The sequence below is a fragment of the Anarrhichthys ocellatus genome, unplaced genomic scaffold, assembly GCF_004355925.1.
Source record: "Anarrhichthys ocellatus isolate YVR2014 unplaced genomic scaffold, GSC_Weel_1.0 scaffold73, whole genome shotgun sequence".
Taxonomy (NCBI): domain Eukaryota; kingdom Metazoa; phylum Chordata; class Actinopteri; order Perciformes; family Anarhichadidae; genus Anarrhichthys; species Anarrhichthys ocellatus.
This window is the reverse complement of record NW_022280103.1, coordinates 253664-325752: the sequence shown is the minus strand read 5'-3', so window position 1 is coordinate 325752 and position 72089 is coordinate 253664. Positions and strand designations below refer to the sequence as shown.

At 43.4% G+C, this 72089-nt stretch overlaps 1 protein-coding gene across 1 annotated transcript; it reads right to left on the bottom strand.

Annotated features, from left to right (window-relative positions):
* Window positions 1–42410: 42410 nt before the first annotated feature.
* hccsb (holocytochrome c synthase b) lies at window positions 42411–48785 on the bottom strand. Its single transcript, XM_031873689.1, has 8 exons — window positions 48681–48785; window positions 47669–47783; window positions 47532–47579; window positions 46918–47051; window positions 46529–46677; window positions 45451–45570; window positions 45213–45299; window positions 42411–44042 (listed from the first exon to the last, which is right to left on the bottom strand). The coding sequence occupies exons 2-8, from the start codon at window positions 47775–47777 to the stop codon at window positions 43844–43846; spliced, it is 846 nt and encodes a 281-aa protein (XP_031729549.1). The 5' UTR covers window positions 47778–47783; window positions 48681–48785; the 3' UTR covers window positions 42411–43843.
* Between the last annotated feature and the right edge of the window lie 23304 nt (window positions 48786–72089).

The window sequence follows — 72089 nt, the reverse complement described above, 5'->3', positions numbered from 1 at the left end:
TATGGTGATTGAGAGGGATAACGTTTTATATCAGTCTATACATAGTATTTTAGGAATATTCCGGCATAGTATACCTTTTAACATTTCAGTCATAGGCATCAAATGTATCCCTAGAATTAAACAGAATAAGAATGTACTTTGTTTATTTCAACATGTTTAATAAGGGCACAGTCATTGGTGGTTGCATAACCAGCACCAACTCTCTTTAGAAGAAGCAGGGAGGTTTCTCCCCTCACTTACTGGACTGCTTTCCTTCTCTCCACCAACAAGAGAGCCATATTCCTTCACAGCAGCAGTTCAGGAACATGGTCACTCCTCCTGCATTTGGACTGGAGGAACCAGGGTCTGTCAGCATTTAGTTCTGGATACAGACGGCGATCTCCCGCGTTATAATCTGACGTTAACTTGACTTATCCATCAACCCAAACCTCGTCTCTACGTGAGCCCTGTTGGTATATAATATCTCCTGACTTCCTCTTTTGCTCCTGTCAGAATTCCTACAGTTAATAGAGGGTTTGACTCTTGAGCATGAGCATATCGTTGTCCGAAATCGTTCCTTTTCAGAATAATCCCCATCAAGAAGGAGGCAGTGTGGAGCTATGAGGTTTAGTCAACATTTTTTTAGGATCCCATGGAGTTATGAGATTAAGGCACAAGCTCTTTTTTCTTTTCGTTGGCTGAATATTTGTAAAACCCACAGACAGACGTAAAGGTGACGCACACGGAGGTGGATGGGTCCAACAACCGCTGATCTCGCAGCCGAGGGCCCGCTGTTCGTTCCTCGTGTGAAACGAGAAGTCAATGTCGATGTTTTTGTCCTGTAACTTGCGTTCTTCAGTAACGCCACTTCTGCAGTTATTTCAACCCAAACGACGGTCTCTTCCTAAGCCTATCTAAGGTGCTTTGTTGCCTAAACCTAACTGAGTTTCCTGTGAAAACGTGCGAAAAATGAGGAGTAACTTTATACTTTATACAATATATTGTACCTGCCTGTCTGTCTCTGTGTCTGTCTGTAGGTGTGTGTGTGTGTTTCCCCGTCACAGTTCAAACCTACACAGGACAATGGAGCAGAAAAACAAGAAACCCAAACAATCTCCCGTAGAGCGGCCCGATATCACTGCCGGCTTTTGTCGTCCGTCCTCTTACAAGCACTTTACATCGCGCTCAAGCACCGATCAGGACAACAATGACAACAAAGACCGCAGTCAGCAGTGCAGTCCGAGCACTGCCTTTTGTAAGAGTGCAGCGGAGGGTTGCTTCGGTGCCACATAATAACTCGCCACGCGTCCATTACACAAGCACTCGCAGTCCTCCTCCCATGCGTTGGCTTTTGTTATGTATATGAGGGCTATTATGTACGACAAGTAAATGTATTGGAGGGAGAGGAAGGGGGCGGGGGGGGGGGTTTAATAATATTCTTGTGTGTTTGACATGAGGGAGGGCTATTTCCCCGGAGGACGGTCTTCAGGGCCTCACCCCCTCCTCCCCTGTTGCTCCATTATCTCGCCCTCTCTCCACTTGATATTAAGACAACAGGGAGGATTACGCCGAGCAACGACAGAAAAAAAAAAAGCAATTTGGCTTGAAGGAGGGGTTGAAAGAGGAGGGGGGGGTGAAACGGAGGGCTGGAGCACTTGACTCCAGTCTCCACTTTTCTGCTTTCTTTTCCCTTCGTTGACAATGTTTTTCCGGCGAGGCTACGAACACAATCGTTTATGGATGTTTGATTTATTTTCTTACCACTGTGTGTGTGTTTGTGTGTGTGTGTGTGTGTTTGTGTGTGTGCGTGATGGTCCCTGAGCCTCTCTGCAGTAATAAAACAATGTGACCTTACTATAGAGACACAAAGTCTGCGTAGGGAGGTCTGGCTTGACCAAAAACATCTGACCTTCACCTGTTTCCTCTTTCTAAATGTTCCAAAAGTTACTACTTACTTTTTGTGCGTTTTCCTACGAAAGTCAGCAACTCGTGTCCATTTCCATTTGTTACATGCATACTGTCCTTTCAAACTAAGCTTCCATCTTCAAGGTTTAGGAAAAGATCCTGGAATAATTTAGAATTGCAGTAACTACATTACACAAGTTAGGTGACAAATAAATCAACGTGGACTTCTCATTTCACATGGGGAAGGATGAAAGATCTCTGTTTGTTGGTAATATTTGGAATGTGGGACTTCTGCTCTAGACAGTACTAATACTTTTTCTTTAGTAAAGCATCTTTGTCTTTGGGTGCATGGCACTTCATTTAGTCTTTAACGAAAGGCAGCAGATCAACAGGACCACGACGCAGCCACAGTCCAGTGAACATTTGGGGTTAAGGTGGTCTGACTTCCTTATGATAAGTGTCAGGGAGGAAGGAGTGGGGAATAAAGATTAAGAGAAAAGAGAGGAAGGATGTAAAAACGCGACAGGAGTGATAGAGGCAACCTGACCTGATGAAAAGAGCAAAAAAGCACAGAGTCAAGGAAAATGAGCAAGCATAGAAGTGGCCTGCTACATTTTGTTCTCACTCGAACAAATCGTGTGATTCGGAGTAATCCCGCGCAGCTTAGCGCTCACTGGAGGGAATTCATCGGAGTGCTCAAAGAGAGGCGTCGCGTCTGTTTACTGTCTGTCAACACCTCCTGCCTGATATTACCTTCAAACACTCATGTTCTCCCGGTTCAGCTCCAATCTATCTGAGTGATGTGTGACTTTTGCCGATTCTTATTTAACACATTAGCATTGAGTGGCATGACGGCTGTGATAAAATGGAGAATCAGATATGGGTAAAGTCATTAAGGATTAGCCCTGCAGTTGAAATTAGATTTTTTTTTTTCAGCAGTGTTTTTAGGACTTCAAACAGAAGTGCCACCAAGCCGATCTGCTTTTATCAAAATCCCCTGTGTAAAGTCACACTGGAACAGATAGGCCTTTGAATGGAAAGGAAATAAAGTCTTTCTTCCTGGTCGTTGATAACATCTTCCCTCAGGTTGATGAGCGGTTTTATTTTCAGCACCTCTTTTTCTAAAAAAGTTCCCTTAATCAAAACAAGCTGTACGGGTCAAGAAAGCAGACAAACAGCCTGACTAATAAACCGACAGGAAGGACAGAGGACCGGCTGGCAGAGAAACCATCAAGTTTGATTATCAGACTCTTAGCCCTGATGGCCTTTACCTCTTCCCAGCCATTCGTCTGTGGTGTTTTCTTAATGAAAATCCTGGCAGCTGTGCCCGTTCCGGATCTATCTGTGGGAGAGGAGTTCTAGCAGGCCAGCGTTGACGCTGATCAATAGCCTGCTGAGAAGACAAGCAGAGCTCCGGACTCTCAGGGCTTAATGGGAGGGAATGGGACTGGAAGTAGAAAGAGCAGAGGTGTGATTTTAAATGCCGCCCAGTAATCTTGGCGGAGAGAGAAAAACCCAAGCGAGACAAGAGGAGTGCGGGTGCAGATGGAGAGTGGGGGTATTGAAAAGAGAATTATGTTTAAATGAGACTAAATGGTCACAAAAGGTCGGTGGTTGTAGCTCAGAGGGTTTGACCTAGGAGAGACAGAAGTTCTCTGCCTATTGACTTTCTGACTTTCTTAATGTGAGTCCTGGCTTCTGTGGAAAGCTAGATGTATGTTTAATGGTTGTAAATTAGAGTAGCAGCTTTGAAACCTTGTAACATTGGAGAATTGCACTGCTCCAGAATGTACAGCTGTAACATATGTGATAGACTCCTCCATCTTTAGATTGTTATAAATAAGTTGGACTGTTGTTTTTGCATTGCTGCTTTTTTAAGGATAAGGCTGGCCCTATTTAATATTCACGAAAAGACCAAAACCAACAATCTGTCCATCTCGAAAATATTTCCTGACATCCTATCTGTGGCTCTCAACTCCAAGCTCATTGGTTCCTACTGAAGACCAAAATCTTTGAAAAAAACTGTTTACAAATATACAATTTCATTTAAAAACAAAAAACGTCTGGTCACTATAATTTAAAGCGAGGAAACAGGAGGAAATAGTGCATTTGTTGGGGACTATTTTCGTTAGCGGATTAATCGGCCCAGTCGCCAGGAAAAAATGTGTACGTTTCTGCAAACCATGGATACGTTGAATGTGCCTGTTTTTGCAGTCGTCCAGAGCAAGTGACCGAGTACAATGAGGAACTGTTATTGAAAGTTCCGCTGTATACTAATGCACATGAGAAGTTCGCCTTCAGGGCTTTCTGCCAGAAACTTACTTTACCCTTGTTACGTAACGTAAGAAAGTCTGCTAAGGGCTGTTTTTATTTTTTCACGTTGTCACGGTTAGGTTTAGGTAACAAAATAAGGGGTTGAATCAGAAAAGAGTACACTTGTTGTGTAACCGGTGTTAGTAAAGTTTGTAAGTTATGTAACAAAAGTCAAGTTGAATGAGTCAATGCTGCGGTCTCCTTGGTGAAAGTCTTGTCTTCATTTGACCCGTCCAATCTTCCCTCCCGCCCTATGCAGAATTCCTCGCTCTTTATTCTCTTTTGTGTGAAACCAACAGTAAAGTTGACTTTAAGCCTATTGGGTGAGGTTGTTCCACTTGTTAGGTAACATTACGTGAGAAAGTCCCGCTTCCGGCTGTTGTTATTTATTCACGCTAGTTCCGTTCTTACGGTTGGTATCTTACCTTGTTACGTTATCATTTGAACACAAACCATGATCTTTTTTCTAACCATAACCAAGTAGTTCTGTTGCCTCAACCTAACCAATTGATTCACAACCTTAACCACGTGATATTGTGCATTTCTGCAAGCCTGACACGAGGTTGACATGAAACATATTTATGAAACGTATTTTTGGCTCAGAAACGTCCACATACAACGTATCTCGTCGTTTGCTGTAACGTACAGTGCCAACATTTCTCCGGCGACTGTGTTTGTGATTGATCCACATTTGGTGCTCCAGCGAGTATCTGTGGCAGCAGGACGATGTGTGTGGGATTGAGTCAACAGAAACTACAGTGTGTGTGTGTGTTCATGGTGATGAAGGAGCCCAGTGAAACAGTGAGACTCATTGATGCATGTTTCATACTAAATCTTTTTGTCGGAAAAAAAGATCCATAGTCAATTGGGCACAAACATTTTTTGTATTTTTATTCCCATCAAGTTTGGCCTCTTAAAACCAACAGAGTTGTTGTTTTGAGTTTTGGAGAGACATTTGTCCAAAAGGAACATTACGTATAATATTACATTGCAAAATGAAGACCTTGTCCTCTCTTTAAGGAAAAGACTTCCTCCTCATAGATGAATATGAACTGAATATGGTGTCACACCCCTTACCCCTGGCCCAGTTAAGAAACCACATTGTATCAGGCCAATCAAACTCTGCACACCACAGTGGTCTTATTCAAATGTTGATACTTGTAATGTGTTGTTATGATGGCCGTGATGTCAGCCACACGCTGAAACGTCGGTCTCTCAATGTAGTTGTTCTTTATACTTCAATGGTTGCTGGAGTCATTTCCCTTCTCCGTGCAAAGCAGTGAGCTTGAGCCAGAAATCGCTGCTCTCAAGGATGACAGCCTGAGGAAAAGGTCAATCAGGCGCAGGCTGCACATGCCCACACAGTCCTGAGGAGAGTTCTAATCAGGCACAGTAATTAAAGTCACCTGTGTGGGCGTAACATGGGCACATCATCTTTTACATGGCTAGCTCGTTACCGAGCTACACTAATTAAAAAATAAAGAGTGGATTGACGCAGATGTAGAGCAGAAATAGCAGCTTTTAAATTTGTTTATTTTTTCAATCATCTTACGGGAAAAATTATGTTTTGGTCGCTCTGATAACATTGTACTCACCGAAGTACTTTCTTGAGATCTCTGAGTCCTGATCAGTTGATTTTGAAGCGAGGAGTAAAATGATGAACCAAACTGTCTGTTGCAAACATCACGCCACTTCCTGCTTCAACACTGACCTAAAATAGACGTGTGTGTGTAACAGTGCAACGTATCCTCATACAACAGTTCTTATGATATCTCACCAAAAAGTTACTCCTCATTAGGGTTGGGTAACGAAAACCGGTGCCAATATGGCAATATGTACTTAACCCGTAGCAAAGTACATTACAAGTGGAATTTTCTTTTATGATAATATCTTTACTGAGGTAATATTTTGAATGTGGGACTTCTGCTCTAGACAGCAGCACTAATACTTTTTCTTTAGTAAAGCATCTTTGTCTTTAATTTAGTCTTTTCCGAACGGCAGCAGATCAACAGGACCACGATGCAGCCACAGTCCAGTGAACATTTGGGGTTAAGGTGGTCTGACTTCCTTATGACAAGTGTCAGGGAGGAAGGAGTGGGGAATAAAGACTAAGAGAAAAGAGAGGAAGGATGTAAAGAGGCGGGTTTAACTACCCATCAGTACTGTAGTCACGTGACGTTGACTTTTCGTTGCCCTAGAGGCCCGACTAACGGTCTCCTGGGTTTTAATCTTTAATCTCCTGATTCCAAAGCACACTTGACCATCCGGCATACTGGCTGCTTCAGCCGAACACTTGAACACGGTGTCTAACTAAATGAATTGAGTTTAGCCGGATTATCAGACTACATCAACAGACTTGTCTTAAACATAAGGGACTAATTACAACACTGTAACCTTTATTGACAAATGAAAAGGAAAGATTTCCCTCCACTAATCCAGGGACGGACACACTAAATCCCTATTAATGAAGCTTTACTGTACAGTGGTCTGCTGCTCAGCCAGGTTTATAAGGTTGAACCCTCGTCTGTATATCCACATGTCAGACAGACAATAGTCTGAGTGAGAGACATAAAGTCCGTGTTAAAGCCCACTGATAGAGGGAAAAGCCTCGGGGTGTTCTCCCCTTCCATTAACAGGGTGTTGGGCTCCAGACATCCACAACTGGCCAGACAACAGTCTGACTGGACTGAGCTCTTCTCCAGCCGCCAAGGAAACCGACGATTCCATCCTTTCCTCCTGAAGCGAGGAGGATTAAGAGAAGTCTGTCAGTGCTTTCTCAGCTGGAAGGAGAAGAATGAAAAGAAAAAAAAGTCTCTCATACATTGGATGGTGGAGGGATATGTCTCACTTCATACATCTACACTTGCAGTGCTTTAATCAGTTCATCAGTTCACATGTAGTGTAATGAGCGATGGTTTGAACGTGTTATAATGTTGCTGTGATCTGTGAGAGCCTGATCGATACGTATTGAGGGTGCAGACCCTTCCCCGCAGCTCATTCAGTTCCACTAACCAGAACCTACAGCGGCTCTAATGACTGTGAGGATGCTTTGGAGGCACTGCTAGTGAGGCCTTTACACACCGGGGGGGGCGCACGCTTATTAATTTGTACTTCAATATATGTTCTGTAACTGTTGTTTTTGTCACGAGTACTTTCACAGAGAACGTGAATATTACACGGAGAAAGAGGAATCTCATTTTTCGAGAACAAGGTCAAATTTGGAGTTTTTGCACCACGAATAAATCAATCATCATCAACCAATCACGTTGTGTGAACAGACATATTCACAACATCTCAGAGGCTCCTTGGTCTGAAGCAGAGACTGTATGTAAGAAGTGGATGTAGTCGGCAGGACATCAGCCATCGGTTTGTGGACTACGGTCTTGAAGCCTAGAGTTTGACATTTCGTCCATCGCCATCTTGGATTTTTTCTGACTTCGAACAGATTTTTCACATATGTGAACATGTCCCAACTGTAATGCTGGTCATCATTAAGGAAATCTGCAATGAAAAAGGTCTATTGCATGTTCTGGGTTTGCTACAAACTGCTGCAAAGCTTTTTACCAGAAAATACAGTTGTTTTCTTGTTTTTCTGACTGAGTCCAGTAAAAACATCTGGAGTAATGCAGCTGAAATCCACCTGTCTTCATAAATATTAAACATGGAGGCTCATCCACATATCAATATAAACAACACAACAGTTATCCATACTACATGCCGTGATCAAATTATCCATGAAAGCATTTTAAAACAAGTTCACACATGTGAGGTCCATCCACAATGCTCAATATCAACCCATCTGCTACCTGCAATTATCTCCAGATCAGCTGGCCTTCTCAGGATTAAATATAGGATCAGAGCTGCTGCTCCTGCATTCATTGTTTGCACAACTATAACCAGCCTTATTCCAGCAGCGGCAATTTATTCTGCCATCAACAGCATGTTCGGGGGTGATATATGTTCCTGCTGATTCTGTGTTCCTCCTACTTCCTGGACATGTCTCCGCTGGGCCAGACTGCTACTGGCACCCAGATGGGTGTAATATTTTAAGGACATTGTGAGAGTTTCATACTATTTAATTAAATGTATCTTTATTCATCTTCACTCAACTTCGGGTCATCAACACAACATCTGTTGAATGACCCTTCGCTAAGCCCCGGCCCCCACGTGCTACTCCGTCAAGCTGTCAGAGCTACGTTACCGTGGAGTCCACACTCTCACTAATTGCACTCCCTGAAGGAATATTAACTTTTGTAAAAAAGTGATTTCATAGAGAAGCAGACAGAAGAGTCTGCAATATGTGTTTGAAGCAGATACCCAGAAGAATGATTCAGCAGAGAAAGATAAGCTAAAGCTACAGATCACAGTGTAACAGTGAACCACCACATCACCTGCTGATCCAGACAGAAGACAACGACATGAAGGAACAACAGCGTTCCTGTAAAGCCGGTAGCTCTTTATTCACTGTTACAATCATTAAAAAGACGAGCTGGTTTGAGTGTTTCAGAAACGGATCTGCTAGGATTTCACTGCTCAAATATTGCTTTTTATTGTGTTGTATCAAACAGTTTTACGTCAATAAAATTCATTCATTTTTTCCCTTTGTATTGTTTTCCCAATTTATATATATTCTATTTGCAAGATAAGTCTATTTAGAAACCATTGTTTTTGTCTACTGTCTGCTACATCCATCTCTGTGTATGCTTGGATTCATAGACGTTGACCGTGGAAGGGTTGGGGGTGGGAATGGGGAGGGGCTTCAGCAGGGGTGATGTAACTTTAACCTGTAACTTTGCAGCTGTGCTTCTGAATAGAAAAAGGCAAATAAACTAAGGAAAAATACAAATCATTTAGAAGATTTACATATTTCCATAGCATTGATCATCACTGCCTACTAACATATGGACTTTGAAGTGGTGATAGTTGTAACTGCTAAAACCTACTGTTGCAAAAATGCAACATTTTCACAAAATCGTTCCAATAATAATTTTGCTAAAGACAAAACAATTCTGCAGCAATAATACAATCAGTGCTGTGCCTCAATCGGTCTTGATCTGGATCCTGTGGACAGCTGGGGGACATCCTTACGTTCATTCATTATGAGCATTATGTGATCGCCTGGTGGAGGCGAGCCAAAGAAATGATAAAACAGCTTTTGTGTTATGAAGAGAATCTGAAGACCTTCAAGACACTTTAGGATGTCTGCCGCCTCAGTTTGTATCGGCAGCATGTCACCACTGCACTGAATCAAAACCAGACCGTCCGAACAAGTCTAGTGGAGCTGGAACACTTGTCAGAGCTCGTCACCTTCGAGCATCTTTGGCCGTTTGGGGCAGATGAACTTGTGTGAAAGACACAAGACGAAAAATATCTCCACTTGCTCAGGCCCATGTTTTATATTTTAATGAACATCATGGATCTGTGTGTGGTAAAAAATAAAATAAAAAAAGACCAACAAACACGGACTTTAGTGGAGTCACTTTTAGGAATATTGTTCAATATAATGTATATAATGAATATTGAGTTTTTTTGGCAGGCCTTAAACAATAGATTCCTCACACTTTCACTTATAGTGTCACCTGGTGGGGGAGAACGCAGTCCCACGTCCTCCATCACCAGGAGGAAGTTCATCTTAACAGGCGTCCACAGTTTTTACACACAGTTTTACAGAGCGTCTGGATATCAGCTGAATGCAGCCTCGGTGTACTAGAACAGAGCAGCAGACAGGTGGGCTGCACAATTGTCTAAGTGTTAGTGTGTTTTAATTGCTTTTTGGCTTCAGATGTAGCAGACTGTGTTTGCCCTGTGGGTGTATATTGGAGATTAGAGCTCCCACAGAGCTGCAGGTATATAAAGCTCTGTGGTGAGGGCGAAAACACCAAATTTAAAATGCATTATTCCGAACAGCAAAAAAAAAAAAAAAAAATAGGTAAGAAAAATACGACTAACTGGAATTACCCTTCACAGCGTTTTCAGACCTCTTAGGGAGCCACAGATACTTAGGAGAGCACATGGAGGTAAACCACACAGAGAGAGAGAGATGGTGTGATGGTAAAAGAGAAACCAGAGAGACCCTGACAGGCAGCGGCATCAAAAGGGTTCGGTCAGTGCGTGTGCCTCGTTGCTGTAGCAATTAAAGCTCAGACTTTTGTCTGTTTAGAGGAAAGGGAAGAGACAGAATTGATCGGCGAGCCCTCGAACCACAAGCCAGAGCTTCACAAATGGCAAAAAACAAACAATATTCTACCACACACACACACACTCCGAGTTAGCCATGAAAAGAGTCCTCTTACAAACAGAGCTGGTACACAATGACCTCCCTTTTTGAAGTATTTAGAGTGGAGGGTTTTATAAGAGAGACCTATGAAGAAAAATGGTTTGGCTGAATTACAGGATAGTATAACCTCAATCCAAGCATCAATTCTCTGTCGGCTAAATTTGTGACAGTTTGGGTGTTTTCAAGTGGGGTTGTCTGAGGGAGACGCCTAAAGGAAAGGCTGAGCTAAAAAGAAATCTATATCAGTGTAAGAGTACGCCATGTTTAGAACATTCTCACCAGTTCATCTTGCTTTCTGACGGGGAACGGAATTGAAAGCTACAAGACTCCATTGACAAATACAGTACCAACATGATCCCACAACTAATGATCCTGATTGATTACCCATTGGAATTGTTTCCATGGTGCCGACATGTCATTTTAACACACCACCATGTAATGTACTGTCAAGAGGTCGTAGGTCATTTCTAGTATTTCTGTGAGATCAGGCTGTTCAGTTACCTGACAATTAAACTAACACTGAGGTGTGTAAGGTATGTCGATAGTAGCACATTGCTTTGCTCCCGTCCTGGTTCTCATGTCTGTTTCGACAAACTCCATCTACTGTAATAATACACTGACTGTGGAGCAGTACCTCATACTACCACACTTCTATAACACCCAAACTATACCTTTAACTCCTTTAATACCATTTCCATCTTGTGTGTTCTTGCATTTTTATTTGTCTGTGATCAAATATGAATATTGTGTAATGCGGTGATTCCCAATCATTTTATGGGCTTTCAACCCGTTAAAGCATCTCGATGTGTACTTTACCTCCCGTGACAGGTTTGCACATTGACGTTCCCCTCTCAGATCGCTTCCTTCGGAGCGATGTTTAGAAACCGACAGCACCGATGCGTCAACCCCTCTGCATGTCGTCTTCCTCGTCCGCGTGTTAGAAACTCAGTCCCAGCCCGACGTGTCGGAGAAGAGTTGCACCTGGAAACATTTCACCGCATGTGACACAACAAGTCGCACTGTGATGTGAGGAGGAAGACGTTACTAATTACATTTCGATGAATCTGAACATCTTCGTCCTGGAATCACAAGCTGCTGCAACAAGCCATCAACAAATGAGACAATTATCCCTTCAATAATTGACTCAAGACTTATATCATGTGACACAAGCGAAGCATCTCAAGGGGCTAAATATGAGAGAGCACATAAAGGCGACAGATCAATCAGAAGTGTGTTTGTGTTTAAAGAGCCACACGTTCTTATAACATCACTATTATTCATGTATATGCTCTCACGTTCTTTACTTGTGCTGCTGCAACAACACAATGTCCCCACAGGGAAATTAAGTTGCACCGAATGAACCGGTATGCACACACACACACACACACACACACACACGTAAAGATCTTACATGCATATATGTGTGTGTGAGCAGACAAACATATGGCAACACAAAGGTTATCACACACTGATGCAACATGTGTGGAGTACACACACGCACACACACGTTGTCAGTGGAACACAAATGTCCCTGTGTTATTTAAAGAAGTCCAATTAAACGTAATGCTCGACATAATCTCTCTCTCCACTTTCATTAACTCGCGTTTCTATATAGAAAGGCAGGCGAGATGAGCGCTGACAGGGACCTCCCACGCCTCTGACGACGGCCCACGGCCAATCACGGCTCCTGGCGCAGTGCAACAGCAGCCTCTGGTGGCGGGTGGTGGAGCTCCTGGGCTGCAGAGAGCCTGCAGCTGCAGGCCGGACTCATCTTCCTCAACCAGGCAAGACAGTGATCGTTCCTCTCTGACGCCTGGAAAACCTGAAAGAATCCAGTGTGATCGGAGTGAAGTTAGCCTTTGAAAGCTCATGTGTTTCTAAGTGGCAGCTGGGCTGCATTCACATTCATATGTATTTATTAAAGAGAGATTTTTGTCCTTCATTAGACATGTTTAGTATTTCCGTAAAGTAAGTCCTTTATGCTACTGATTCCCAACCGTTGTGGCACATTACTGTTAGCTCTGTACATACAAAGAGATGCTCCTTCCTCAACTTGTTTTATTCTAATAGTTATATTAGAATAAATATAATAAGCCAGAAGCATTTTATATCTTCTTTCCTGACTTGTTTTTAATGTTGAGGCCCACAGATTTATCTTGCGACTCTGTGGGGGAAAGGCTCCCCCATGTTGGGAGCTATTACTATACACGTGTTACTGTGCCGGTAATTTGCTGCCAGTTCTGGTAGTTTGTGTTACATTTTCTTAGATATTTTATTTTGACATTTTTGAATGTTGAATTGTTTCCCAAAAAATATTCTTACCCAGGAAAGTTCAGAGGCATCAGTATTTGTGTTATCATAATAATTATAATAATTGCAGCACCAATGGAAGCAACTATGGTGTCCGGAAGCGTTCATATTTAATAGATACAGTAAACGAATGAATGAGCATATAAACAAAGACAAGTGGCAGTGTTTAGTGCGGGTCTTCTTCTGTGATTGGCTGTTGATTTTGTCTGAATGAGCAGACAGACAATCCTATTACGGCTTCTGTCCTGTTTGACATGAAAACCTTAATAAAGGTTATTATTGTGAGAAGAAGTGGGCTGAAATGACACAGGATAATGATGAGTTTTTCTATAAATATTGAACAATTTTATGGATATACATACTGTCTGCATTTATTATGTTGATTTAATATGTCTGATAAATACTTTATTTTATTTAATATTGACTGTCAAGTATAAATAGTTATTTGCATCATGTATGAGTTCACGTCTTGTGTCTCTGAGGATTTGATTTCCAAAACACAACCTGTCCTTGCAACAACTTCAGATGCTCTCACCAGCGCATGAACACATCACATATATGATGAACACATCGCATATATTCACTGTGAAGGATGTGTCTGTGCAAGTTGATCTTCATTTTAAGGTGAAACAGAGAAAGTCTGTCTGGAAAGTCAAACACATTCAGCATTATACAACACTACTGTGCTTTGGGAAAACCGCAGTGATGTAAAAAAGAACAACAGACAACAGACAAGCGATTTTCAGTGAACCACAGCTGTTTACCTGCAAATACAACTACACAAAGAGCAAATGTTAGTTCAATCCTTTTTTTTCCCCCATGTGAACACTGTGGCTTCAGTGGTGTCTCTTTCTGTGTTCCTGTACACACATCCTCCCGTCCTGCAGGTATGCAGAATGCAATGGCTCCGTACCAGCCCCGTTTCATTTCCCACCCAAGCTTTCATGTGCATATCAACGCTCGTCATCAAAAAGGAATTATTCCCTCTCAAAAAGATCTGTGTAAAAGTACAACAAGGTAGCCCTCATTGAAATGTGAAGTGCGGAAGAGAGCAATAAGCCAGCGACACAGGAAAATAATATTAATGAAGGCCCGAGAGAGCGGCTTGTGAGCGTGGTGCTGACCCTGTGTCAGTCCACTCTGATTGACCCCACTGCAAGTTGGCTTCAGTCCTATCAACTAGCAGCATCCTCAACAACACAGGACTGAGGAGGAGGCGATGCTGTGCAGCCTACCATTCAAATGAACTGTGCTGTTTTCCATAATCATTCAACTCCACATCACCATGGCACTGGTTTATTACAGATCCACCCAGTCGGCAGAAAAAATTGAACTTGCCATTGTATGTTTCTGCAAACCACGGGATGAACCAAAAATACGTTTTATAAAAAAATTTAATTTCAGCCTTGTGGTTAACATAGTGAAACGATTGGTTAGGTTTAGGCAACAAAACTACTTGGTTAAGATGAGAAAAAGGATTGTAATTTGTATTAAAATAATAACGTAACAATATAACGTATAAAACGTAACATATAAACTGTAACAATGTAACGCAACAACCATAAAAAACAGCGCAACAGCGTACTGCAACAGCGTAACGCAACAACGTAACGCAACAACGGAACGCAACAACGGAACGCATACAACGTAACAGCATAATGTAACAACGCAAAGTCACAGCGGAACTCGTGTAAATAAAGAACAACAGGTGAAAGTCCTATATGTGTTTAACCCTCCAACCTTACATTACAGAACAGACCCTTGATATACTACATTCCTTACTCTGCTCATCGTTGGCTGTACTACGTCACTCTGACCGAAAGCAAAAACGTTGACATCCAATATATCTGTGGTTCATTGAAAAGTACAATGCCAACATTTGTTCCTTGCTACTGGGCTGTATATTTGTATCTTTGGTGAAAGGCCAAAAACACAAGCAGTCAGATGGTCAGACAGGTTGTAAAAACTGTTTAAGGCTGATGCACACTGCAATAACAGTGGTGGTACACTTTCACTGCATGTCCAACTGGGCAGGATAAATCTACAAAATTCTTGGTCGGATCACATATGGCAAGATGAAGGGAGTGCTATCTGTATACTAGATCAGTGTTTTTCAACCTTTTCTGAGTCATTTACATTAAAAAGATCCCGCGGCACACCAACAACCAAAATGACTGTGCTACCTACTACTACCCACTGACATGGAAGAGTATTTAATTACTTAGACAGCCACTATATTGCAGGCTCAGACGCTCAACATAAATAATATTTTTTGGGACCGATTAAGTGAAATTGAACATTTTCCCATACGGCACCTGACGATCTCTCACAGCACACTGGTTGAAAATCACTGTACTAGATTATGTAGATTACACTAAAGAAGTAGAACGACATACGTTTTAGAAAAACTCAAATCTAAAAATGAAATTGAAGACAAACTGGAAGCGCAAAATTACAAAAAAAGGAATGTGAATTCATGAAGGCATCACATCCTATCGATGTGATAACTTTGTTACTAAGCTTCCATCCCTTGTACGGGATTAAATGGACGTGATTGACCTCTTAAAGACAGTGGATGATCTACGCAGGGATACACACCTGGTCACAATAGACATACAGAAAACGTTTACCAATGTCGACCATCAGGGCGGCTTTAATGGATGAAAGACCCCAGGGACTATACCAAGCACTCAGAGTTTAAGGGAACTGGCGTAGATTGTCCTTTCTGAAAATGTCTTTATGTTTGAGAAACAGCCTCTCTATACAGGCAATGCAAAGGGACCACTATGGGGAGCAAAATGTCACCTAATTTTAATTCCTTATACTAGCCTGTTTTGAAAAGAATAATGTGTTCTCCATGGCCAAATCGAACTATCGAAATATTAGGTTTTATAAATAGCTCAATCAATGCCATCAACATTTAAAACAAATCAGTTTTTTTGGACATTCTTGTGAGACGTGAGGGCAGGACTTTAGGGAAAGACCTGTAAAGAAAAGATACAAGTGTTCTTTCTTACCTGGGCATCATTCCATCCACTCCACTTGCCTCCCCATCAGCCAGCTTATTCTCATCAGGAGAATCTGCACAAAAAAAATTGACCGTGACAAACAAGCAAATTAATTAGAATACAGATTTAATGAAAGAGGCTAAACAGGCTGGTCTCATCCAGCATTCGTAGCAATACCTAGAGGGGACGTAGAGGTGGACGGGTCCGACAAACAGCAATCACTAAGCCAGGAGACCACTGTTCCTTCCTCATCCTCAGCACTGATCCACTAAAAATGAATTTAAAGATCAACCCAAAGTAGTGTACAAACGTACAAGAGCACTCAAAACCAGGACAGCAGAGCACAGGAGCTGCATCCAGACCCAGGATAAGTGTTACCCTGGTGGCAGTAGCCTCTCTCAGGTACATTGGCATCGAGCATGTTAGATCTCCGAAATGAAGAGGCGATTTGAATGCCCCTTTACTCCAAAGAGAACTTTTTTTTATAGTTTCACTGTGCAGACTCTCTCACCCAGAGGTCTGTATCAAGAGTCTGAGACCAGACAATTTCTCTATGATAAACAATGGTGGTTGTACCGGAATGGTTCTTCCTATAGTTATATTTTTCTAGATTCTGACACATATTTGTAAAAAACGAAAAAAAATATAACAGTTGTCTCTTATTTCCATTTTGGGATGTGATGTAGTACTTTTTAACCTAACTTCATATGTATTTAAGATTCCTTCCTTTCGTCTCTAACTCTATACAATATTTGCGTCGGTGACATATTTTTCTGATAATATCTTCCGACATATGTGATGATGAAGATGACATTATGTTTAAAAAACAACATCTGCCTGATATTTAGAAGTATGACTTTTGTAACACTGTTTAGTATGTTCTTTTTCTATGTACTTTATTGACTTGTTTTGTGGATGTCATCACACGGGTGTTGTGGATGAACCTTGCCATCATAGAGCTTGTTTGCCTCATGGTTAGCATCGTGTATAAATGTGGGCGTGGTTTCCTTGTTTCACACATTTTGACCTGACGAGGATAAAAAGAGGATCGAAACCTAGTCAATAGAAACCTTTCTAACGATGCTGTTCAGATGTTCTGCAGAACGCGTGCTCCAAGCTGCCAGTATGAACAGAACTACAGCGCCGTGGTTTCCACAGCAGTCAGTGTTCACGTCCGATTGGGAGGATAACCAATGCTTTAGTCTTTTTACCTAGAGAGGCGTTTTTCCTCTTTAGACAAGTTCATTCTTCCCTGTTCCATCAATGTGTTCAGATTCTGTATCTCTGATGGATGAGACGGATATGAAGCTGATATTAGCCTCTTGTTACCTATTAAAGGTTGGCCTGCCGTGCTGTTGCATGCTGTAATTGAAGTTCCTTGCTGACAACAGTGACATAAACAATGTGGACAACCCAAGATGGAATTCATTTAAGACCTTCAATAAAACAGATTCAATCCTCATAACATTACTGTGTCCCAGTATTGAATAGGTGAATAGCGCGATGCTGTCAAGAATACATTTCTGACTGTCAAGTGTGGAGTTTTCAGTGAACACTCAGTATTTCCATTATCTTAGCGTGAGAGTGGGCTCAGCTATTGATGAAAACTACCGGCATTAGCTTTTGCATTAGCATCAGACATCATACATTGAAAACTGTCGGCGCTGCTTTCTGCTTTCACTACCTCATATCTGGGAAACGCTAATCTCTGACAAGCAGCGGCCGACCTCCTTGATTTAATTGCAAGGCTGTTTTTTTGTCACAACCATTCTGGCTTAATAACAGCGGCGTTGCGTGTTTCTCTGCCTTTACTTCCGAGTGCGTGGCGTAGCATGCTAATGAGCCAATGCAGTCCCACTGTTGACTGCAATTAGGAGTGTGTACAGCGGCTAATGTTGGGGTTAGTGATGGCTAGCATTAAGGGCTAATAGGAACAGGAGTCTGACGGTTTACGAGGCGGGGAGGGATGTTAATGTCTCAAAGATGCACTGAGTCTAAAAAAAACCCACATTTTCAAGAGTCGGAAGCCAATCCCAGAATGCATTGCACAGAAGGCAGGACATGTCCTTTGCGTTAGGAAATGCAAGAAGAAATTGTTGTATATCTTTGTTAATCCGATTTTCTCTCCTCCCTCCTTTCTACATCTTCTGAACACATTCTCAATTCCCCCCCCCCCCCGCACCCTCTTCCCCTTCCCACCGCACCCACGTTCTCATATTCGCTGGTGTTGCACGCCAGTCTATCACAGCAAATGGCTGTTTTTATTTCAATTTCCCAAAATTGGATTTTAATGAATTCCGCAATGAATAACCAAGCAAGAAATTATTTTCCAATACCCTCACATGATATTCCACCATCCCTCTGTATTAGCGGAATTAATACTTGGAGCATGCTGGAGATGCTGCATCAGGTGATGCAGGATTTGATTAGGAGTTTAAAGTTTTCAGCAAATAAGGTGTGGTGGCCCAATCAAGTTTTATTTTATTTTATTAATCTAGGGAAAAAAGTCCCTCAAGCAGCGGCAGGGAATACTAAATTGCTCAGAATTAGATTAGCATACTGGGCAAGTGTCTTTGCCATTTCCCTTCATGTCTCGAAGCACTTTGGAGGACAGATGCGGTCTGTTTGATGGTGTGGGGAACATTTAACATTTGCAGTCTGTAATGTTGAAGTGAATAGGGAGCTGCTATTGTTGACTGTCCTTTCCAAAACCCTTTTTTTCCAAAGGTATTGCTCCCTGATTGTGCAGTAGTCGGGTGTGACAGGATAAAAGGCAAGTGGTTTGCATATAACTAGCGAACAAAGTGCATAACGTGCACAGCTATGTAACGCTGTGTCCTGTTAGCTGTTTGCAAAGAGTCTTCTGTATAAAATGCCTGAAAGTATAACATACAAGCAAAACTGTAGAGCTCTTATTCTGAAATATTGTAACATTTTGGTGGAATTCATAAATTCTGTATATGGTTTTGGTATAAACATAGATGCATTAAAAACATTCTATTTTGTCAAATTAATATAGGTCCATTCCTTATAATATAACCCTCACTGTACTTATAGATTGGCTTGGGTAATTGCGACATTTGAACATAACATAACATAACATAACAACATTGCCCAAAGGCAGTGACAGGTTGCGATAATCCTTCTGGCCTCTTGATGATTCTAAACGTATACATTTACTGGGCATTGTTTTCATCTCAGAGGTCCTAAAGGATGCTCCTGTTTTTCTTCAGATAAAAGAAAGAGGGCTTTAAAGATCTTTTCCTCAGAATTTAAAGAATGAATGCCCGCAGCTCTTATCGTCAGTGATACTTCTACGAATCACTTTTCTCCACTTAGGAACTTTCCTAATCAACAAAAGACTCACTGTTAACAGCTATAGACTACATTCATTGTGGTACAATTCTAATGGTGAAGATTGGGAGATGTATTTGGGACTTATGTTGTACTTAAGCCTTTTTCCACAGAAGACAAAAAAAATTGTCCATCTTGTAATTGCTGAGTGCTTCTGGCTGGGGGAAGAATCTATGGTGTAAGGTGTTCCTGTTATTTTGTCCAGCCCCAGTATTGAGACCAGGTGTTAACCCAATGCAGAAGTGCCTTAAACTTGCATTCTCTCTACCGTCCACCAGGGGGCGACTCCTCTGATTGTATAGAAGTCTATGAGAAAATGACTCTACTTCTCTCTTGATTTATTACCTCAGTAAACATTGTAAACATGAGTTTATGGTCTCAATCTCTAGTTTCAAGTCTTCTTCAATACAGCATGATCTCCGTCCCCTTCCTCAGTCCTCACAGCCTATCACAAAGCAACATCACCTGAAACTGGCTTTGCTCAACACTCGCTCACTCAACAACAAAAGCCTCATTCTGAATGAATTCATAACGGACAGTAACCTTGATTTCCTCTGCCTCACTGAAACATGGCATAAACCCCTGGACTACTTCTCACTAAACCAGACCACTCCCACAGGATTCACATACATTGATAAACCTCGTCCTGAGGGGCGGGGAGGTGGTGTTGCTGCTGTTTACAGGAAGGACATTAAAACAACCACCATTCCCATTCCTGCCGTTCATTCTTTTGAACACCTTGCCTTCAAACTCTCTGGTCCCACTCCTTTGGTTACTGCTGTAATCTACCGTCCCCCCAAGCCAAATCCCTCCTTTCTCTCTGACTTTTCAGATTTTTTGACTCAGCTATGTGCCATCTCACCTTCCGTTCTCCTCCTAGGTGATTTTAACATCCACATTGATATGACAGATCATATCAATGTGGATTCATATCAATGTGGATTCCTGGAACTACTACAATGCTTCAACTTCACACAACATATTAACTTCCCCACCCACAGCAGAGGTCACATCCTGGATCTGGTCTGCTCCACTGGTCTCACAATACCGCAACTCTCCAGCCTCAACCTCAACATCTCTGACCACCTGGCTATCACCATGGACATTGACATCCCTATCCCCATGCCAAAAGCTAAGCGCAACATATCCTTCAGAAACCTCAAATCTATCTCCCCCACAACTCTTTCAGCCTCTCTTGCCAGTACCATGTCTGCCTCCCCTGCCCCGCTGTCTGATAATCCCTCCAATCTTGTAAACTACTACAATGACACACTCTCCTCCTGTCTTGATCAACTGGCTCCCATCAAAACCAAAACTGTCTCATTCACACACTCAGCTCCCTGATACACTCCTGAACTCCACCAGATGAAATCTTGAAAGCGCCAGCTTGAAAGACTCTGCAAGAAAACTGGTTTAACAGTCCATCTCCAAGCCCTCTCCGACTACCATCAACAATACAAAGACGCTCTCACCTCAGCCCGGTCCACCTACTACTCACACCTCATACAGTCTGGCTCCTCTAACCCAAAGGCTCTCTTCTCCACAATAAACAAGCTTCTCAAACCCAAGGACAACGCCTCCACATCCTTCACAGTGAACAAATGCAACTCTTTTCTTTCATTTTTCCAAACAAAAATTGACACCATTTACAGCAACCTGAACACCTCCCCCACCTTTTCCATCTCTCCACCTGCCCCCCCCTCCTCCACCCCTCAGCCCCTTTCTCAGTTCTCCCTTGTGTCCCCATTGGAGCTGCCTAACTTCACAACTGGAATGAGAAGCTCCACCTGCATCCTGGATCCCATACCATCTAATCTGGTCAAGGACTGTCTCCCAGCCATTTCACCACTCATCACAGTCATCATTAACTCCTCCCTCAGCTCCGGCTCAGTCCCCGACACACTTAAACTGGCTGCTGTCACCCCCATCCTCAAAAAACCTGGACTTGACCCTGACACCATGAGCAATTTCCGTCCCATTTCCAATCTTCCCTTTCTGTCAAAAATACTGGAACGCATTGTCGCCACACAACTCACAGCCCACCTCATCGCCAACAATCTGTTTGAGCCATTTCAATCCGGTTTCCGCTCACAGCACAGCACTGAAACAGCCCTCCTCAAAGTCACCAACGACCTCCTCCTCTCCTCCGACGCTGGTCACCTCAACATTCTCATCCTCCTCGACCTCACTGCAGCTTTTGACACCATCAACCACAACATCCTTCTCTCCCGCCTCGAATCCTCCCTCAACATCACCGGAACTGCTCTCTCCTGGATTAAATCATATCTCACAAACAGACAACAGTTCATCAGCATCAACAACTGCACCTCCTCCACTGCTCCTCTGTCTCAAGGCGTCCCTCAGGGTTCGGTGCTTGGTCCTCTTCTGTTCATCCTGTACTTGCTCCCTCTTGGTAACATCATCCGTCAACATGGTCTTCACTTTCACTGCTACGCCGATGATGTCCAGCTCTACATCTCCACAAAGGCCATTACCACTGCTACTCACTCCACTCTCACCAGCTGCCTCACTGACATTAAATCGTGGATGCAAACCAACTTCCTCAAACTGAACTGTGATAAATCTGACATGATCATCATCGGTCCCACATCCCTCACCAAAACCAGTCACAACTTCTGCCTCACCATCGACAACTCCACTCTGTCTCCCTCCCCACACATCCTCAACCTTGGAGTCATGTTCGACAGCAACCTCTCCTTTGAACACCACGTCAAACAAATCACCAGAACTGCCTTTTTCCACTTAAAAAACATGGCCCGTCTCCGCCCATCACTCTCCTCATCTGCTGCTGAAACTCTGATCCACGCCTTCATCACCTCAATAATTGACTACTGCAACAGCATTCTCCACGGCACATCATCCAAAATCCTAAATAAACTTCAGTACATCCAGAACTCTGCTGCTCGCCTGCTCACCCACACCCGCGACCACATCACCCCTGTTCTCCAGAACCTCCACTGGCTCCCCGTCCCACAACGGATCCAATACAAAATCCTTCTCCTCACTCATAAAGCCCTCCACAATCAGGCCCCCTCCTACCTCACCGACCTGCTTCACCACCACACTCCATCCCGTCGGCTCCGCTCCTCTAATGCCTCCTGTCCCTTCCACTCAGGACCAAGCACCGGACATGGGGTGACAGAGCCTTCTCCATATCTGCCCCCTCCCTCTGGAACTCTCTCCCCAAACACATCCGAGACTGCACTGAGCTTTCCATATTCAAATCTCAAATCAAAACCCACCTGTTCAAAACTGCTTTTAATGTGTGACCACTATTGTGTATTTTATGTTTTTAGTGTATTGCTTTTATATATGATGATTTTAATGTAAGGTGTCTTTGAGTTTTATGAAAAGCGCTATATAAATAAAATGTATTATTATTATTATTATGATGTGCATTTAGTACATTATGGTTCATTTAGAGTCAAACAGACCATAAAGCAGGGGATGCTTTAGGGCGGGGCTACACAGTGATTGACAGGTCGCTACCACTGCGTTGTCCGGTCTGGGAGTTGTCTGTGTTTTTGTCTACATGAAAGGTAATTGTAACATATTTGTCACCTAAAAATATCTTATTCAAAACTCGGTTAGCTCCACCCTCTCTCACACTGCAAAAAAAACAAGATGGCATCTGTCAAAACCCAAGACAGGGACGACCAAAATGTAGAAATCTAGGCTTCAAAACTGTCGTCCACAAACCAATGGGTGGCTAGGTCCACTTCTCATATACAGTCTATGATTGAGGTCCTGTAGTTGAATGTCACAGCCTCTATATGCCATACTGGCAGTCGGAAAACATGTTTTTGAGCATACAGAATGTATTAATAATGAAAGAGCCCGGCATGCAGACGTGCACCCAACACCTCCCACTGTGCGTTGCATGATTACATTGGGCCAAGAATGTATGTTATGTTACCATGTATAAATGTTCTGTATTCTTTTGAGAGTCTTATTGCAGCTTGTGTTAGTGTTAAGCTTGCTGTAGGGTGTGGTATCATGTTGGTCACATTGACAAACTGAGAAGCAGATGTAGTTTATTGTGTGGGATGAACTTGAACTCATAAAGATGGACAGAATGGGATTTAGATTGTTGTGCCTCATTGTGTTATATTGAGGTATTAGTAGATGTTGCCAAAGCTTAGCTGAGATCTTATAGGATTAGCCTGCATGCTATGCAATACCCCATGCTGCCAGAACAGTGTCACTTTCCAGATCCTTATTGGTAGAATATACGTTTTCTGTGGTCATGTACAGAACACCATGACACAGACTCAGAGGCTTGAATGTATCGAGTTTTTAAAACATTCCAGCCATAGGTGTTTTTGTAGAAACATGTAGGTGTCTTCAATCAATCTTAATACAAACTAATCTGTGTTTATTACCTCGCCGTCCATTTACGTAAGTTACTAAGAGCAACCAGGTATGCATTCGGTTAAAAGTCACCAGTTCGCACGGTCACTCGTTAAACTGCAACATCTGTTGCTCTGAAGCGGTCGTGACCGGGATTCTGTAGAGCGTGAGTCCACTGTTGGAGAATCGATTCTGACAACCGAATGTGCACCAGACATTTTGATGTTGTTAACTTTTTTGATTAAATGTTTTAAGGATTCAAGGATTCAAGGGTCGTTTATTGTCATAATGTAACACAGGGTTGCACAACGACATTCCGTTGTAGCCTATTGGTAACACAACAAACACATGACAAACAAAACAAAACAAAAGCAGTTTTACTTTCCTGGAGTGCATTGTTTTAATTTGCCTCAGTAAGAATGTAAACAGCAGCAACAAAAACTATTCTCTGGGCAGATAGTATGACCGACATCTTCACATCAAAAACTCAACATTAAACAAACCATTGCCCATCAACTCTGACTGTGTTTGAGCACCAAGGATTATGATGCAAACACAGAGTCCACCTCCTCTCGTCCAACCAGAGTCCTGGTCTCTGTCCTGCTGTCCGTCTGTCAGGTGCCTCTTGATCCAGATAAACGATGGATCCAGGTCTCAACAGTCACCGACCTCCTGCTGCTTTCATCTATCTTATTTTTCTGCGACTGGGCTTAAGACAGCCAGAAGCATGCTGGGTAGTGGAGTAGTCTCAGGTCCTAGCTGGGTTAGCTTAGCTTCCATCTCGGCGCTCCTCACTGGGGCAGATTAGTGGCGTTTGGTCTGGTTAGTCGGCTGTGGGCGGGTTCGTCTCAAAGTCTGCTGCACTTAAATCCCCACGCTTCCTTTTCAGATGTTGATGGACGTATTCTGCCTGCTATTAGTGATAAACACGGAAAAAAGAAAACATAAAGCCAAACATGTAGTGAAATTCATGGGAGCTACCGGCCGCATATGGATGAGCCGGGGGCGAATCGACACTTCCGTTGCCGACATGGGCATGCAAAGTTTTGATGACGTTGACTTTAAAAAAGATTTGTTGGCGAGTGATTCAACTAAAACCAATGAAACAAAGGGAAACAAAGGAAAGGGCCCAGTATAGAATGTGTTCCTAGATATACTTGCTCTCTGTATCACGCACACATCCACCTAAGTCACCATGGAGTGTCTCCATCCCTCCAAACAAAGAGGCTGGGGGTTGGGGGTTTACCTCTCCTATCTCTTACTGAGCGCTCTATCTCTTTCATTGCTTCTCCTCCTAATCAAGGATGTAATTAGTGCTTGTCAGACAAGCGCTTTCTGCTTGAGCAGAAACAATGGCGAACGGTGATGTGAATGGACGCTGGGTGAATGCACCACTCATCATGCATGCATAGGCAGAGAATAGGGGTCAGAGTGACAAAAAATTGGAATATGAAATAAAAAAACATGAATGAATAGTAATGTGTGTAGGGGGTATACATACTGTAAGGCCTTGTCTTGACACTACTGGTATTGTTCACTGGAACATTGCTGTCTAATTACTGAAACCCAGGACCGCTGCTGGAGTGGACCTTCTCTCCCAGGAGGTGAGCTGTACTTGTTTGGAGGTGTATGTGCGTTTTTTAAAGCCCTCTCCAGATGGTATATTGGCGTATAAAGAGATGTGTGATTGAATCGGGGAGGAGGCCTTCAACATGTCAAGGACTCAGTTCTGTTTCAATGTGGAGTTTTGCTTGTCTTGGCATCAATTTGATTAGACTTGTTCAGCGCTAAAGAGAAACAAAATGTATCCAGCTAATGAGAAACCACTCAGGCTGCGTGACGCGATCTGAATTTGGGACTGGAATGCAGACTACACATGCTGAGCCACACTGCCATCCAATGTTTAAGTGCAGTAGCATTTTGGTATCTAAATTATGAATGTGATTATAGCATTTTGCTACTGATGGCATGCGGTAAGCTGTTCAACTCAAGGAAATACTTCACCTACAAAATGAGGTGAATTTAATCTTGAATTCAAAGAGAATATTAGATTTTTCTAAGGAATCAAAAAACGGAGAATAGTTTAAATGAGTTGAAGTAAATGCGGGCCAGGTTTAACCGCAGCAAAACACCCGTTTATAGACTCATGCAGTATGATCCAAGTCAATTACAAGCAGACCAGCAGGAACCAGGAGGTCAGAGGGAGCTACGAGGACAATATCAACATCAACCTCCACATCAACAACGCTGCCTTGGAGGACATTGCTCAAAACAGAGCAACACGGAGAAACTTCAGGCTGCAAAAGACAAGCAATAAAGACAGGAGGGCCTTCCTCCTCAAACCACCATCAGGACCGTGCACCTGTGTGCACGCTGCAGTAAAGTTTGTGGTTCTAGGAATAGAACATTTCAGGAAGACCAGGATCCTACTCATAGCTGCAGAGTGCAAAGCCGCTCACCTTGTTCAGAGGCCATCGATACCACAATAACACATCTTTAGGGACAACGGAAGTCCGACGGCGGCTGGCGATACCATGGCTCCAAGTTACCGCAGTCTCACAAGCATGTCGAAGAACTACGGTGGCCTTCAGGGACGCAAAAAAAACGCTACATGCTCTCTCTAGAGTCGATTGTTTTTTTTCCATTCTGTGCTACTGTGGAAACATGGCGGTGCAACGAAGAGGACTCGCTCCCTATGAAGATCTGAAGGACTCATGTGGGTCGTCATCGAACATAAGATCAGACGTTCGATCCCCCGACTACTCCAGCATGTCGAAGTGTCCTTGGGGCAAGACACGAAGTCCGCACCATCGGGTATGAATGTGTGTGAATGAGATGTAGCGTAAAAGCACTTTGAGGAAGACTAGAGAGGGGCTATACAAGTCCACTCACCATCCTCAGCTAACAAACACAATGATTATCATACACTCGTGAAAACATGATTAGGAATATTATATCCTATTTCTGCCAATTTTTTATTCACTCTAAATGTGATAAATAGCTTGTAGGCTTGGCTGACCTACTTCAATGAGTATTTGAGCATGTATCAGTCTACAGTGAGTGAAAGCACTGCCTTGATTTTAGGGATTTTAGGTGAGACAGCCGGAAGTTGCCGTCAGAGCGTCAGTGGGGAGTGGCGGCGATTACGGAGATGAGCTGGTGAGACTTCTGCCCACCCGCTTGAGCCAGTTGGCTTTTCTACTGTGGGACAGCCTTCCGGACGCAGTTAAGTCGGATTATGCTGCTGTTAAAGAAAGACTCGGCGTTGCATTTGGACAGAGACAGTTTATGGACCGCTTCAGAGCCAGCCTGGCGGCTCGCGTGCGTGCTCCGGGTGAGAGCTTGGAGGTATATGCCGCCGATGTGAGGCGTTCCCGGACTATGGAACCGTAGCACAGCGGGAGGAGAAGTTTCGACGCTTCCTTGCCGGTTTGGATGCTGCTTTGAGATCCAAATGCCTGGAGCAGGGCGCCACTGATCTGGAGGAGGCTCTGATTATCGCGGAATGGTGCGAAAATGCCAGGGAGGCTCTGCAGAGAGACCGTGTGAGTAACCATACGATCACCCATAGACTCGGGGACAGTGTGTCTGTGCAGTCAGTGTCAACTGATAATACCCTGCAGAAGGCAGTCGATAAACTGACAGAGGAGATGTCTTTGATGAGAGTGGAGATAAAGGACATCTATGAGGAGAATCGGAAGCGGAGGACCGGTAGTCCCAACCAGAGGGGACAGGGGTCTTGCTTGCCCTCGGGAGGATGTTGTAGCTGCACCTGTGGAGAGATGGGCTGTCGGTAGGGGATGCCCCGGGACCACTCTCCTGACCGCGGGCCTGTCTGGTCTCAGAGAGACTATCAATCACGAAGCCGGCATCAGGATGGAGGGCTGTCGCCCCCTCCCAGGCGGCCTGGAGGCAGGAGCCCCAGTCCTGGTTGGCGGGCCCGGCAGGAGGAGGAGCCAAGGAGGCGCAGCGTGCAGTTTCTGCCACAGCGACAGGATCGTCAGGGAAACGGTCAGTAGCTGGTGTCGAGGCCCTGACACCAGCTACACCACTTGAGGGCTCCTTACAGCCGCCAATATCTGAGAATATTGCTGAGATGGACAGTGTGGACCACCCTACCTCCTACATTAGAGGGGTGGTTGAAGGCACTGAAGTGTCCATATTAGTTGACTCAGGAGCGACTGTGTCATTGATTAGTGCCGACTTTCATACGTCAGTCCCTGCCCTGCGAAACCGACCACTGAAAAAGAACTATATTGACTCGCGTGCAGTTAATGGACAAATGTTGGATACTTTGGGCACTATTGTGGCGACTTTCCGTTTGGGCCCCATCTGTTGGCAACACACATTTCATGTCCTGCGAGAGTCCACTCAAACTGTCTTACTGGGTCTGGACTTCCTAGCCAAGAACCATGCACTGCTGGACTGGGGACGGGGTGTGCTGCAGTTATGGGACGCTACTGTGCCCCTGTTGAGAGGTGGAGAATTAGTCCCTGAATGCTGTAATGTGTCCCTGGCTGGAGCTATGACCATTTCCCCTCTGAGCGAGGCCCTGGTGCCAGTGAATGTTCTCTCGCCTTTCACTGCTGGCTTGTCTGCAAAAGAGTTTGAGGGCTACCTGGAGCCTAACATCCCAGAAACGACTGGACTAGTGGTAGCCCACACAGTCACCACCGTTAAGGATGGCGTGACTATGGCTCGGGTCCTCAATCCCACAGGGAAGACTGTGGAGCTCAAGCAGGGGTTGCAAATGGGTGAGTTCTACCCGCTTCAAAAGTCAGATATTATGCCACTAATTCATTCCCCAGAAGTGGATTCAGTTCCGCCATAGCCTGCTGCTCTCCCCATCACGCTGGAGGATTCACCAATTACAGAGCAACAGAGAACAAAACTGTCTGAACTGCTACAGAGATTCGGTGATGTGTTCATTCCGACGGAGGAGAATACAGGCAGGTGCACACTCGTTAAACACCACATTAAGACTGGTGACCATCACCCCATTAAGCAGCACGCTTATCGGGCGTCTCCGGAGAAGCGGTCAGAGATAGAATGGCAGGTGGCTGGTCTACTGGCTGATGGGCTAGTGGAGGAGAGCTGCAGCCCCTGGGCATCACCTGTAGTGCTTGTTAAAAAAAAAACGGACAATTGAGGTTTTGCATTGATTATCGGCGCCTTAATTCTGTGACAGTCAAGGATTCCCACCCACTTCCACGGGTGGATGACAGCTTGGATGCCCTGGCAGGCTCAACTTGGTTCAGCACACTTGACTTTTCGAATGGCTAGTGGCAAGTGGAAATGGCCGAAGAGGATCGTGAAAAAACGGCTGATCCTGCGGGGTCTGCCTTGGCACATCTGCATGGTGTATTTGGACGACATACTGATCTACAGTCGCACTTTTGAAGACCACCTGGCCCACCTGGGGGAGGTCTTTTCCAGAATACAGGGTGCGGACCCTAAAACTCAATCACAGAAAATGCCACGTGGCCCGGGACCATGTGGTGTTCTTAGGCCACGTGATCTCCAGACAGGGGCTCCAGCCTGACCCCCGCAACACAGAAAAGGTGAGAAACTGGCCAACTCCCTGCAACCCATCTGAAGTCAGAGCCTTTGTGGGCCTGTGCTCATACTACAGGAGGTTTGTGAGGAATTTTTCCCAGTATGATGCACAGCTGAACCACCTGGCGGGCAAAAACGTGCCTTTCAAATGGGATGCAGAGTGTGAAACAGCCTTCACGTTTTTCAAGCAGGCGCTCACCTCCGCTCCTGTGGTGACACTACCCAACTTTGCGCTCCCATTCAAGATATACACGGATGCTTCCAAAGACTCGGTTGGTGCAGTACTGTCTCAACAGGTGGAGGGGCCCGAACGAGTTGTAGCTTATGCCAGCCAGGCTCTTACGCACACACAGAAAAGATGGTCCACTTTCGACAGGGAGCTCTGGGCCATAGTATGGGCCGTGCGTTAATTTAAACACTATGTGGGCCTTGCTGCATTCACCATCATATCGGATCATCGCCCGCTGCTGGCGCTCAGGAAAATGGCCATTGATAACGATCCTACAGGACGAAGGGGCCGGTGGGTTTTGGAGCTCGACCCATTCAACTGGACCATTATTCACAAAGATGGTTCACGCCACAAAAACGCGGATGCCTTGTCTCGCCGGCCTGCGTCTCCGGATGCCAGAGACCAGGCGGGCTCGCTGTTGGATGTGTGTGCTGCAGGATCGGTGGTCGAATCAGACCTGCCAGGGGATGAGGAGACGCTCATGGAACGGCGGCTGGCATATTCTCTCTGCCACAGCCCCTCTGAGCTGCAGCTGTTGCAACGCGAGGACCCGGAAATTGGGGCGGTGTTGAGTTGGTTGGAGCGAAACGCAGTGAGACCACCTCGCAGACACCTGAGGGGGTCCTCACTGTGCCTCAGGAAACTGTGGACTGAATTCAACCATCTGTCCGTCATTGATGGTTTGTTGTGCAGGATTATACTCTCTCCGGCAGGGGAGAGGCACATGCAGGTGGTGATCCCCTCATCTCTGGTGCCTGAGCTTCTTCAGCAGCTGCATGGGGGCCCAGCTGCTGCACACTTTTCCGCAGAGCGAGTTTGGTAGAAGGCCAGGCAGACCTACTATTGGCCCTTCATGTTGAGAGACATTAAACAATGGTGTGAACAGTGCAGAGCCTGCCAAACCTGCAGGGCCCCAGTTCCCAGACAGAGGGCTCCCATGGGAGGGTCCCAGGTTAGTCGCCCTCTACAGCGGGTGGCTAGAGATATCCTCGAGCTGCCGGTAACTTCAAGGGGGAACAGATATATATTGGTGGTGGATGACCATTTCACCAAATTTGTTAACCTGTATGTGCTGCCCAATCAGACTGCTCACACAGTGGCTCGCTGCCTGTTTGATGACTATGTGCTGGTGCATGGGATCCCTGAAGTCCTGCACAGCGACCAAGGCCGACAATTTGAGGCAGATGTGATTCAGAGCCTCTGCAAGTTGTTAGGTATCAAAAAGACACCCACTACCGCCTACAACCCTAAATCAGACGGTATGGTGGAGCGTCATAACTGGACTGATTGATCAGCTGGCGAAGATGCTGCTCTCGCATGGAGGTGAATGGGATGATTATGTGAAGCAGGTGGCGTTTGCCTACAACACATCCAGACATGCCAGCATTACCCCTTTCTTCCTCATGCACGGACGCGAGGCACGTGTTCCAGCTGATGTTCTGATTTCTAACAGAGTCGAGATTCCTCAGGGCTCTGGAGTCCTGCCGGAGTATGTGCCATCCCTGGTGGGGAGGCTGGAAAAAGCCTTCAGTGCAGCGAGGCTTCATGCTACAGAAGCTCATGAGAGACAGAAACTGTATCATGATGAGGATGTTTGCCATCGTCCTTATGGAGAGGGCGCATTAGTGTGGCTTAACAACCCGACTGAGAGTCGCACCAAACTGGCGCCTCACTGGAAGGGCCCCTACAGGGTTGAGCAGCAGCTGGCTTCAGGTGGTGAGGTGGCCCTGACATACAGGATTGTCAACCCACTTGACCCGCTGGACTGGGCCCAGGTGGTTCACCATGATAGACTGAAACGGTACACTCTGCCCCTACCATCACTGGCTGTCACTGACACATCACGCTCCCTCCCGGCCTCTCCTGAAGTGGGGGCTTCTCGGCCTCCTTGGAGGGGGGAGCAGTGTGTGCTAGGAAGGTTGGACACTGGCCTTGAAGGGGGTGGGGCAGAGCCTGACCCTGTACGGTCTCGCGGGGGTCGTGTGGTGCGTCCCCCATTGCACCTCCAAGAATATGTTCTGTTTTGACTGTTGGTGGGTTGCCATCCGGGATATTAATCCGTGTGTGAATTAGCCATTATAGTTGTTCTGAATCATACGGTGTCATGTTTTGTTGTTTACCTTGCTATTTAGGGTGCCATTTGTAGTTTGGTTTACTCCTGTTAGCTATAGTCATTTGTTGTTGTCTCTCGTTGATTTGAGATTTTTGTGTAATTTTATGTTTGCTGGTCACGAAACGTGGACGTTTCTAATTGAGGGAGGGACGTATGGAACAGACTGTCTCATGTTTGTCGTTCTGGTGTTGACTGTTGATATGTTCCTTGAGGGTTGCCGTAGCAAAGGCGCAACTCCCGCCTCGGGCCAAAGGAGAAAACAATAATAAAGAGAGTAGCCGTGGGCTGATACAAGATGTCTAATCTCCCGACTCCAGTTATTACGGTATGATAAGTGCAATACACGAACCCAAGACGCTCGGTTACAATATCTATGTGGTTTACTATAAATCGCGTGTTGTTTTGCTGATATCGTTCCCTCCCTCTCGTCTGCATTATCATATGCTCTTCTTTCACTGCACAGTTCCTCCCCCATCCCCTTTCAGCCGTTCCTCCCTGTATGAAGGCCTCCTCCCCTCCTCCCTCAGTGAAGGCGGCATTAAGTGACTTTGTAAGTCATCAAGACCGTGTCTTGTAATATTGATCTGGTATACAGGGCGAAATGTGGTGATCATTGGAGAAGTAATTATAAAGGGCCTCGGCTGCGGTCCTCCTCACTGTTTATCGGCGCGCTCATTAAAAGACATTGGCAGGCAGACGGGTCCCTATCTCTCCATTTGCCAGTTGACCACGCCGTAAAAGTCGGCGGGGCATGGCTCCCGGTTGTGCGATAAACAGCGAGCGCCAAATTGGAGAAGGACTGATTACGTCCCCGAGGAGATGTGTGTGATGAAGCCCACGGCTTCGTCCGAGCTGTCTGCTTCTATTTCATTGCAGCGCTCCGTCTCTCTTAGCCTTCCTCTGTCACTGCTCAGTTCACTTTGCCGTCACTCCATCCGGCACCGTGGTTTGGACGTCAGTCTTCTCTCCGTCTTGCGCTCACTCTTTAATTAAGCACTCGATTTCAATCAGGAGGGTGATTGCCATCTTTTGATTGGTTTGACTGTGTTTACCTTTTCAAGCTGCTATTACCCTTCACAACATAACCTCATAAACAGGGTTAATCATTTTTGGTGTTTTTTTGATTTGTGAAATCACCTGTTGGACTTCAAAAACAAAGATATATTTTGAAGGGACTAAGGGTTTAGCTACAGAGCTCCGGGAAATACTTCATGCTGTTCTTATACAGCTTTGGTAGCTATATCATAAATATCCCACGAAATAGATTTGTATGTAATCCGTGTTATCATGAACCAGAAATATTTGTGAATAGCACAATGACCCAAAGAGGACAGGTGGCTCAAACAATAATCCGTCTTTTCGGTTCGCGCGTGAAACGGGAAGTTAATGTTTGTTTCGTAACTTCAGTGCTTCCATAGTTATTTTAACCCAAACTACGATATTTCCCTGAACCTAACTAAGTAGTTTCCTGTGAAGGAGGACGTTTATGTTGTATTGTACTGTATGCATGGAACGAGCAGGAAATGACAGGTGTTGCTAGACTTTTTCAGGAAAATGCAAGAGAAATAGGGAGTCGTCTTTTGTAAGATATCATACGATCCATTGTATGAGGATACGTTGAATAATAACATTAAGCTTTTTTGCATTTTTTTCCACTGTGGTTGCTGTGCTAATGTTTACTTTAGTTTGCTAATGGCACTAGCAAAACTAATGGTTAGTAGAAGTTATTTGCTACTTATCGTTACGTTATGTAACTTTATAAGTTCCAGTTCTATCAAAAAATGAAGGTTGTATTGTTTCGCTTGCCGTTATTGGTGGAGGTCATGTGTCATGGACATGATACAATGTATTAAATTAAATTATTATACGGTCATGACAAGTTTGGTAAAACAATACACTGCCTACTATAATACAGTGGCGTGTAAACATTATTTATTGATAAGGAAGCTCGATAAACATGTGATTTTCCACCATGGGTCCCAGCGCCTGGAGCTCTGCGGGGCACTATTGCCTCTGACAGTGTAGTTAAAGAAAGGAAACAAGGCAACATGTGTTTGTTGATCCGATGGTTTCTATGCACAGTTTTGGACAAAAGTTTCATAAACGGACAGCCCAAATGGACCAAAAGTGTCCTATTTGGATGGTGTCCTCGCGCCATTGCTGTGGACAAGGTGGCGGAGCGTGACAGTCACCGACCATCTGAGGGACGCATCGTTTTCTCTCCTGTCCTCCAGGTCCCAGGTCTCAGCAGTTCCTGTTGACTTGGCAAATTAACTGATTATCACAATTGTAGTAAATAATTTCTGTCAGTAGATCAATTGACTAATTGTTACAGAACTATTGAAAAGAGATCATTCGTACCACAAACGAACATTTGTTGTTTCCCTTAATTATGTCAATCCACTGTGATGGATGACTGAGCTCTAGTTTCTCCTCAGTCTCTGTTTTGTGAGCTATCTGTGACTTTTGGTACGGACCGATAGAACCTCTGCGGTAGCAAACAGAGAGGATGCAGGCTGAACCAGAGCCTCCTTCCCAGCAGCCCTGCTGTCAAACCCAGCTGCTCCTTAATAATGTACCTGCAGCAGAGCCAGTGCTGAGCGGGGTCCCATCCTTAGCTCGCCCAGACGAAATAATGCCTCGGGGCGCTTCAGCAGAAAGCATCAATTAAACAGAGATAAATTCTCATGGCTTTTGTAACAAAGCTTTAATGCAGAGGTGTTTACCTTCATAGCAAAACATGGCCACGGGGCATACAGTTATGGAAGCAAGAGGGTTTTTTAATATATATAAAATGCATTAATTTAACCATGTTGCCTCAGAAATGACAAATAACAACAACATGAAGCTACTCTTTCAAAATCAAAGAATTAATCAGAGCACAAGAACGTTGCACCATCACAGCACTAGATGTTTTTTGAATTTATGAACCATTCTCTAAAATCACCAGAGGGAGGCAAGTAGAAACAGCCGCTGTCCTGAAACAGCAGCTTAGCGATAGCCACATGGGTTTGGCCGATAATGTTGTTGCTTTTATTCTAGATGCATAAAGCTTAAACAAAATACTACTGATGGGGACGAAGCCCCCTTTTGCTTGTGGCACCGGACCAAGGTGGCGAGGTGGCGGAGGTCTGGAGGAGGATACCGTGCCAGGGCTTAAAGAAGCAAACCAGCCATCCCAACAAATTCCAAAGAATGTACAACATGACAGAACATGAATAAATTAACTGTCAGGAACAATTGGAGCATGTCCATAAAAATGCTATGATTACTTTGGTTGTTTGTTTGTTAAAGAAAACCTACCCCAACTTAACTTTCCCTCTAATTAAAAATACATTTAAAAAATGACAAGCTCTACTTTGTGGAGAGCCAATTAGCCCTCGGAATTCAACTGTCATCCGCTGAGGTCGCAGTATTCTTGAGAGAGCTGGTCTCCCACAGAGCTTTATGCTGCTGTGTATCCCCTCCCTACCTGCTTTACTGCAGCTAATGAGCAAAGAGCCAGACAATAATCAGCTACACTGCTTTTCCTCTGATTATATTTGTGCAAGCCATGTTCTCCCAGTGCTTGTGAACAGAATGGACAGACTGGGATATTGTGCAGGTCAAGTAAAGGATCAGGGTGTTGAGGAAGATGGTAGTAATAGTATTTATAGTAGATATAAATACATATAATTGTGTATTGAACTTGCATGTACTTTTACCCTCTTGCCCTTTGATTTTCCCTGGTGCTGGAAGCTCCTTGTGCTTGTTTAACTCCTGTTACACTGCTGTGGGACAGCATTTCTCTACAGTGATGCTATAGAAGGTCCAGTGTGCAGCATCTAGGGGCAACTATTGTGTGTGTATCAGAATAGTGTGTAATCACCTGAAGATAAGAATCATGGTGTTTTCGTCGAAGACTGTAGAAGTGGACCTCGTCATCGTGACATCACCCATTGGTTTGTGGACTGCCGAGATGAAGTCTCCAGTTTGCCATCTTCGATTACGGCCGTCGCCATGTTGTATTTTTTGGATGTTACCATATTTGGAATGTGGAGGAGTGACGTAGAGACGCCGTATACGTCTCCAATAGCGGCGGCAACCTGTCAATCACAGTAAGCCCCGCCCTAAAGCATCCCCTGCTTTATGGTCTGTTTGACTCTAAATGGACCATAATGTACTAAATGAACATCATGCTGTATTGAAGAAGACTTGAAACGAGAGACTGAGACCATAAACTCATGTTTACAATGTTTACTGAGGTAATAAATCAAGAGAGAAGTAGAGTCATTTTCTCATAGACTTCTATACAACCAGACTTCTTTTTGCACCCGGAGGACCCTGCTGGTTGAGACACATGTAGGTACAGAGCCTCTAACTGAATGTTTGGCCCCTGAAGGCAGCCGAATAATGATATATTTTCACCTAAAAGTGTGTTATGGCAAATGTGTTATTCAAACAGTTGACACAGAGCAACATTATCAGAGTTTGTGCAACTGATAAATGTCCAATCATTTTCCCTCTTAGGTGTGTTTTTGGTCTCCACCAGCTTCTGAGGGAAATATCTGTCTCGTTAGCTGCTGGATGCTCCACTGTGTTCACCAGCTAATCTCTAACTGTGTCTGTCTGCTGTTTGCTGCTGAGCAGGTAGAGTACAGTGAGTTTATCAGAGCCTTTTTCACTAAAAACAGTTGCCTGCTGCGGCAGAAAGACTGAACTAAAACACCAATCAATGAGCCACAGAGAGCTGAGAGGAACTGCAGAGTTGGTGGTTGTTTTCTGTGGGCCAGGAGCACCGCCTGTCATATCACAGTGTTTTTATCATGGAAGATTATCATATACTTAGTGCTGCTTTAATAATCTGTTATCATGTGTGCTAATAATAACCTAGATCATGTTGGCTTCTCCTGCTTTTTTGGCACAAGACTGAAGTTGCTTGTTTCATGTTTGAAATGAAGGAAAGTTGATTTTATATTCTATCTATTGGTAACAATATTTCATTTATATGTATATATGCTTCGCTTCCCTCCCTGCTCCAATCCTCCTCGTCTACTTGCTGATAAAACACAATTTAAACCTCCGACCGGCTTTACTTTAATGGGTACGTGTAAACGCACATGTCCGAGTCATAATTATAACTGAGATTAACCTGAAAGCAGATGCAGGCCTCTCCACTTCAAACTGCTGGAAATCAATACGGAGCTGAAAAACAGAATCGCTTTCAACAGGCACCTGGATGATTGCATGTTTACACTGATTAGCAGAGTAGCGCTGTCCGTCGATGTAAAACGGCAAACCTGTGTAACGAGGTGATCCCTGCCGCTGATAGCAAGCGGACACGTGGACAGAGCTGGGTAATGCTGAGGTAAGCGGGTGGCCCGTGGCAGACGGAGGCCCTTCGTTGGTATGGAAATGGGGACTGCAGAGAGCAAAGTATGATAAGATACCGGACTTCCATGCAGAATACCAGGGGCTTTTTGGACATCTGCTGAGTGCAGTGCAGCTATCTGGCACATGGGAAATCAACGCGCACACATTATTACAGGCAACGTACGCGCGGCTCAGCGGTCATGTGTTTAAAGGAGAAATAAACCCTAAAGAGCAAACGAGATGTATGATGCCATCCATTCTGTTCCCCACGGACGACTGGCCAATTACAGCCACTGAGACGTCACGCTGAGACGTCACGTTGTCTTCGACGTGGATGGTAAAGGTCAGGTGTCGACCCCCTTTGGATTTAAAGAGCGATGTTTTCCCCCTGCGCTGACATTCAACAGTCACACAGGCTGGAATCAAACAGTTGAGAGACCTGCTGCTCCGCTGACCGCTCCAGGAGCCGGCATTAGACCAGAGTCCTGACATGTTGCGTTGTCCGCCCTCACTGTGCCTTCAGCTCTCGCTCCATCCACCTACATGAATAACCCACAGCTGATCAGGAATTGAATGCAGCCACGTGTGCACTGCGGACTGGGAGCATCAAGACGGTGCATTTGAGGACAGGGAGAAAATAAAATGAAATCATTTTAAGGAGGGAGAAAAGCTCCCATTATCTCTTTGTAGAAATAGCCAATAATATATACTTCATAGGCTACGCATTGCTACAGCTTGCTTGCCTTAAAGGAATAGACACAGCCGGTTAGCTTAGCTTAGCATGAAGACTGGAAGCAGGGGGGAAGCAGCAAGCCTGGCTCTGTCGAAAAGGGAACAAAATCCATCGAGCAGCACCTCTGAAGCTGATTCATTTACAAATCATGTCTCATGTGCTTAATCTCAAAAACTGGAATGTGAAAAACAACAATTTGCTGTGTTACAGGGGGTTTGTGTGTACAACAGCTTCCTGGCCGTGAGCAGTTGCCAGGTAACCAGCAGAGACTTTAGGAAGTTGGCCAGCTGGGGGGTTCTCACATCTCTGAAAACACAAAAGCACATTTTCAAATAGGCATTATATCGATAAATCAACCGTGTATCCAAAATCTAAATTGTTACTTTCTTCCTGCAGAGATGTTAAAACTTAATCTGGTGACACAACAGACATCATAACAGTTATGAGCCTGGGTCAAATTCTGATGCATGCATTTCACTCGTAGGCCCCGTGAAGTCACCCATTGGTTTGTAGACTACGGTTTTAGAACCTTGAGTTCGGCATTTTTAGCCATCTTGGATTTTGGCCTTAACAATCTTGTTTTTAAGTGAATTGACATGATAATATTTTGACTGTGGAGGAGTGATTTAGAGACGCCGTATATGTCTTTGGTAGCTAAATGGACCATAATGTACTAAATGAACATCATGCTGTAGTGAAGAAGACTTGAAACTAGAGATTGAGACCATAAACTCATGTTTACAATGTTTACTGAGGTAATAAATCAAGAGAGAAGTAGAGTCATTTTCTCATAGACTTCTATACAACCAGAGGAGTCGCCCCCTGATGGTCAGTAGAGAGAATGCAGCTTTAAGACACTTCCACCTTGGCTTCACTCGGCAGAACCGGAGGTTGACACCTGGTTTTCGTTAGCTTAGAATCAGCCGTTTATACCTACAGACAGAGCAGATCCTCTTCCCGGAGGCGGAGCAGATGCGCGAAACTAGTCTAACACCGCGCCAGGCAGAGGGTTCACTGACACACGGGGCAGGTTAGGACATCTTCATCAGGAAAAACTGCAACAACGTGATGTTTGCTTGTTCGCATTGCGTCCAGTTAGAAACACACTTCACTCAAACTGAAAGACAAGCAGCGATGTATGAATGCTATCAACTCGAAGTCGTCCTAAAAAGAGGCTTCATTCAATCTTGCCAAAAGCAAAAAACAAACTCACCGATCTGCCCGTGTAGCAGCAGCTTAGCGGTGGAGAGGTACTGCAGTACTTCACATATATACACACGTATTTACACACATGCATCAAATGTGGAGCGATGCTAAAATGAGCACCTCCGGCGGTTTGCTCAAGGGCAACTATGCAGTGCAGTGCCGAGGAGGTAAACTGGCATCCCTCCAGCTGCCAGTCCATACTCCATACCTGGTCTGTGCAGGGACTCGAACCAGAGACGTCATCGAATAAAACATTTAGATGTAGATGTGTTTTTTTTATTGGCCCGTGACCGATGACCGTTTCAGTCCAGGAGAAAGCAAGAAAAGTCCAAAACACAGACAGAGAAAGACCTGGAGTGGGCCGACACACAGAGAACATAAAGCAATAAGTAGCCTTTAATCCATACACCTTGTTGTATTGACCATAAAGACATGCAGTAGCACACAAAGTGTCTGAGTGGACTCTTCTGTTGGACTCCACGGTGCTTTCAGTTGTTTTTAGGGCTTCTCTGTCATCATTACTATGTCTACCCTCAAACACTCCACTGTTTTCTGAGGAGTGTGATGTTTTGTGCTTTGAGCTTCCTGTGCTTGCTCTATGTCTTCTTCATTGTCCTGTCACCCAATCACAGTGTTGAATTTGCTTCCTGGCATATGTGCATTGTGCTCTTAGTTTGAGAAAAGGTAGTTCATTCTTTACTTCCTGCCTGTTGCTGTCTCTGCTTCTGGGTCCACCTGCCGGCTTCAAACATGAGAAAATAAATGAACCATGAGCACATCTGATAGATTGGAAAAAAAGACGTAGTTAATATTCTTCTATATCTGCTGTACTGCACACAAGAGGGATGAAGAAACAAGACATGTTTTAAGTAGAGCTTTTATCCAATCAGATCTCACCTCTGTGTCTCTAGGTAAGAACAGAGGCAGAGGCCTGCAGACTCTCAAGTGAATCCATGTGCAGTTTAAGTGAATGGGGACGATATTGTTGATTGTCATAGTGTTCAACCAATCAGATCTTTAGTTTGACATGTTGGGCATATTCTTTGACATGTCAGAGCCTTCTGGGTGGCCTACAAGTACGTCAGCATTAACGTGCGCTGTGATTGGTCAGTGGGCTAGCGTGACTGTTGTGAAGCTGAAGCTAGCTAGCAGAACTTAGTAGTAAGAGTTCAAGTTGAAAGATATGTAAGAAGTTATGACATTGACATGACATTTTTAGTGTTTTGTTTGGTGTAGATTCTTCTTTTTTTTCACCTAGCTTTGTTTTTTAACACTCAATGGCTGAAGGAGGAGAAACGGATTTGGTGGCGGAGTTACTGGCAACGCCTTTCTGGAGAAGAACATTTCAGGAAAAGATGGACATCGTATCAAATGGTTGGTCAACCCCACAGCTAACGGTATTCCTGGCTGACAGCGTCGGAGAAGCGTCGCACATTTTATGGCTAAGAATGCGTTTTATTTGCGACTGAGCGTCTTGGTGTTTGGAGCTATGCTACGCTAACCTGAGGTGGCTAACCAAGGCAGCAACACGACACTATAGCAGGCAGCACACGTACAAGCTACGGTGCTTTTGAAAACCCGAGTGGATCTAAAACTCAACGAACACGTTCACAGGAGGACCTCTGGCTGGAACTGAACCGCACCGATGTTCTGTACAACCGCGTTATTAAACTCTCTGTTATCAAAGAAAGGAGGATGGACTTTGTCTGTAAGTGAGCAGCAGCTTTGGTAAGTGAACTGCTTTTGTGTTTTAACCTCTGCAGTAGTGTTACTACTGTGTTCGTGTGTCTATGGTGTTGTTTTTATATGGTTAATATTGTTCCCTCTGATGTGAATAATATTTGAATGGTTCGTGCTCTTCAGTGTGTGGTGGAATACGTGTTTTAGTGCTGCAGTGTTTGCTGGATTGATTTGTTGCTTTGTTGCCATATAAATATATGTGACTGGTTCTTGTGAGTTTGTTCTTGTCATTGTGTTAATTACGTTGATTTTGACTACGCATTGTCCGTTAATGACGAAACATCCCGTCATGCACGTATTCATGTGTCTGTTTTCTTTAACAAAGCAAGAATGATGGTCTGGAGAAATGGGGATTGTGTGGCGATTGCTTTAGCCTGTTTGAATCAGTAGGAACAGCTAAACGCTGCGGGGAGAGTTTTCAGCGAGTGTGTGCTGCTGTTGGTTTTGCTGCTAAGCTAGTTTAGCATAGTGTGCGTCCCAGAACACACGTGGCTCATCAGAGTACAATGTTGTTCTTCTGCGGTGGGAGTGTCAGACAGCACGTTGTCTGTTACTGTTGTCTGTTGGGTTGCCATGTTGAGCGCAATGGCTCCACCGAAAGAACATATTTCCCACAATTTAAGCTTCTGCTTCAATAGTAATATTCAAACGTATTGTTTGGTTCCTAAGCCTCGTACCGAACGGTTTAATATGAATACGTGTATTGTTACACCCCTAGAAACAAATAATAACCGTAGCTGTGGCGTCATAATGAGGTTATTAGGAGGTGGTTCAACTCTAAAAGGACAGCACTGAAGGCCCAGCTATAAAATGCACAGCCCGCCACTGATACATGCCAGTAAAACCTTGACCTCACAGAATGAACCCTGAAAAACTGTCCGTTAGTGGAACCTCGTTGCTGAAGATTAACACACAAACTAAATGAGAGAACCAGAGGGAGAATATACTTTTTTTGTTCGTTTCATTGTGCTGTTCCGCTACAGCTCAAACGTGTCTATTCTAGTGAAACACCTCCCTCTTGTGTTCAGCTTCAAAACTGCATCAACGTGTGGATGAAACATGTGGATCAGCCCCTGATGACTAAAGGGCTCCAGTGTCTCATGAAGCAGGATGAGGAGTTAAACAGTCTTACTTCACCAAATCTTAGCATATTTTCAGTAAAGTCTGTTTATGTCTGACCCACGCTCCCGTGGAAACGTGTCCCTATACACGAGATAGTTCTCAAGTCCACATACACATCTGCAACATGTGTAGATATGAAGGGCTTATTCTAATCCAATGAAAACATAGTTATGATTACTACATTTAAGTTCTGCTAATAGAGCCCCTGAACACTGTTCTTAATGTCATGTGGCCTCTTGCACATATTACATTTCAGAACTTAACCAAACACATTTTACAAATTGACTTGTTAGAGTCTGAGCTCACCTGTGTACAAACCAGGTCGCTGTGAGTCGTCTTCTGCTTTGTTCATGGCAGTGGATTTGTTTATCTTGCTGTGCATTAACTATTATTGGCTGTGAACATCTCACTTTTGTCTTCACATGTCCGTTTGTCTTCAGTGGGAATCGATGTGATCGGTGCTCTGTGTCTGTGTTTCAAAGTCATGAATAATAAAGCAGACGGGACTTTATTCACATCTGCTTTGTTTGTCTTTAAGAACGTGATGAATTCTGGTTTGGTTCTTTACGCAGCTGAGCAGAGACAAAACACAGAGAGGGCCATCTGGTTTATTTTAAGCAACTGTAATGACGCATTGTGTCCAGCAGATGGTGCTAAACATGCACTGCATGGACAGGGAGGCCTGTGGCTCTGTTGCTCTGGTCTCCACACATAACGCTGTTCTTCCAGCTTGAGCCTTCATTGTGTATTTAGATGATTTATTCCCATACACAGAGCACCTGAACTCAACCCAGTACACCTTTGCAATGGTTTCCAGGAGAAAGACAAATATGATTCAGAGACAGAAGATGAGCAGCTTTATTGTTAGTTTAGTTGACCAACAGAGCTAGAAGAACTTAAGCACCAAGATGATGCCCTCAGGTATAATAATTAATAATGAATCAATAAATACAAATATCAACACAACTAAATTTGATAAGCTGAAGTCAGACATGAACATGTTACACTGTGAAAAGCAGATTCAAAATCATTAAAGCAGATAGAAAGTGACTTTAAAGTAACTTAAGAGCTTTAGCACTAATTATGAAATAATGCAGTCTTACAGTGTATGAAGTAAGCTGCAGTGATGAACAGCATGTCAACTGGTCAGCGGCTCTACCTCCAAACAATCTACTGTTGTCCCGCTGATTTAACAGCAAGCCTCACGTCCATCCTGGTCCTTTTAAAAAAATAGAACTATAAACCCAAAAGTCAAACTAGACTGACACCCATCACCCGCCATGGTCACCCATACGCATTATCCTCATCGCTGTGCTGCAGTAACATATGACGGCGTGGATCAGAGGAGAATCACACGGGTCACCGAGCACTCAGTCTGCATGGAGAACCATTGAGTGGGACCAACTACGGGTGCTGCATCAAAAGCAAAATACTGTACAGCAGTACTCCTCATTTATCATATACAGGCAACACACCAACAAATAACAGACTGTAGATGAAATGATGTATTCCTAATGAAGAATATGAGTGTTTGAAGCATAAACTATTGTGACCACAACCACGGGTCCCAATCTTTCCCCGTGATATGGCTGGTGTGACAGTGTGTCTCTAAAATAAAATAAAAAGGAGAATGTTGAAACAGAAGATTTTCCAGGACATTTTAATTTTCCTCTAACTTTCAATGAAATTTGAAGAACTGAAAAACGTGTTTTCCAGGACGTGTGGGAGCACCGATAACTAACAATTCTTCCACGAGTCAAAGCCGCCACATGAGCTACAGCTAATCAGAAGCAGCACGAGTCTACAGAGACTCAGCAGAATAAGAACTACAAATCCGTACTTCAAGCAACTCAGTATTGCTTTAACATAAATGCAACATGGAAAGGTTAACAAATAAATGGTTCAAAATGAAGCAGCAGAAGGAGATGTATGCTGACTTTTATACCCCACTATGACATCGTCAGGGTTATTTCTTCAGTCGTGGCCACAGCAGACGGAGCGCCTCATGACGACCTTTGTGTGTCACATTGGTGGAGTGTTCCCGACAGTGAGCAGAGTGAGACACACGCTGACCTTTGAAATCACTGTGATGAGCAGATGAAGCTTCATGCAGCCTAACAGACGTTCTGCAAACACCAAGTCATTTTATTTGTCTTCAGGAGTTCTGCTTATGTTTTCTTTGCACAGCACATCTTGTACAGAGCTAAAATAAGGAACACCAGTTTCACAGTCTGTGTGTGTGTGTGTGTGTGTGTGTGTGTGTCCCGAGTCCCTTTTAGGAGGTCCAGCGCATCCAGGTCACCTTCATGCGGTCCCAGACGGCACCTAACGAGTCGTAGGCGGGGCGCACATCCAGGATGGAGAACTGGTAGTTCTCCTTGTTGATTTCTCCGTCGTAGTAGTCGATGACGTAGCGCACCTCCTTCCCACAGCGGTCGATGATCCAGTCATGGCGGTCGAAAGGCAGCTCATAGCTAATGAGGAGGAGAAGAAGAGATGAATCCACTGAAATAAGACTGCGCTTGTATTTCATCCTCAGTGCTTTTTAACAGTCTCAATAGATGTTGGTGTCTCTGGTGTTCAGCAGGAGGAAAATAGTTCCGACAAGAAACTGCTCACAACACGGGCTGTGGATTATCTTTAGCATCAGGTCATTGATGTTGTTGTTGTTGTTGTTTTGGCACCACACGCTGATAATCCCATTACATTGGAGAGAAGGCAACTCACACCAAAAACAATCCACTTTATATTTTGGGGTGGACTGTCCCTTCAAAGCAGCATCACACATGTGAGCCCGACATCCTTCCAGACCAGCGACTGAATGTACGCATCCCTTGTTTTAGTCTTACAGGTGCAACGATGTTTCTATGTTAAGAGATAAATAAAAAGGCCACATTTTAAGTAGAACATACCAACTTCTCTACACTGAACCATGTCTAATGATGCACCGTTTACCAAACTTCTCACTTTCTTTGGACATGAATCCACATCTTCATCCCATTTGTTCTTCTCTAACAGGATTTTTGATCCATGTTACATAATGATGACACTGCTGCTGATAACAGAGTAACTAAACCCCCACCTTCTTCTGTTCAGCTGAGAACCAATGTATACGGTATTCTGTGGTGTGGTTCATGGATTCAGGTCGTTATCTTTTTAGCACAAACTATTTCTATTCTACAGATTGGGTTACAAATATTGTTCAACTGCCCTCTACTTATTGAAACCCAACTGTTGCAATATTATGTTGCTATTGGCTGATCTCAAGGCAGATTAGCAGATGGCGTTTAGCATAAGCTAGCTAAAAGGTTAACAGCTACCATGAAGGGTAATTTAATAACATTTAAGTCTGGCTACATGTAGACGTAACGTAGACCAGAGCCGGCAAATCAAGCGGTGCTTTTTATGTTCTGTAACTGTAGCATTGAATCATGGTGGGATTAGCAAGCTAGCTAGCGCACCGCTAAATGTGTAGAATTGAACAACTTCAATGCCTCATCCACACCCTCTTATCACCATCGCCAGATCATCAGTCAATAACACTGAACCACCACATGTTGCAATGTGCCGACGGCTTCATTTCACATCCACAGATTGTAACGCTACACTGGTTACAGAAAACAGTCGGTGGATAAGGAGCTCACCCCATCCAGTGGCGGAAGCGAGCCCTCGGTGAGAACTCTTTGGCTTTACCACCGAACCTCTTCAGGGTCGGCCCACATGGACATTCACTGCAGGACAACACGAGACACAGTCCTTAATAACAGGAAGAGTAGGACGACTTTGTAAAACTATATAAATATGTATATCTGACTCTGAACATCATAAGAATTGGTCTCAGATGAATGGAAAGCTGCACATCTGTACGGTGTGTGAACTCACCCTGCGTGCAGCGCCTCCCACTTCAGGATCTCCTGCCAGGCCTGCTCGTTGTTCGTGTTGTGGATTTTTATGATGTTGGTCATATCTTTAGCGCCGAGGTCATCCTCACGCCAGCGCCACCTGCAGAGCGAACAAGGCTGACGTTAGATCACATTCAGAACCCGCCCAGAGTCTCCGGCCCCTCCACACCGCTGCCTCCTTTCAGCTTGAGAGTGCGACGCTGTAATTATTAAAGCTTGTAGTATATGCACACTGAGCATTGAGCCAATTAAACATTAAGATTAGATTTTATTTTAAATAAAAATGGACCATGAGAATTATATTTGAATCAGATGAACAGTCACATTCTACTGCGTCTTATTGTGGGCAACACTTGCACACAGACAGCTTTGGCAACGTTAACCGAACCATGCTAGTCAGGTTAGCCTCTGGGTGAGTCATGTAGCTCATATGGTGAACGTGTACGACTGGTTACCACCACGCGGTTATCAGCCGTCTTAGTTAACCAGGTTCTCTTCATCAGGCATCATGTGCACTTTACCATAAGACGAGGCGTTTGGCGTCATTTCACTCTTCTACCACACGAACGCAACCAATCACGTGCTTCCATCAAGAGGAACATGTTATAATGGAGAGCTATGAGGAATTTAAGAAAATGATGACAGTAGGAGCAACACTGATGCTGCAAACAAGGCAAGAGAAGTTAGTTAATATCCATTTTATCATTTTATGCACTCATAATGTCCACCGTTCATTTCTACAGCCGCACATTCTGCAACACTTACATTTTAAACCTGATGCACGTCACGCTCAAGAATTACACTTCGCTCTGAACGTGGAAATCTCTTTAGTTTTTGGCCAAATATTGATTGATGATTATCGGTGCTGTGACAGACAGGAAGGGGGAGACGACATAAATGGCAAATTACTCTCATTGCCAGCCTGGGAGACACAAATGTGTCTCTAATGAAGAGTATGAGGAGATGTTACATGCTGGGAAACCCCAAACGGCCTGTGCTACGTTACTGCACACGTGCCCAGTGATGAACCGGCATACAGAAGTCACTCATGGACTGACCCTTTCCGCAGCATGGCGTTCCAGAACATCTGCTCAGACGGGTAAACCCAGTTCTTTTCCGCGTTGTGACGGGGAATGGTGGACTCCTCTCTGGCCAGGTGGAGGGCGAAGGGCTGGTCTTGAGCTGGTACTTGGTTAGGAGGAGGCATCTGCACACACGGGCAGGAGAGACGGCTCACAACACGATACACACTCAGTCGTTCAGCACTGCAAATATTATCCTTAGCTCATCGCTCCAAGATGTTGAACCTTTGTTAACTGTTAAATGGTGCTTTAGTCAAAAGACAGATCACACATTGATCCGTTTCAGCTTAGCGTTCATACTATCACTCCCTGCTCTGTCCACCCAGCACCCATCCTATGTTCATCCACGCAGGTGGTGCACTTACCATGTTAGCTGGGTCGATGTCACTCTTCGTGCCTTCTGCAGCTTTCATGGGACACTCCACATAGTCATAGGCCCGGTCCTGGTGAACTGGACCTGCTGCTGCTTGGTGCATCGGACACTCCGCCGGGGGAGACGCTACAGGAAACAAGAGCACCTGATTGAGGCATAGCGGGTACCAACCCCGGACAGTACTAGCTTAAAACCTTCAACAATACGAATGTTGAAAAGATGGGACCGAGTGCAGCGTTGTCTTGTTCCAGTTCTGATTGTAACAGCTCTACTGATAACTCTAATAGTTTGTTATATTTTGATCTCAAGGTGCACATTTTGCTGTTTGCTGGCCCTACTTTTGTAATGATAAGAGCTGCATTCAGTGGAAGCCAATGGCCAAGAATTCATTGACAATCTCTCAAAATAGTTGCCAATGGCAAGCGTTACCGCCGATCCCCGAGTTGTACGTTTGCGAGGCAACATCAGGGAGCATTGGCACAAGCCACTGAAACAAAACCAACCTGCAACTTATCCCATCAGTGCCTCCAGGAAATGTATTCGCTAAAGCGGTACAGGCATGTCACAAATAACTGAACAGGCCAGCATGCACTTTAATGTTGATACCTTTCACAGGCTGAGCTTGATGCATGGGACACTCCGCAGGTGGAGACACTAAGAGAGGCACACACAAACAAAATGCAACGTGTTAACATCATTTCACCAACTATAGGTAAAAAAAATAAACAATGTTTTGTTAGCACCTTTGACAGGCTGGGCTTCTTGGTGCATGGGGCAGCCCTGAGGGGGGGCGGCCATCATGGCCTCTGCCCGGACTGTAGGAGCAGCAGGTGTGGACAAGGAGGCTCCCATCCTGCCCTGTCAGATGTGGACACACACACAACACACACACACACACAGTCAACACTCTTAATGTCAGATGAACTGGTATGGGTAACTGGTGGTAGGCTAATCACAGGAGCTAGCTCACTGGATGTAGTCTGCAGCACCGTGAGTCAGAAACAGTCCAGCACTGAGCTGGCCTGCACATCCTCTCATTGTCAAGGACTCCAGGAAAACAGAAACACCGTGTCCAACCTGTATTAAACACTAACGTTTCTGATCAACCAGCCATTGGAGCCACATCGATGGAGGCAGACATGTAAAGAATGAGCGCTAACGTTACGTCTATAGTTATCAGGTCAGGTATGTCAAAGTGCCTTTACACTTAAGGGAATAATATCATACATTATGATGAACGTGAAGTAGTTCAGTCGAAGGAATATTTTTTAAAGTGAATTCCAAAGGCTAACGCACATAAGATATTAATGTTAACGGTCAGAATGTCTGAACAGCCTGACATGTGATCCGACCAGAAGTTATCCTTGATTAACCTCACGGTGAATGTTAGCATCAAAGCTAACGCAGTAACGCTAGCTAGTAGCCTGGTTCCAGACCCCTGGACCCCCCCGTCCCCCAACATCTCAGATGTATTCAAATACTATGACATAATGAAGTGAAACGAAATGTCAAATCAATCTGACAATCAGGCGATAGCGGTACTAACGTTAGCTAACTTAACTACTTTCATGTATGGTTAGCTACCTAGCAGCTATGCTAACGTTAGCCGACATGTTTACGGTCTTATTTCTACTTTAACGTCCTTTAAACAAAGCAGGTTAACAATACATGCAGGTTGCCTCTTTCTCTCTGTCTAGTCGCATTATCTACAGTATGGTGCGAACAGACCAAGAGCGAGATAAACACCTGACTCACCTGTAAGAGAAGTCAGCACAGAGGCGTCTGGTGTCGGTTTGCTATCCCAATGTCAACGAGTAGGACATGTTACTGTGGGTTATGTGTGCAGTACGTAAACCAAGTACGTCATCACGCTGCATTAGACAACACGGCGTACACATTTGGTAACATGTGGGTGATATAACAAGAGCTGCATCATTACATAGCAATGCAATAGCAACGCAAAGGTCTCCCTCCTCATATGTAATGAGCCCATAGTTTTGAGACTGTGAAGTTTCTGATATTTTGTCCATCTCCCTTTACTTGTGGTTATATCAAATATAAAGCCAGTGAGTGATCTGTAGAACCAAAGAGGACATGTGTCTAAATGTCCTGTCTTTAGAATAGACTGGTAATAACTGTAGCACGTGTAATAGATAATATATCTTGGACATTTTATTGGGCTACAGAATAACAGATGCTAAGGATAGATGTAGTTATGCTGTGCACAAGCAAACATCCTACGTTTAGTACATGTAGGTAACTGAAGGTGTCTCTGTTCAGAGCACTTTGCACACCACTCTACTATTCCTGGGGTTAAACCACAGAAACACAAGTGTATAGCTTATAATGATGCTATGAGGATATCACTAGAGACCTAGAGGGTACAGATGCTTGTGGTTACAAACTGTTCTAAGACATCTCATGTTAAAATTTATTTGCCTACTTCATGAGCCTGAAAATGAAATCCTCTCGGGCTTATCATACATAAGTATCTACTGCAGGCTACCAGTCACGGCATTATAGTTGTCTCTTTGTAGGACACTGATTTCTATTCTATTTAAACCCTTATGTGTTATTGGGCTTTTGTTTATAAAATGTCTTGACTGTTTTCTGAGTCTGTAATAACGTTTTAATTGATTGATTGATTTACCAGGGACAGTGCGCATTAATCAACATTTCAGTTTCCTAAATTACAATTTAGTGGCCTAATATCAGTACAATGCCACAGCAAACTGTAGTAAACCACTGTAGAGCACAATACAACACAGTACGTTACAATACAATAAAATACATAAATGCATTACAAAGGTAGCTCATACATGTGGGAACGAAATATGAAACCCTCCTTTCACTACACACCAGCCTTAATAGGCCCCAAATGGTTATTTTTTTAGAGTCTATCAGTCTAATACCATGAAGTCATAATTCTATATCCTAATTACTGGATTCAAATGTACAATACTTTTTAGTACTAATACCAAATCCATGTCTTTTTTATATACGACACTAATCACTGCTGGAGTTGCAAAACTTGGTTCGTCCTGTGGTAGCGGTGTTTGTCCAGTAGAGGGCGCCAAAATCCCGTCTGAAGTTTACACTTTGTCACGGAATTACGGTATTTTAAGATAAGATAATAAGATAAGCCTTTATCATTATTTAAAATTGTTGTGTTAATATTCATATTAATATTATTGTGTACTTTTGTATTTTGATGCTCTGGCAACATTGTTTTATTTTTTTTTACTGTTATGCTGATAAATTGAATTGAATTGAATATTAGTCTGGCATTGGGGGGGGATTTGCAGTATTACAGCAGCAACGGTGATAGTGCAATAACAACAATAGGCATCAGTAAAAAACCAAACAAGTATAATAAATTAGTAAGTAAACAGTAAAGATATAATAAATAATAACAGTAAAATATATATACATATAATCGTAGACTGAATGAATAATTTAGTTTGTCATATGAAATAGGAAATATGAAAGGTTAATATTGTGTAGAATATTGATATTGCACAGTGGTATAAATTGATATTGCAGATGAACGAGTTTCTTGTGTGGCTAACACACTGCAGGTGAAGCAGCCTGTTGCTGAAGGAGCTGCCCAGTACTGTCAGAGTGTCCTGCATGGGTTAGGAGATGTTCCCCATCAGGGATGATAGCTTAGCCATCATTCTCCTTTCTCCCACCACCTCCACTGGACCGGGGACCCAGCAGACCACTTCACAGAAGACGGCTGATGCACCACAGAGTCGAAAAAAGGTCCTCAGGAGGTCTCCCTTCCCTCCAAAACCCTTTTTGCAGAGTGTTTGTGTTGTCTGTGTCCGGTTTATTGTTCAGGTGAACACCAGGTACTCTCAATGTCCATCCTCCTGGATGTTCACTGTTTATACCTACGGTCACCATCTTCAATCCCACACTCTTTTTCTTCTGCCTCCTATATCGCCTAGTTACATTCACTTTACCAAGACAGGGCAACGTATTCAACAGAGAGAAAAAACGAAGAAAGGATGATTTTAATGAAAAAAGCAGACCATTGTAAGTCCCACAAACAAGTGTCACTACAGTAGAAGTGACCTCTCTGATTCTCTGGTGCGGTGACCTCTGACATTGAAATTCCTCAATCTTGGTCCAGCAGTCAAATTCTCCTGAATTAAATGTATTCTAACTGCAACTGAAACAGTTAAAGTGATTCTTATAGTCTGTTATCATTGTGTACCTCTGTATGCATGGCCTTAAGGTGGTACTACTCATTGTATATGGAGATTTGTTGACGTTATTTCGTGAAAAGCAGGTTAGATTTGATTTGTATTTAATCTTACTCATGTTTTTTTTCCAATGCTCATCTATTGTCATTCCAGTTGCTTCTTTTTCTTTCTTTCTTTTGTTGTTGTTGTTAGTGCCCCGGGAATCTAAGAAATACATTAAAAAAACAAAAGCATTACAGAATTATTAAAATGAACAATAATGATATTGGGTCCATTGCTTTTTCTTTTACTAGATGAGACCATTAAAAGGTTAAAGGTCCTTATAATTGGATATTGCTCTGTAGAAATATACAAATTTACAATGAATCAATGAGGTTACCACAGCTGATCAACACATTCCATGAGTTTTATCCCAGAGTTTACCACCCTGTTAAACATTAATTGTTCATGTTTTCTACTTTTATGAGAATTTTCCACAAAGTTCAAAATGCTTGCAATTCATAGCTCTATTGTGCTTTTGTACCTTTGTGGTTGAGAACACCCACACTGACAACAGACTGAACATTGAGGCATCACTTAGACGCCAATGGTTATTGCTTTGGGTTTGGCTCTATTAGTTCTTTGTGTGTGTAATTAATCTGAGTTCTTGGTGCGCCTGGAATGAAACTCAACCACAGCAACAGTCGCCTCCAAGTGTTCGGGTGGAAAGTGGTGAAGCTGTTTGTTAAAGAGTTCTAATATTCAAGATAAATGCTATCTACTATCGTAACATTTGAACACCTTGTCGTTCCACCAAACAGTTGAAGTTTTCCTCATACCTGGACTTTTTTCAATCCTCAACGAGTGACTGAACATTTCAATCACAGAACAAATCCCTGAAAACCTCCAAGGCTGCGATTCATTAAAAGTATGTGAAACGCAATGCCACGCTCACTGATTAAAACCTGGCTTATCACGCAGGTCGCTTCATTCATGTTGAACATATTGAGGCGGAAGAGTTTCCTAATTGTTTCCTGAACCCCGGCACATATACAAGACATACACAGCAAGATAGTATCAGGAATGAAACTATTATCAAAGGTTGCCACTTTGCCTAAAAGACCCCTCTGGAGATCTGACAGAAATCCACTAAACATGTGTGTCAGTGGAGGTGCAGCCCATTAAATCTATTTGTGAATGTATATTCTCATGCTTCCATGTCTGATTGTGATTTCCCCACAGCTGTGATACATATTGCTGTGATGTTATTGTAGTCAAAGTTTTTTATAATTCCCTTCAACCCACACACACACTGTGTTCACTCACACATACAGCTGCCATCTGCTTGTGGGATGCTCCATATGCTTTCATTCAGCGTTGTGAAGCATTCTTTACGGGTTTTTAGAAGACAAGGAACATAAATGCACCTGTTACAATACAGTACAATTTAAAGCCAGTCATGAGTGACTTGTTATCTTCACTTGGGACTTACCCATGTTGACTTAGGACTTGATAGTCTTCACTTGGGACTTACTCATGTTGACTTAGGACTTGATAGTCTTCACTTGGGACTTAACTCCATTGACTTGACTGCACTGACGCTGAACTTTGGCACGGAATATAAATCTTGCATTCTATTGAATATGAACATAATTCCAAGGGATAATTGGCTGGCAAGATGCAATTAAGCACATGAACTGTACATCAGGATGTGACAACAGCAATTCTGATTAAACAACAAAAATATTCCAAAGTGGAAATCCTCACGGAAAACACTGAAGTTTAATTGTTTAGGTAAGCACAAAAGGCATTGTTCCCAATCTCCGATGTTGATGAGTGTATCTCCATCATAGGCCATACATGCTCAAGTAATAACGAAGAAAAGACAACAATCTTTTTTTTTAATTAGCGAAAAGTATAATAATAATAATAATACATTTCATTTATATAGCGCTTTAAAAGGCACTCAAAGACACTTCACATGGTAAAAACAGAAACAATAAAAGCATTTATAATAAGAACAAAATCTACGACATAACAGTAAGAAAGAAAAATAAACACGAAGAGAAAAAAAAGAAAACATACATGACTGACTTTAGAGGTTAAAAGCAGATTTAAATAGGTGAGTTTTAAGTGCAGTTTTGAAGGTGGCGAGTAACGGAGAATGTCTGAGGTGTTGGGGCAGGGAGTTCCAGAGGGAGGGGGCAGCAACGGAGAAGGCCCTGTCCCCCCAGGTCCGATGCTTGGACAGAGTAGGGGGGGTAAGGAGGTTGGTGTCGGCGGATCTCAGGTTGCGGTTGGGAGTGTGACGAGGTGCAGGAGGTCTGAAAGGTATGAAGGGGCAAGGTTGTGGAGGGCTTTGTAAGTGATGAGGAGAATCTTGAACTGGATTCTTTGCTGTATGGGGAGCCAGTGGAGGTTTTGAAGGACTGGGGTGATGTGGTCTCTGGTGCGGGAGTGGGAGAGCAGACGGGCAGCTGAGTTCTGGATGTATTGTAGTTTATTGATGATTTTGGTGGGTGAGCCGTACAGGATGCTGTTGCAGTAATCCAGTCGAGAGGTGATGAAGGCGTGGATGAGTGTTTCAGCGGCTGCGGAGGAGAGGGAGGGGCGGAGACGGGCGATGTTTTTGAATGTATGGGAGCTACTGGTCGCCGCATCTACTGTAGGTTGCATAATGTCACCAGATCAGGTGTATATAGGAAATATCTTGGTGTTTGGAACCAGTCTGTAAACACAGTGGGATGCAGTTGAAGGATCATTCTGGCCTGCATCGCAGACTTTGTTTCTGCATGGCTTTGTACCCGTGATTAATTCCAGTGAATCCACAGCTGGCACTGAACTGTTGATGAATGTGTTATTTTTTAGCTGGCTGTTTTTGAGATGTTCCCTTCCCTGAGTTTGTCTTTTCATCTGTTTTTGTTAACCCCCACACTCTGGCTATAATCAGACACATGAGGGAACAAGCTGGAGAAACTCAACTGGAGTCTGTATTTACACAGGCTGGCCCTTTAGAAAGGGCTCTGAAATACTGAAGGAGCACAATAGTGCAAGAAAATGAGTATTGGCCTGCATTATACAGTATGTACAATTTTCGGCAGAGTGAATGCCAGAATTCATAAGTTTACTGGCATGGGTAGCAAGTCCAAATAGAAGTAAATGAGAGTCAAATGGGCGAGCAGGAAATAGTCATAAAAAAGGTGCCAGGCAGGTACAACACTGTTAGTTACAGCGCCCATTATACTTAGATATGCTTCGTCTGTTCAAAGGTAACATTACTATGTCAGTCACCTTACATTGGTGTCACAATATTCCTGACCACATTACATTGTATGTAGTCTCATTCACTACGAGGAACTTTCATTTTGTGTTGATTTTGGCGGTCTCTGCAGACAAAATTGGTCGTGTTTCTGGGCTCCAAACTCCCATAAGAAAACCTCTCATTTTCTGACAGTCTGCCCTGTGCAGTTCTTCCTTGCCTCCCTTCTCTCCAGCAGGCCCAGCAATACGGCCTGGGTCTCCAGCAGCGTGGTGTTGGTGTTGGCTCCCAGCGGGGACCGGAGGAGCAGAGAGGAGAAGCTCTGCCCCTGGTCGAAGGAGATGCTGCTACCGGGTGCTGAGCTCCCATCTTCCCAGTGAAGCTCTGACTGCATGTCGAAGGCGGGAGCAAAGCCAGATCTGGGTCTGTCCGTGGTGGGCTGGTCGCTGCTGGAGGCCCCGCTGGAGGCCCCGCTGGAGTCTGAGCTGAAGGAGTTTCTGGTGAAGCTGGAGGATTTCATCTGATTTAGTTCCTTTGTTATATAATCACTCGGCATTTGGTAGAAATGCATGGACACAAGGACAGAGGGGCAGACTGCCAGATGTGACTTTAGTAAAGATACACAAGCAACATTATGTAAAGTATCAGGTTTCTTTTTTGTTTGCTGTTGTTCGACAACAGTTAGTATGGCAAGCACAACAGCCAATGTCATCATAATGTGCCATTTGCTCAGGGTTGTTTCTTTGGTCTTGATGGGTACATCCAGAATGCAACAACAAAGGACAACACAAAGCAGATTGAGGAAACACAAAGACAAGCTTCCTTGCTGGGGAGGCTTTGCAGCTGCCCGTTACCCCCGCCTCAGAGGAGCAGCTGTTTGAGAGCGGACAGCTTGTCATGATGAGTGACAGATGATGAGAGGGGAGGAGGGCTAGAAGGACAAATCACTTTCCCAGTTTGAGTTGATTTCAAGCTGTTACCCTGATTATTTATTCAGCAACTTATTGAATTTCCATACAGTGTGGTCCTCTGTACTGATTCAAGCTGATCCTCAATTTCTGTTATAGTTTATCAAAGTGTGTTGATCTTATTTGCAAAGCATAGCAGTATAAATGCGGTTGCTTCATCATTAAATCCAGTGAACTGGGCTGAAAGCTGACTTACACAACGTTGTGTTTACGTGGCTGTCTGATGCAACTGCAAAAACATTCCTCTTCATGTTGACAGCATGCATTTGATTTACTGCAAGTCCTAGTCACACCTCCCTTTCATAATCCACATGAACACAACTCAGATGGAAATATCAAAGCACAGTTTTCTATTGAAATACAAATGGAGCTCTGAATACATTTCACTGGAAAATGCCAAGTTAAAGGTTTATGAAAGTGTCTCTGCTCATCCAAACCCTGCATACCTCCCGCTGACCTCCACTAGAACAACGAAAGAAAAAAACATTTGTCTAAATCGAGTCTCTGGGTTATTTCAGGGTTAAGCGGTTCTGGCAAGGGCTTCACACCACAAACTGAGTAGTTGTTCAAAATGGGATTTTTTCTTCTGTGGTTTAGATCATCCCAGTTTTAGCTGAAATTACAGTGTCTGCTGTCCGTGGAGGGCAGCCCTGAGGACCAGGGTTTGGCTGAGGAGGAATTGTGCAGCATCACAACAACTGTTGCAATGCAACGACAATATGGGCACAGCTGTTTACCATAATTATTGTTGATTTGAGGGAAAACAAACGACCACGAGAAGAGTAGAAGACTGTCGAAGTTAGGATCATCTCTGAACCCATCGGCTATCTGTCTGATGACAATTCAGCTTCTGGGTTCCGGTATAGCCAAGAACCTGGCCAAGACCTTCTCTTTAATGCGCCGGCCATTAGGCCAATCCCAATGTCCACACCACAGAATGTATAAAACATGGACGTGGTGTCCACAATGTCACCCATAGGTTCCTGAAGAGCCGTTGTGAAGCTCAAAGTTTCTCTGGCCGTCGCCATCTTGGCAGTGACGACACAGCCGGACTCAAAAAATGGGCAAAGAGGATCATCGTTGGAGTTGGGTTACACAGCAGAGCGGACAGCGAGCAGCTAACCACCTGAGTCATCTGGGCAGTTTAACATGGGGGTCTGTGGGGATTCACTTGCTTTTGAGGCCAGCCTTGAGCGGCCATCTGAGGATCTGCAGTTTTTTGTCACTTGGGCAACTTTGAGGCGCGTTCCTACAAAGTCGACGAGGGATTCGGGCTGTCCCACTGTCACATTCTCACTGTGTATGAGGGCTCTCTCGCAGACATTTTGAGACCTTTATGCACACTTTCCGTTAAGTCTGCATTTCTGCATACTATGCCTGAGGGATTTACCCACAATTCATAGCTTTGTGACGTTAAACACAGGCCCATAGGCATTAAAAAAGGTTGGAACACCAGCTATAATAAATGTCATATTAAATATACTCAGAAACATTGACATTAAGGATTTGAGATGGTACACAGAAAAGAAAACAAGCTCAGGTTTTATTACACACCTTCTTTATTCATCTATCCTTTCTTTTTGAGTAAATTGATTATTTAACAGTTAGGCCTGTTGTCTCATCTCGTTAGACAAGAACCTGGAAGATGTCTGAATCAGGCATTTAAAGGCGTGAAATAAGAACCCACAGTTGTACATAACATATTTTGGTGTCGTCAAGGGGACTAGATGTCACCACAAACTGCTGTCTCATTTATATTGATTCATTTCAGCCCTTCACACTCAACCATTTACCAGGTGATGTTAGTTTAGTCCCTGAGGGTTCAGGGCTTCAGACATTAGGGGGGGACATAAATCATAAATCATCTTCAGACAGTAGCCGGTGGGTTCAAACTACAAACAAACTTCTTGTCCTTATGCCTGCAGAGTCTGAATTCCTATGCAGATGTCTCTTTATAGAGATTAATGTTAGGATTGCAGATACGGCCACCTGCAGAAAGCTGCACTGGTCAATATTTGTTATATGAACAACAGGTAATGTAAAAGGCGTCACTTGTGATGTCACATCCACATGGAATCATCAACTCTGCAGGTCTCTCGGAGATGTTTAACATCTTTCAGCTCAATTTCTTGGTTTTACGGCCGGCTACTTTTCTGTTTCGTTCAATTTCAGCACTCTCATCAACCTCGTGTCCAGCAGCACCAGTCAGCTGCTTTCATCAAACAAGCTCTGATAAAGCCACTAGACACCACAGCACAATACACACAGAAGCTAAGCTAAGCTAATGAACGTTAGCTAACGTTTGGCAGCTGAAGAGCCACGTACATTTTCCTCAGAGACCAAGACGGAGATAAAGATAGAGCGAACGTCAGACTCACTCTGTTAGGTGAACACAAACACGACTGCAAATGAATGCCGATGTTGCTCCAAGGCTGCAACCTGTACAAACAGACAAAATAATACAAATGACTCGAAATGACAGAAAAAAACAAGTGAATTTCGCAGTCAAGGAGTTTTATTGCCATCAAAAAGTGATCGTGAAAGTCATCTCCTAAATTGGGCAACCATTCCAGAACCAAGACATGAATACAACAGGCATTCATCTTGTACCATCCGCAATCTACACACTGCACTATTAAGTTAGATTGTTTTCCACTAAGACATGGATCCAGCTGTGTCCACCATATTTATGCAGTAGCGGGGTAAAAATAGCCACATCCAGAGCAGAGAACTGGTAATTGTGGCCTCAAAAGTGTCTTTTTATAGATGTTTTTCAAACAGAGGGTAACGACTCTGTGGCTGGATGTACTATTTGCTACACTGGATATGTCTAACAAACAGCTGCTGATGTCATCTGCTATGATAAAGCTCAACCAGTATAGTAGGTTGAGGGCTGCCACAAATCCATTTTAGTTAGCTTTCTGGAAAACACCTTACTTGATATACATCTAAAATACATCATCTGTAGTGACCAGATGTATTTTAGAAACCTAGCGTGTGACGATACACAAGAGAGACATTACGAGCTACAAATCACTAGATGATCCAACTCCATTATCTGTGTTCATTTCCAGAACATCAGACACATCAAATGGACACGAGCAGTTTTGATCAGTCCAGTAAAATAGTGTTCTTGTTAAAAGCCTGTAAGCCTGTAAGGCTCAAAGTCACCAGTTAACACGGTCACTCGTTAATCTGACACACCTGTTGCTCTGTAACTCAAATGATGTTGACACACTGCACTATTCACCACTGCCTTGGATGTACCGTGGTACATTTATCAAGTAGTTGTTATACTGTAGGTATTTCCATTATAAATGGGCCATTCTGCACAATGAGTACTTTTACTTTTGGTACGTTACATGTGTTTTCATGCTGATACTTTTGTACTTTTACTTGAGTAAGACTTTCAATGGTGGACTTTCACTTGTAACAGAGTATTTTTAAACTGTAGTATTTATACTTCTCCTGAAGTAAAAGATCTGTGTACTTCTTCCACCACTGCTAGCTGCTAATGCTTTGAAACATGTGTTAGGTTTTTAAGAACAAAGGATGAAGGAGCCTGCAGGCCGCAGGTACTCTTCTGCTGCGAGCTTCTTACTGCACACGCGCATCAGAAGAATGAGCTAGATCCGGTTCAAATTAAAAACAATATTTAATGTACTACACAAAGTTCACTTACAAACTGAATTAACTATCAATAGTAATGTTCTCGAGAGCAGAGACCACATACACGCATCTCCTCACAGTCCGGCGCGGCCAGTTAGCTGAAAATGAGAGCTGCAGTGATCTGAGGTAAACTCCCTAAAACATTGTCTTTTGTATCCCCTGAGAGTCGGAAAGTGTCCGATACTGTCATAAAACATGTGAATGACCCTCCGTGGCGATTAGTGATTGGCTCCATTTGAATCCTGTCCCCTCCCATTATCGATCCTTTAGCAAAACATCTTGGCTCCTCACAAAACATCTTGGACTCCTCCTCTCTGTCCTGCTGGTCAGCTTGGCATTTGACCGTCCCACTGGCCCCATCCTCCATCGATGAGGTCGCCTCCATTTGCTGCTGCATGTCTGACACCTCACTCAGAATCCCTATCTGACCCTCAAAACTATTCTTAGTGTTTTAATACCTACAGTGACTATACTTCTATGATTTAATACATTCAATGAGTTAATATACTGTAACATATAATATCCTCTATAAGTAAGAATATTGTAAACCTCTAATACATTCCATATGGAAACATATTGTGACTAACATATTTATTATTGTAACACTTCTACTCACCACTAGCTTATTAAATCCTACTAATAATGCGTTTAATACTGAAATTCTCCGCACATGCATGTGCAGGATGCTGGTGCCAAGAAAACTCAGACTGCATTGAAGTGAGAGGGAAACCACAACTTTACTCTAGAAAGAAAACAATGTGAAATACAATTTCACAAGACGTTAGGGTGGCGTTAGTCGGGGACACGGTCAACATAGGCCCTTTACTTGCATCAACTTATTGAATGAGCAGGTTAACCACTACCTCCAGCTTCTGAAGCCATTGCTGGTGTAACAGTTAATCATTACGTGCAGTTTGCGCTCTGAAAATAGAAAGAAAAAAACAGTGGATGGCCTCTGATCCCAGCAGTCGCCTCGGTACCAATGAAGGCCATGTGTATGTACATATGTGCAGCCCACATTGCTGCTGTCTTTTGTAGTGCTGCACGCACATGTAAGGAGGTATTTATTAAGCGTGCATACCACACACACACTAGCAGATGTGGGCCTCAGAACTTTCACTCCTTCCACATGATGTTCAGTACGTTAGGAGAGTCTAGATGGGTTGGAAAGCAGCCATTAAACCCTTTCCTGAAACCAGTCAGACGTAAGCTGTGTCTTAAGGTCTATCTTAACTAGTAGACCATAAAGAGATCTTACAGGGGATTTGCAATTAGGCCAAACACATTTGGGACTACAAAGGTGAGACACAAAGGAAAGAGGGCCAGCGGGGGGAGCCAAATCAAATAAATGAATACGACAAACAAAACATCCTTTCAATTTAGAATTTGAACAAATGCCTCGTTGGCTTTCCAAAAATTGTGAAGTTAAAACATAACCTGGGCTGTCTGGCTAAGGGAGGCAACCACCCCTGTAAAGTGTATTATATATTCAACAATTCCTAATCGCAAAGTGCACAGTGTGTGTGAATAAACAATCTGGTCTCAAAATGATTCAAGAAGATTGAAATCTGAGTTAACAACGATTTTAAATTAAAGACTGACTTTAAAGCTGTTACTTTTTATGATACTTTTGGCGGTCCCTGTAGTGTTTCGGAGTTCCAGATTCCTTTTAATAAACCTCTCATTTTACTGCAGCAGGGGTCTGACAGTCAGCCCCGCTCCGTCCTGGTTCTCCCATGGCTCCCTTCCCTACAGCCGGCCCAGCAGTACTGCCTGGGTGTCCAGCAGCAGTGGTGTCGGCGTCGGCTCCCAGCGGGGAGCGGTGGAGCAGCGAGGGGAAGCTCTCCACCTCCCGCCGGATCTGGGTTGGTCTGCGGCGGGCAGGAGTCTGAGCTTAAGGACTTTCTGGTGAACCTACACAATTTTATTGTGTTTTGCAGGAAGTCGGACCTGGTGGCACCAATGACCAGCATCAAGAATAAATACATAGAAATGGTAATGGTTTACTTATGAAGGTCATAGATAGACATGAGTATTCAATAGAGGCCGTTAAAAGGTCCTCACAGGAACGTTAACATCAGGTTTAAAAGCAGTGTTCCACTGTCCTCTGGAAGTCAAAGGTTTCATACTTCACCTCTCACCAAACCCAACAGTGACGTCAAGTGTGTTCATGACAACCAGAGCAGCCCGGCCTCCCCTAAGGGCACGCACTAATGTATGCTGTTAGAGCTTCATTTTACACCATGTAGTCTGTTTGACCGCAGCGTAAACACACATGTGTGAATATGCTATGCTCAGATCAAGTGATGTAGTATAAACATGTGAGAAAGTCTACTTTGACTGGCTGGTGGAAACAAACAAACAAACAAACACAGGACTTTTAACCAGGAGACCTGTGTTCTGGTGTAGTTCACTTATTTTATGTTAGTGACATATTTTCTCTACTTATGTTACATTGTTTATGTTTTACTCAGTTTACATACTTTTTTGTAGCACAAGCATGATGTTTTTAAGTGGTTTTGTAGCCCAAACCTAACTATGGTCATTTCACGATAACAACGTGACAAGCCTAAAATGCGTCAACATGACTCGCTCAATGTCGTGCTATTTATATGCCTTTCCATGAGATCAGGTCGACCAGAGAGAGGCGCTGTGTTTATTGTCATTAAAAGTTGCAGCAGTAAAGATGGATGTGTTTTTGCCCACTGGTTTCAATGGTCTGGATACGATGGTCTACCACGAGGAGGATCCCTGCTGCTAAAAGGACCAGTCACCAGTACAAACTGCACTTATATGATATGATGTTGTATAGAGTTCTCTTTACAGTATCATGGAGACATTCTCCTGGAGAAACCCCTGGACTTATTTTAAGTCATATTTATGTTTTGTGTACGTAGACCAGTGCTGACTGTAAAAGGTTCAAAGCTTCATCCGAGGAGCACGCAGGCCGTGGTCACCATGAAGTCATGTCAGTTCCAACAGATTCTGCAGTGACCAGCTTTCATCATGGAATAAAAGGACCGACACCAAACATCTCAAACCACTGCTACAACACTATCCACGTCTCACTCATTGTCATTGTTTTGCCACAGTATGGCTGAATAAATTATTTTTTTACAACATATGTCTGTTTGAATCTACTTTTCTTTGTCATCATAAGGATTCAACTCTATTTTGTGAATAAAAGGTTGGGAAAATGGGTTTGGAAGGGTTTAATCCCGAACCATCCCAAGGAACACGTCTCTTTTGGCAGATGGAGGCAAGATTAATTTATTGTTTGGACTCATCAGGCTGCTTTACAAACACACACACACACACACACACACACACACACACACTCACAGAATATAGACAAAAACAAGTCGGCAAATTGAGCCAGATCTGATTTGCGCTTGTGTTTTTCTCTGGGATCAGTTAAATGTCAACTGACAGCGCCCACAAAGAGGAGGGGCCAGTTGCATTTCTGTTCTCTGTTAATATAAAATGTGGTTTGAATTTTTCTCATGGCTTTCATGAGCCTGTGGTGTTTTCAACCAAGCCTGGTAAAAAAAGAAAGACTTTTGACTGGCTTGATATTATAGCTGGGTACATAACAACATAGTCAGGCATCCTGGTGTTAGATTAAGGCCTGAGCTCACCTCCGGTGATGTCACAGCAGGTGTTCAGCTGATGGAAACTACCTGCTGTGACATCGCTGATTGGCCTGTTGCCAGAAGTGCAGCATGCTGGGTTTTGCAGTGTTGTGCTCTTTGTGATTCAGCTGTGATCAAAGTTAAACTGTCGTTTGGGATCTGAGGGACTTTTAGTAGTAATGTAAGAGAGTATGTGTTTGTATCCTTTACTTTATAAATGTCTTTGTTGAATTGCAATGATGAGGTGCAGTTGAGATGCCAAGTACCATGAGCTGCAGTTCCTCTAATGACCACTAGAGGCAGACTCTAAAGTCCCTTTTACACATGCACTGCAACCAGGTTGGCAACCTCCGGTTCTGTCGAGTGAAGCCAATGCGTGTCTTAAAACGTGTATTTTCTACTCTGTCCACCAGGGGGCGACTCCTCTGGTTGTATAGAAGTCTATGAGAAAATGACTCTACTTCTCTCTTGATTTATTACCTCAGTAAACATTGTAAACATGAGTTTATGGTCTCAATCTCTAGTTTCAAGTCTTCTTCAAAACAGCATGATGTTCATTTAGTAAATGATGGTGAACTGGCTAAGTGATCGCGGTGTAATCCGTAAGGGGCTTGTTTTTTGTGCCCTGAAATCAGTTGTCAATATAGACGCTCAAGAGCGAGAGCAACAGGTGTGTTCCCAAGGGCCCTTTTTTTCAGGCCGCGATGGTTGCTCCCCCAAATAAAGATATTTCAACTCAATCAGAGCTGGAAGATATCTTTTCTTCCTTCTGTAAATATCAGTCCATGGTAAATATATAAAGGAAAAGTTAATAATTTTAGTGCACGACTACCTGGAGCTTTACTATCTGCCCTACGTACTATTTTACTTACTTCACCCATTCTGTCTAATGAAGTCACAGCAATCGGTTGAAAGGTCACAAAAACAAATCAAGCAGTAAAGCCACTGTGGGGGATTTAGTAACACTTCGACAGGCACGCAACACCCCCAAGCACCTTGGAAAAACAGCTCATAATTAATATTTTTCACCGAAATTGTACATTGCATTAGCAAATTTGTTTCTAATTTCTCTCTCCGTGATTATTTGAAAATGATGGTTTGATTAAACAGATATTTAGATTGAAGTCAAATTATGTACTGGGGTTCATCCTTTACTTTCACTTACAGGTGCCCCATCCATCACACACTGTAGTGATTAAAGTAAGAAAAACGTGTTGCATTCTCCTGAGCCAAGTATAAAAAAAGATTGTCAGATGATTTTGCCAGGAGAGACCTCCCATCAAACTTTACATCAGCAAACGTCAAGACCTTCATCAACAGCCAACAGCCCGTGGCAGTGCTTCTCAACCATGGGGTTGGAATGTCATGTTGAGCTGCTTCAACTGCAGGTAAGCCAGCGGGAAGTTTGCATATCAATAATATTTTATATGTTTCAACATAAATATGAAGGAAGCAGTTTGAAGATATTATCCATAATCTATTTGGAGCTCCCTTCTTTCTCTCGCTAATTGCTGAGGTCATGAGAATTTAGAGTGCTATATGAACAGGATCACGGTGGGACAGACCTTCAGCCTTGCAGGGCCGACGCTAACTTGAGAATTTAGGGGCTTCACAAATGAGGGGGGAGTTTACATTGCGCAATTAAAAACAATACTGGATAGTCTTTAGCAGGGGTCTCCACAGTTTTCTCCTTCACCTGGTTAATATTATGATTTGAAACAAACCCAAACTACATTGTTATGTTTAGTAAAAGATCATGATTCTGCTTTTAAAAAGTAAGTTTGTAACATAAGTAAAGTTACGAACATAAATTCAAATAAGTTAATGATTAATTTTGGTTTCACACAGGACATGAACAGCAGCCTCCTGGGTGAGAGTCCTGTGTTGTCCCACCAATTGAATATTGGATACATTCGTCAGGGGGGAAAAACACGAGTCCAACTGCATAATAAAATTGCTGCAAGTATGCTGGATATGTACATATGTGTACAAAAGCCATGTGATGAGCATCATCTGCCCGCAGTCAGACAAAAAATCAAGAATGACTGCAGCTTAAAACCTCTTAAACACGACGCCCCCGAATATGGGGGCTTCGTGCTCAAGTGGCGTAGCAAAAATCGTCGAAAAAATGTACATATCGAGAGCGAATATTTTGCATGTATACATATGTTATATACCAGATTAAACAGCAACAGCTGGGCAACACTATCATGTAAGTCACTTTTTACACACTCCAAACACAATTATACACAACTAATATCATATCTAGAAGACGTACCACAATATCACGTATTTTTCGGCATGATTCTGTGGCCATCCACTCCGTAAAAAGCTGAACAAAGAAAATGCTAACTGAGATGGCAAAAAGCATGAGGATTCGACACAGAGTCCACAGATATCTTCAGAATTTCTCTCCGTGAAACCATTACAATCCTACAGCCAACAAGCACCACAAAACCAGCCCCAATTGGGGTTCGAGCGAGACCGTTTGGCATGGTAGCGTGTCGTAGAATGCACTTTTCATAAACAAATCTAATGAATGCTCCACACATATTATATACCAAATTAACGAAAGAAGTCTGGGCAAAATCATCATACCAGTCATTTTACACACTGCAAACACAATTATACACGAACTAATATCATATCTAGAAGATTTACCACAATATCACGTATTTTTCGCCACGAATCGACGACCTATGCATTCCGTTTGCATCTCCCATCACAACGCTGGCCACTATCAAGGCTGATGCATATATCACAAAGCACGAGGATTCGACCACGAGTCCAGTCATATCCTCCACATTCCTCTCCGTGAAACCATTAAAAAGTTACATCCAGAAAGCCAACGAACAACAAACCACTCCACAGCAAAAAAATGTAAACGCATCGTACCTTGAGGTGATTTTCTTGAAGAAAAATGCTGGAAATTGACGGTAATCCGTTTCAACCGTGTTCTTCCTCTCATCCACTGTGTGTGTGAGAAAATGGCGTTTTCGGGTGAAACTATCACAAAATGGTCAGCAATCTAGTGTTGGGCCAATCATTTTACGCATGGGGGTTGCGCGGCACGGCTTGGGATTTTTAGTGGCTAAAAAGTCTGTCAATCTACTCAAGAACCCGCCTACTGCTTTCCTGAGATTCATCCGTGTCTAACGAGGTATCACATGATGAAATCCACCAATCACAGGCCTTAGAAAGGGCTCCATCGACACAGACAGAGACGAGAAAATTCCATGGATGAGAGATATGAGAGCCCAAAATGGCTCAAAATGATGCCAAACTGCTGTATTTAGATAGATTGAATACTAATAGTGATAAAACAAGTGAAATATATCGTTATATAGTATATAAAAGTACAATGGAACAGGTTCCAAAATGACAAATCTGCTTGACCTCCCGCGACCTCTCTGACACAATAAACTCTATAACTTTTGTTTTGCTTCACTTTATCAAAGTCAAATCTTTTTTATGGACCTCTGGCATGTTGTGCTATGATTTGGGAGTGTTTTTAGGCTTTCAGCTGCATTATTTCAAAGACATAATTTCAATAAAAGTGCTTTTTTTTCAGGCGAACCTGAAAATGTTCAATTTGAGCTGTGTTCTATCTTCATTCACTGTTAACCAGTAACATATACACAATATTTACACATCTCAACACATTAAAGTAGACCTTGTAGTTAGAGATCTACACTCTCTTTAGTATGGGTATGCAGTTTTTGAGCAGAGGCCTAAAAATAGGGCTTGTGTTTAAGAGGTAGCATTAATAATTTATGTCCAAACTTACGAAAATACTGTAAATTTGACTCTGACATATTAGCACCTTATAAAGTTGCCTTGGCAAATGTGTTTGCCCCAGTCAAAAACAGCACTTAAATGAACTTTATCTGTTGTAAAGATTGTTGTCAATTGAATTTCCTCGGTGAGGGATCATTAAAGCACTTGTCTTGTTGCAGATAACAGATGTATCATAAGAGAAAAGATGAGAGACAAGAAAAGTTTAAAATTGCCACCATGTTTTCATTGCCATTGTTGCAAGATCTGCGTGGTGGTAGTAACCAGAATGAAGATCGACACACAATCCAACAAAGCAGCACACAAAGATGCTACGGATTTTCAGACGTGTCTTTATACATCTATGGCCACAGATCATAGGCGTTTTCAATCCAAAATGGCGGCAGGGCTATCGTTGCTCCATCTAGCAGCAACTTACAGAAAAAGCAAAAAGAGTTTTGTCTCTTTGCTCCTACTCTTTAAGTGATTGGTACTATCCAGTCACGGTGATGAGTTCAATATTTACCCTCCTGCAGACATTTCACATGGCTGCAAAATTGGGTGGTAAGTCGTCTGTGGGTTGGTCACTATAAGTGACGCCTTTCACAATACTCATCTGATGTTAACAAAAAATATTGATTGAACTACATTCATTTTTTTCCATTTTGTAGCTTTCACTTGAGAATTTACCCATGTTTCTTTATGTATTTATGAGAGCATTTGCTCATCTGAGTATTGAACTTCAACACACACACACACACACACACACACACACAGTGCTCTCAGCTGAGTGGGCCACAGGTGGCTCATGTTATTTTCCTTCACTCTACATTTAATGGCACTGTGAGTCAAACCCAGCGCCTGGAAACCAAGCACACAGTTCAATAGTAAAGGGTGATTTACTGGCTAACAATAACAAACCATATGTTCCTGTTTCCCATCAATCATGGCTGACACCAAAACACTGACGGACCCTCCTCTTTCTCTCCTTCTGTCACTCATACTTTCCAATGCACCCTGTAGCTTTGACTCAGTGTCTATGCGTGCGTGTGTGCCACTTCAACCACGGAGATAGTATGAACACATCCTCTACACGAGCAGCTAGTGTGAACTTGACAGGTGTTGTTTGCTTTGGTTTCCATTCAAACCTTCACTGTAACCCAGGCCTGAGTCTTTGTGGGTGTATGTGTGTGTCCACACATTGACAGGTGGTGAAAGACCATGCAATGCTGCCCGAGGGACATACAAGAAAGGATAGCGCTGAGGTTGTTTGAACACACACCTTGGATACTGCAGAGGTGGGAATGGAAGCCCCACACACCAACACATCACATGGGGTCTCTCTGTTGGACAGGCAGATAAGTCCAACATGCCTTCACTAGTTAAAAAAATACCGTATGAGGTAGCATTGTAGTGTTTTTAACACATTACAATAATTACTAATAGAGGGCTTTCAGCTGATGAACACACCCTTTTTGTGCCAGCGTCATGATTATGTCACAGTGTTAGCTTTCACGAATCAGGTGATTTGTGAAAGCATACACGAATCACCTGAGAGTGGCTAGAGTTACACAAATTACATCCTGCTCTGTTGGTGGGTGCCACAACTTCCAACCTGAATATTGATTGCATATATTGAGATGACAAACTGATTCCAGGCTCTTGCGAGCTACAATATCGGCGAAGCATTTTAGAGATGCCAAGAAGTATTTCGCTAATTGTTTAGCTTAGCCTTCTGCTAACCTCAGCTGTCACGTAGCTGCTGAGAGATAGAGAAAATGTTGCTAATAGGCTTAACTATAGAGAGATGGAGAGAAAATGTTGCTTATAGGCTTAACTATTGGAGAGATGGTGAGTGAATGTTGCTAATAGCCTAAACTGGTAGAGAGATGGAGCTAAAATGTTGTAAATAGGCTAAACTCTTAGGGAGATGGAGAGAAAATGTTGCTAATAGGCTAAGTATTAGAGAGATGGAGAGAAAATATTGGTAATAGGCTGAATTTTTAGAGAGATGAAGATACAATATTGTTTAGGCTAAACTATGAGAGAGATGGAGAGAGAATGTTGCTAATAGCTGTCTGCTAAGCGTAGTCGCTGTGGTGAGCCTTTCACTGCAGCAGAAGCATTTAGCAACATTTATTCTGAATTTTTATGAACTATTCTGATCTTCTAAATATGTGGACCTGAGTGTTGTCTGTCGGTGATCTACAGCCAACGAGAGCACATGATACGGGTGGAGGGGAAACCTGAGGGAGGAACCGTCAGCAACTGTAGCCCTGTTCAGACCTGGCATTAACATGAATCTTGGGTGATCCGATCATAAGTGGACAGCTTAGTACAGGTGCGGATGAACCCAAGAAGCAATGAGGGCGCAATGTGATTCGATCACTCAGACCGCATTCGGAGGTGGTCTATGCCCTGTACTGCCACATTCATTTTGCAGCGTGTACGCAAATGTGTCCTGGGCCACAGGACGGCATACTCAACTAACACATGTGTGTCCGTGAGTGTTAGATCCTTCTACAGCTGATCGTTCCACCATCCTATCTCATGTGACTGATTCCACAGTACATTCTTCCTCGCAGCAGTGTCACTGGGGCTTGTAGATCAACTGTGAACAGAGCAGACATCCTGAAACAGAATGAAATGCATTGTGAGTTGTTGTATCAGTGAGCTGTGTGTGTGGATGGACTAAGGCACACTGCTTTTACTCTTGAGTTTCCTTCATCACTTCATCATGCTCTTCACTTAAGACTTCCTATTCGCAGTTGTTTGGCGTCTGATACACCTACAAACCAACCTGCATGGTCACACAGAAATATGTGAAATGACGATGACCTCTTAACTGCGCATCACATGGTGGCGGCACGATCAGTGTTAAAATGATGTGCCGGCACCACGGAAACAATGAAACGGTTTAGGGAATAGAACGTATGTTCGGTTTATTTGATTTCATGTTTATTTGGTGTTGACAAATACATATGCATAGAGAATTACACAACAATTATCCAATGCAGTAGGTTTGTTGCAGTTAGGCAGTTTGCGCCATTTAGGAAAAATGGCATGAGCGTGTCTTCACAATAACATAACACTATGAGACACAAACACCAGTCCATGGTCTTGTCTTGTTCACTGTTTAATGCTATGTCACTAGCTTTGACCGTTGTTTGACCAATTTGTGTCGCCACCATGAAAAAGGATCATAATTGTCTTTCCATCGGCATTGTTTTTGTGGTTCGAACACATTTCGTGCTACTGTACTGCAAGCAAACCAACACTGGATTTTCTGAGGCCAACATCAATACTTGAATTTAAAAAGTATGCTAATGCTAGCAATTCTTTTTTACATAAGCACATAACCTAAAATGCATAATAATGACACACGGAACTATAGTGCTATTTCTACGCCTTTCTGTGGGATAGGGTTGATTTATGGAAGAGGAACAATCGCCCCACACTGCATCCTTTTTGTGTATTATTCATCACTCAACTGGTTGTAGCTCTGCCACCTCCCTCAGCATCACAGATATAGTGTTGTTGGTGTGAGTGAGCAGAAATAATCAGAGCTGCTCACCTTAGACTACATGAACCTCCTCCAAGTAACATATCATATTCTTCATTTCAAAAGCGGATATCACTGGATCTACACTTTAGTATAAGGCTGATATTGGCTGCATACACACGTACACGCACACACACACACACACACAGTCCCAGGTGGACATCTGTAAAGCTGTGTAATAACTGAAATAAACATCGGCTTGGCGGAGACAAAGACGGACCTAATGGAAAACAACACTGAACTCATCATGGTGCCTAACTACATCTGCCATGACAATGGAGCTTTATGCTGAAGCTGGGAGCCAGTTGGCCAATCTGTGACGGATGGAGCCTCAGGGTTTGTACTGTAGCTCTGGCTGCAAACAAGAGACTCTCTCTTCAACAGACACTTTATTCTTCCAGCCCGCTGGTCAATGAGCTGCTGCCGTGGGCAGATGTATGTATGTGTGTGTGTGTGTTCGCATTCTGTTTCTAGCGATTTTTTTTTAATCGGTGGGAAATACAAGATATTGGCAGATAAATACAGTGCTCCAGATTACATGTAATGTAGCAAAGACTCCAATGCAAAGGAATTCAAATTGAAACTTCAAAGCAAATAGCGAGTGGTGTGAAGTGGTGGTAGTGGTGGCACAGCATCAACAGAGGGGAATGCCTGTTCTAAATCATTTTAAATCTCTTGCCAAACCCAACGATGTTGTGGTAGAACATTTCAAAGATGGGTGCAGGCTTAAATGAGCCACGTCCTCCTCCACCAAACCTTAAATCAATGATGGACTGGCAGCTTCCATTTCAAGCAGATTCATGTGACTGGAAATCAGGAGAAGGACTCTGCTTGGGTTGCACAGAGTGGAGTCTCCTCTAGGCCACTAGGATACCACCATCAAGATCACGACACTCCAGACAGGCCAATAACATGGAACCAAGGGCAGTCGGGATTTGGGGATCTAGGACCTGAAGGATTTAATCATTTCAGCATGTATAGCTGGGGATTATCTCTTGCAGTAGGATTACAAAGTTGCATAAATGTCTCAGTTTGCCGGTTTGTATGGGGTGTCCTCACACGTCTAAGGGCAAAGGTGTTTGTACTTGATCCAAATGGCACATTGAGAGGGCAAGACGCAATGAATCATACATATGGAGATAAGGGAGCACACTTTCGCCCTCCATGGCACAGCTCACTGATCCTCATCCAACGATTCGTATGATCATTTCTTACGAAAGTCCAGCGACACTTGTCTATTTCCGCTCTTGCATGCATAAAATCTCTTGTCAACATTTTGACACCAAAAAACTTGTGTTACATATACACAAATAATTGAGTAATAATCAACGATGACTTGGAATTAAGTGTCACAACCAAATTAGATATCAATGGCAGCACATGTTATAGCCAATGAGCTAGACATTTTAAGTAAATACTATACAAGTCTTGCCACTGCTTAAAGCCATTTGATTAACTCAGTAGAGTTAAATCAATGACAATGATGTCGTTAAACTGACAGCATTTTATTAAAAATATATTTTTCTATATAAGATGTATTTAAAATAAAATAACTGAAAGGTAAAATTTGTCCGACAGTGAAACTGGACGAAGGCCCCACTATAATGACATTAACATAAGGACGAAGGTTACAAACAGCAGGTTTTAATATAAAAGATTATAATTGTGTTTGTGGTGATATGTAATAAAATATGTAATAAAATAGAATACTACTCCTAATCACCTCTGGATCATTTTTGACTCTCTTTCCCTTTCAATCTCTGACAGGGGCTTATTCAAGACTCTATTCACAGATTTATTACTTCAATATAAACTCACTTGATTCAATTAAGTTATTATGGGAGACAGATTTGGGGGAGGAAATACCGGGTGAGATTTGGGAAGGGTTCTTCTATTTGTGCCAAGTGTTAAATTGTAAAGTGGTGCATCGCATCTACTTTAGCAAGAATGTTACAAGAATGTCTTGATCGAAGTTTCCTCAAGAAAAAGAGTCGACTCATCCCCTTCTTGTACACAGCGTTGATGTTGGTCTTCCAGTTCAGCCTGTTGTCGATGGAGACACCCAGGTACTTGTACTCATCCACCATGTCCACGTCCTCTCCCAGAACTC

Bases quoted from the DNA above. Each gene is read 5' to 3' on its own strand.
- hccsb (XM_031873689.1), bottom strand. From the start codon at position 47,777: ATGGGAGCCTCCTTGTCCACACCTGCTGCTCCTACAGTCCGGGCAGAG. The intron at 47,052-47,531 runs GTATCAACATTA...TGTTTCCTGTAG, and splicing joins TCAAGCTCAGCCTGTGAAAG to CGTCTCCCCCGGCGGAGTGT. The intron at 44,043-45,212 runs GTGAGCTCCTTA...CCTCCTCATTAG, and splicing joins CGCTTCCGCCACTGGATGGG to CTATGAGCTGCCTTTCGACC.